The following is a 72089-nucleotide window of genomic DNA, read 5'->3' as shown; positions in this document are numbered from 1 at the left end:
TTATTATTTTGAGGGACGTGTGCCATGTTACTTTATGTTTGAATCAATCTGATTAAAATTAGCTCCACTGGTTAATTACTATACAGCTAATTTTAATGAGATTGCATTTGAATACTGTAGGTGCCCTTTTTAACCGTTGAAAAACTCCCGTATCTTTCGCCCCTGACAGTGCATCACGCACGTCTAAATTATCTATTTATAAATGAGATACATGTGTATAAAGAAATACGAAACAAAGAGATTCCTGTCGTTGTTAAACAGACAAGTAAAACAATAATGAAAGAAACAAATAAATGACAAAATAAATAAATGAAAAATAAGGTATTATCAATCATTAAACAAGTCTATTCATGAATGGAAACAACGGCCAATCATTAAAAAAAACAGACTTCAAAGAAAAACAGAAACAAATAAAATAAATAAAAACAAATGAAATACGGAGCCAACAAATAAAAATAAAAAAGCAACAACTACGACAACAACAACAACTACTACTACAAAACCCATTAACAGACATGCTGTAATAAACAAATAAAGGTACGGGGGAACAAAAAATAAAAACACAAATACAAATAAATAAATACATAAATATATAAACATATAAATAAATAATTAAAATCAAAAATAAAATAACATAAATAAATAAATAAAATAAATAAATAAAGATAAAACCATAAATACTATTTTATATAGGTTAATATAAACCATGGGCGTACATAGGATTTTGAAAAGGGGGGTTCCAAAATAGATTGCAGATATATTGGGCATATATTTCTACGTTGAGTAAATATAATAATGTCAGATATCAATGTCAGATATATTAAATTATAAAAAAAAGGCGATTTCAGGGGGGGTTCGGTGGAACCCATCGAACCCCCCCCCCCCCATGTACACCCATGTAAACATATAACTAAATAAATAATTAAAATCATAAATAAAATAATATAAATAAATAAAATGATAAATTTTATGAATTTAAAAACATATAAATAAGTAAATAAATAAATAAATCTCGAGGTCACGTGATATCGTCGAATGACCTTTATCTTCCTCATCCTCCTCTTCCTCCGTGAACTCGTCAAACTTGAAGTAACCAATCGGAGAAACGTGCGTGCTCGAACTGATCCGGGCTATCTGCGCGCGCAGGTAATTCTTCTCCAAGCCAGGAAAAGGCGGGAACGTCATCATCTACAAAGAAACAAAGTCTGTTTTTAAAATGACTGATCAAAAACCAACAATGGTATTTCTTGAAATGCAGGTGCCTCACTAGGGTTGGGGAAAAGTATGCGAACGAACTATATTTTGGCAATTATTTTTTGTCTTGGGAAAAAAAGACAAATAGCCATAGAAATATATTGTAATATTAACTAACGATATTGATATTTTAATAAATGTTATGACTGGCATATAGAGAGTGGATTTGATAGGTTCAAGCTACGGAATTAGGTTTTACCTCGTTATCCAGTCTCCCGGTGAACAACTTTCGAATCTTTCTGGCCACTGCAATCTGCGCTGGGGTCACATGAGGTAGACGAATCCATGGCTGGCATACTAAATAAATAAACAAACAAGTAAGTAAACAAACAATGTTTTTGTTTAACTTTAGTATGACACCCGACAATACTGACAGACGGGTTCGTTATTAGTTTTTAATAGTTTTTTTGGTATAGCATTTACAGATAGATAGATAACAATTTAACGTGCCCATATACCACTAGGGTTCCGAACACACCCATCCAGAGTCCGACCTCCGATAAGATCGGTGGCCTGACTCGGGATGGGGGGAGGCATTTACAGATATTGTGTTATAGCGCACCTCATTTTAAAAGTAAGACATATATAACAAAGAGACACTTTTATCATCAGTACTTATTCCCCTGCGTATGCTGTAACCTCACCGTGGTGCAGGGGTGTAACATTCTCTTTGAGAATGGCCAATACAGCACAAAATTGAAGTTTTGAGTAGAATTCAGTATCCGTAAAATTCTGTGATATTTGTGTTTTTGCACAGTTTTTTATACTGTTTTTGTTTAAGTCTTGAATTTTTATATTGATGTTGATCACCACTTTATTTATTTGCATTATCATAGTTTGACACCCAATAGCCGATGTATATTTCATGCTGGGGTGTCGTTAAACATTCATTCATTCATTCATTCATTCAGTACTTATTATAATGAACGGAAGTTAGTTTTGTTTAATGACACCACTAGATCATATTGATTTGATAAGCATCGGCTATTGGATGTTAAACACATGGTAATTTTGACACAGTCATAGAGAGGAAACCCGCTACATGTTTCCATTACTTGCAAGGGATCTTTTATATGCACCATCCCACAGACAGGATTGCACATACCACGGCCTTTGATATACCAGTCGTGGTGCACTGGCTAGAACGAGATATAGCTCAAATGGACCCACAGCTCAGGCCAGAGAGTTTAACTTGCACATTCAGAGCACGCTGTTGTAGCGCACGCCTGTCCTGGGCGCACATGTTGGCCTCAGCCGGTTCCTCCGTCCAGGACTTGGACTTACCGATTTTATATTGATATGGTTCATCATTTAATGTTTAGCATTTACCATAGTTTGACACCCAACAGCCGATGTATTTTCCGTGCTGGGGTGTCGTTAAACATTCATTCGTTCATTTGGACCCTCCGACGGGAATTGATTATAACGAACGGCTTTTGTGAAAATACCAATGTTCTGCTTTGGACATGTTTTCCTCTATTGAACTTGAAAACGTGGGACGTTTTACTTTTTTGCGATTTTTGTTTTTACTCACCAAATATATAATGCTTGTTAGCGTACTTTTGAATACTGTAGGCAGGGGTGTATTATTACACAGGCCAATTAGGCCCAGGACTAGAGAGCTAAATTGTAGGGGCGGCAAAATACTTTTTTGTTGTTGCTTCATGCACGAAATTCAGTGGGGGGTGGGGATATAATAATAGTGGCCTAGGGGTGCTAAATACTTAAATACGTCTCTGGCGTTTCTTATTGTCATTAATAATGTATTAAAAGACACATCTTTGTCATAGATTTATTCAATTCTACTAATATAGTTTAGCTTTTGTGTATGATATATACATAAATATAATTATATACATGTATATTTTAACCAGCAGCCGCCATTGTATTGTATATATATGCTTGTAAACACCTCAATGTAACACCGTTTGGTGTTCTGAGTGAATAAAGTTCTGTTCTGTTCAGTTCTGACTGTAGGTGTCCTTATAAGCGTTGCATCCCCTCCCTGAATATGGAAGGTGACCATTTTCAAACATCACACCCTCACTAGAACATTCTGCAGTTGTTTTTGCCGTCATTATGACGTCATGTACAAATATACACAGTTAATTATACACGAATGCTCTAAACATTACACACACGTGTTATATTTATTGTTTAACTATTATTTAATATTTATATACTTACGCTCGTTACACACGAAATACACTTTTTTGTTCAAACCGACACCGGCCGGTTCACACGGTACTTTCGGCGGCGCTTTGTAGTCAGGCTTGATGGTCGACGACAGATCTGAAAATCACAGTACACTTTTGTATATATGGGACTTGGTTTTAGTCTGTAACAAATCTAAAAAATCACAGTACACTTTTGTATATATGGGACTTGGTTTTAGTCTGTAACAAATCTAAAAAATCACAGTACACTTTTGTATATATGGGACTTGGTTTTAGTCTGTAACAAATCTAAAAAATCACAGTACACTTTTGTATATATGGGACTTTTGTTTAGTCTGTAACAAATCTAAAACAATCACAGTACACTTTTGTATATATGGGACTTGGTTTTAGTCTGTAACAAATCTAAAAAATCACAGTACACTTTTGTATATATGGGACTTTTGTTTAGTCTGTAACAAATCTAAACAATCACAGTACACTTTTGTATATATGGGACTTGGTTTTAGTCTGTAACAAATCTAAAAAATCACAGTACACTTTTGTATATATGGGACTTTTGTTTAGTCTGTAACAAATCTAAAAAATCACAGTACACTTTTGTATATATGGGACTTGTTTTTAGTCTAACAAATCTGAAAATCACAGTACTCTTTTGTACATATAGAACTTATATTGAATTTACACTGTTCTAAACTTTTGGCTTGTTTTAGTCTGTAACAAAGCTGAAAATCACAGTACACTTTTATATATATGGGACTTGTTGTTAATCTGTAACAAGTCTGAAAATCACAGTACACTTTTGTATATATGGGACTTGTTGTTAATCTGTAACAAGTCTGAAAATCACAGTACACTTTTGTATATATGGGACTTATATTGAATTTACACTGATGGTTTATACCTTTGACTTGTTTGTGTTGAGTCTGTAACAAATCTGAAAATCACAGTACACTTTTGTACATATGTGACTTATATTGAAATTACACTGATGTTCTAGTCGTAAACATGTTACAATAGCAACAAACAAAGGACAATCCCTTTCAAATATAGTGTTATGAATAATAATATGAACACACAGTATGTGACATACATATAGTTAGATATGAATATATGAAGGTTAAAACACACACACACACACACACACACACACACACACACACACACACACACACAGAGACACACACAGACAGACAGAGACAAAAACAGATATCAAAGCAGAGACAGAACAATGATCAGTTTTGTAAAAAAAATTCGATATAACTTTTGAAATTAATATGTGATTAACAGACGATTTTTTTAAAATGTGTATATTGTACTTGTTCATTTATAGCCTATGAAATAATGTACTTACCATCAAGTTCACTTTCCGTCTGAAAATACAAGAAGTGAAACACAAAGTCAAACACACAGAAATGTTGTATCTACGTGTATTTTCTGATCTGAAGACACTGTCGCGCAAACCGTTCAGAAGACCTCAGCCAATTATAGTCCTTTGTGGAATGTACTTGAACATTCAGTCGATGTAAGCACGTGCCAAATGGTTGAATGTTGTATACACGTTTCAGTAATGATGTGTAATCAATCATTTAAGCTCATTTGGGCTATTTCTTGCTCCAGCCAGTGCAGCACGACTGGTACATCCAAGGCCGTGGCATGTGCTACCCTGTCTATGGGATGATGCATATAAAAGATCCCTTGCTGCTAATTGAAAAGCCAATGAAGTAGCGACATCGGGTTTCCTCCCTCAATATTTGTGTGGTCCTTAACCATATGTCCGACGCCATATAACCGTAAATATAATGTGTTGAATGCGTCGTTAAATAAAACATTTCCTTCTTCTTCTTCAGTCGCTTGAAGATTGTTACTTTACGACCGACAACACTTTGATATAGAATATTAAATAAACGTGTTTGCTTTGTGTTTGTGTGTGTATATATATATATATATATATATGGGTTTTTTTGTTGGTTTTTTGTTGGTTTTGCCTAGAATAGGATATTCAGTGTTCTGACCTAAATATCTGCTCTCAAAGACCAACGCTCTGCCCTTTGTAGACCAGTGTTATGCCCTAAATGTCAATCTAAGTGAAAGACTCAAATATTAATATACCTTATCCATATCACTTCTCAGATCCACTTCACTCATTTCGTCTTCGCTTATGTCCGATTCGTAATTGCCTTCGGCAAATTCCGTCTCGACGATGTAGTAATTCGAACTGCGTCCTAAAATCTTGCCCCAAAACCGAATGGTCTCAACTGGCCAATAGCGAACGAGCTCTTTCATGGCGATGGTGAGCCGGATGAACTCCTCGGTTGGCAGACCGACCCCCGCCAATTGGAAGATGTGGTTGTGACGTAAGAGATTCGGCATGACGTTCCACCGGTCGTCTAGTTCCGTCTCGGGGTCTTCATCCTCTGTGGGTTTCTCACAGTTGGACTAGATGGTGACAAATACAACGAAAAACGAGTTTCACCTTTTGAACAATATAATATATTGAACGATAAAAGAAACGCGAATATTAATATTTGTATTTCTTTTGTTGTTCAGTATATATAATTATACCGTTTGCCTAAATACAAGAACAAAAAAGAGACAAGGATTTTCGACTTTTGATACTTCTGAATATTACATGCACATGTGTATAATTATGCAGGCGTGCTAGATACTAGAAAAAGTAAAGTAAAAAACGTTAGTTTCTTGATAATTTAACACATTGCGTATAGAATATAATTATAGAATATAATTATACAGATGGCTTGGATACAAACGACAGAGACGTAGGACTTTTCATTTGTTGATAGTTCAACACATTGCAAAATCACATTTATTACCCCAGCAGGCACTCATAAACAGGGGAAATAAATATAATTTCTGACTGAGAAATTATCATGCAACGGTTTAACGTACACTACTATTGGACGATTTGACGCCAACAAACCAATCACCTTGTCGGTACTAAACATGATGCCATCACGATTTGGCAAAGCACACACGATGATGTCACGTAGTTTTAAATCGTTTGCGTTTACCTCTTTCTGGTTTCAGTGTTAAACGTGTAATAAAATGGTAGTGTAATGCAATTCATTATAGATTTGGGTTTTTTTACAGAATATATAGAAGTTTGGGTTTTGAAAATTATCTGTGAACCGTGAATAAAATACAAAGTTAAAGCAATACCCAGAACAGACAAGTAGTTTACGTCGTTTCCTATATACATGGACGTGTAGCCGATGTAGGCTATATAGAAAAATAAAGGCTTTTTAAAACCCCAAAGAGCTGGGGGTAATAAATAGAATAACAAACTCGGTACCAGTTATTATCGCTAAAGCTTGTGACAAGTGAAAATTATTTCACTCGGGACATAAATTTGATAATAACTGGTAACTCGTTTATTATCCTCTATATAATACACATGTATATAATTATACAATTGGCCTAGATATGAGAAAAACCAAGAGACAAGAATTTTCCTTTTTTGATAATTAAACACAAACCTAATTTCAGTTATACGGTTAGAGCACGATTCATGGGTTTAATTCGGTTTGATAGAGGATCAACTGGTCTTTGCATTTTACGTTGTTGATTTAGTTTTGACCTCCATTTAAAGGGACATTCCCGAGTTTTCTGCATTGTAAGATGTTTCTGACTAATACGATATTTCTACGATTAAACTTACATATTAAATATATTTTCTTGTTTAGAATATTAGTATTTGTATATTCAATGTGTTTCTGGTCGTCTTAATATTTCTAAGAAGCCCAAACTGGATTATGTTTTAAAATAATTTCGTACGTACGAAAAAAAAATATATTTTAGGAAATAAAATGAAATTTAATCTAGTACAAATATTAGAACGATCAGAAACACGTTTAATATACAGCCACTAATATGTTATGCAGAACAATATATATGATATGTAATTACAATCGTTAAACAGTATCTGTTAGTCAATAACATCTTAAACATTGCAGCAAACTCAGGAATGTCCCTTTAAAATGTGTAAGAAACGAATGTTGTTGCATGTGAAATCGTTTCTGACATAAACAACGGTTCATTATATTCCATATTTATCTTAGCGTAGTTCAAAGATTTAGGCTCTCTTAATTGAACCACCAAGAAATTGAGCCTTAGTGTCTTATAAACAAAAGTGCTGTATGTTTCTATTAGCAGAAAGCTTCTTTTATATACACTATCCCACAGACAGGATAGAACATACCATGACGTTTGATGCTAGTCGTAGGGCTTGGACTAGGAATGTGGATGGAACCAATAAAACAAGTTAAAAGATAGACGAAGGCTACCAGAATAGGAAGAAATGAGAACAGATAGACGAAGGCTACCAGAATAGGAAGAAATGAGAACAGATAGACGAAGGCTACCAGAATAGGAAGAAATGAGAACAGATAGACGAAGGCTACCAGAATAGGAAGAAATGACAACTAAAAAGTGAAACAGGAAATGAGGTAATGAGTGAGGTTGCAACTGAAGTTAAGATTGTAAAGTTGTATAAGTACGGGTCGCAGTCGGGGAGTTATGGACTGGGTAGTGGGGGTGAGCAGCGAACTAGCTGAAAGACAAAAGGCTCTTCCAGACTGGGAAGAATAAAAGCAGCTCTAAAGGAGAGGAGGGAACTGTGGCAGCTGAGTAAAGACAACAAAACATAAAATAAAAAGCAATGTTCGAAATTGCGAGATAAAAAACCTGCAGTAAAGGCTCAAAACAAGAACACACATAATGTTTATATATATATCAAACAGTCGTGGTTGGGACGAGATAAATTAAAACTCCTATCGATGATTATTGATACTACGAACCTACACCGAATCTGATTAAATGTCGAGGTCTGGGCCTGTGCCCTGCTAACAGCATTTTTAATTTTTAAAAGACTTTATAGATAAAAATATACAAAACAACATCTGACCTGGTCAAAATTTAAAGTGCACTAACTTTACACACCTGCTATTGGTGAGATACGTGACAGGACGTGTCATAGAATGTTGTTTCATCTGGCCAGTAAGTTATTGTCATTGGATTTGAACTAGTATCAATGTACCGGTTACTACTGTCTTAGAAACATCCGCGGAGTTCTAGAAAATTAGGATGCCATTTTTGTTCAGAACTAGAGTAGTCAGGGACGCTTCTAGCAGCTTAAGACTCGATTTTACTGATTAACCTTAAGGGTGATGGATGTTGCCCAATGGTAAAGCGATCGCTTGATGCGCTGACGGTTTGGGATCGATCCCCGTCGGTGGGCCCATTGGGTTATTTCTCGTTCCAGCCAGTGCACCACGACTGGTATGTCAAATGCCGTGGTGTGTGCTATCCTGTCTTTCAGATGGTGCATATAAAAGATGCCTTGCTACAAATGGTCAAGTGTAGCGGGTTTCCTCTCTAAGACTGTGTCAAAATTACTAAATGTTTGACATCCAATAGCCGGTGATTAATATATCAATGTGTCCTAGTGATGTCGTTAAAACAAAACAAACTTAAGGGTGAGGGGTTAGGTGGCCAGTACAAACCATTTGCTTAGGAGCTAGGATACATAATTGCTTTATCAGTGGCGGATCCAGAAAATCTATTTACGGGGGGGGGGGGGGGAGGGGGGCCAGTGACATGAGATGGGATGCCAAGGGAACTTTGGGGGAGGTTTGGGGTGGGATCGTAAAAACATGAAAATTAATATATAATAAAATTATAACTAAAATTTAGGGGGGCCCGGGCCCCTGCTCCCCTAGATCCGCCTCTGTTTATGTCATTAGATCCGCTTCTTACAACTACCTCATCGTGCATCAGCTGAATACAATTCCTAATATACAATGTCTCAACAATATCTGACTGACAATAAATCAAATGAACATGAGAAAGTAACCCATGTGCTGTTTATTAATTATTTAAAGTGTTCGTGTGCCACTTTATTACACGTGGATGGAATAACCAAATTATACAGAATGTTATATGATAGTGGGCAGGCTGGTTTGACGAAAGGAAAGGAATATGACAAAACCATCTAACGACATCACTAGCACACATCGAGTAATTAATCACCAGCTATTGGTTGTCAATCGTTAAATAATTCTGACACGTAGTCTTGAGGAGAAACCCGTTTATCAAGGGACATTTTATATTTACATGCATTTCACACATTCACAAAGTCATCATATATTAAGGCTTAAGGGTCTCAGTCGTGGGGGCACCGTTTGGGATTGGTTTACACCCAAAGTCAATCGAGATCGATCGACCCCACGACTCATCTCGCCTCTACAACAGAACTACATCCCACTTACTGGTGGATCGAGTACAGTTATCACCACGACTCATCGCACCTCTACCACATAACTACATCCCACTTATTGGTGGATCGAGTACAGTTATTACCACGACTCATCGCACCTCTACCACAGAACTACATCCCACCCATTGGTGGATCGAGTACAGTTATCACCACGACTCATCGCACCTCTACCACAGAACTACATCCCACCCATTGGTGGATCGAGTACAGTTATCACCACGACTCATCGCACCTCTATCACAGAACTACATCCCACCCATTGGTGGATCGAGTACAGTTATCACCACGACTCATCGCACCTCTACCACAGAACTACATCCCACTTATTGGTGGATCGAGTACAGTTATCACCACGACTCATCGCACCTCTACCACAGAACTACATCCCACTTATTGGTGGATCGAGTACAGTTATCACCACGACTCATCGCATCTCTATCACAGAACTACATCCCACTTATTGGTGGATCGAGTACAGTTATCACCACGACTCATCGCATCTCTACCACAAAACTACATCCCACCCATTGGTGGATCGAGTAGTTATCACCTACGTTGAAGAGCCTCCATTCTGCCTTCATAAGACGCCCGGATGTGCACGTGGTTGTGCACGGTCTCACGGTGCTCTGTTGAACGAACACGCGCTGTCTCTTCAGTCGTCTGCTGAGGTTCTCAATGTCGTCTGCTACGTTGTCTGGAACAGCGTCCAGGAGGGTCGACACCAGGGTGGACAAGTGGTCGTACCTGCATTGTAATTTATTAACAATGTCATATGTCTTATCCAGTCATACTTTATGTTTTATACGTTAACTGAATATGTTTTTATGCTTTAAGTGTATGATACAGTATTATTAACTGCATTTAGGGGTTTTAGTTAGATAATTATTTTATGTATTTTATTTCATGTTAAACGTTTCAAAAGTGTTTAATATAATATTTATATACGTTATCTGTGTCGTTATTAATATTTTATTATCTCTAATAACTCCATATGGAGTGGTTCAGTGCTATTTTAGATTTTATGGTGTTTAGCGATGTTTTATGTTCGAACTTAGGTGAGACTTGTCTGTCTTGTCTTGTCTGTAATTCTGTAATTAGCCTAGTTTAAAGCAGCATCACAGTCACACTTCTATAATTATCTTTTCTCGAAATCTCATCTTTTAACATCATTTTCTAATCAAAAACACAACTACATTTTAATAAACTTATAATCTCATCTCATAACATCATTTGCCAACACAAAACAAAAGTACAACTACGGTTTGAATAAAATTCGAAGGGTCCGAAAAGGGAAGCAACTTTCATTAAACTACAGTGGACAGGCGACACACTACATGTAAGTACACGATATTGCATTCAGTTCTAGCTGCAGGAATCAACTCTTGTTTTAAATCACAGTCACGAGAGTTGCTTAAACACTGCCTAACCTGACAGTCAAATCAGTTCTGATTTCAAAATAAAATAAAGACAAAGGGCATTATTTTCAATGGAACTACATGTATATTCGTCAGTTCCAATACTGTTATTCCCCTGCACTGGGAAGGAGGGGGAGACATAAGAACTCTTTTAGGTCCGACTCAGTGGGGGGGGGGGGGGAGCTCTAGGTAGGTAGACATATCATAATTATTATTTGATGTCTGGTGGATCTGTTATAATTGTTTCCCTGAACATGCATGGTTTTAATATATTAAGAGAAACAAATAATGAAACCTTTTAGTATTGCAGACAAACATTAATTCACTTCTAGCGTGGTAGCGTCTGTAAAAAATACAATTTAAATGTAATGTGGTACTGAAAGCAAATTTTCTTCCTTTTAAAATATTTTTTCAGAAGGTATGGCCCGAATCCCCCTAGAAACGTCGTTCGCAACACCCCTACCACCTCCCTCTCTCCCACAAACACGCACACACACTTTGCATAATTTCTTGAGTATGCGCCTGGGACATTACAAATTAAAGCATGCTAAACGTTACTCCCAACCACTTACATGGAGACTCCATCTTCTTGGTGATGTGTCAGCAGCTGCATCTTGGCGTTGATGCAGTGTTTCTCCTCCACTGGGAGTTGTTCAAGAGTGGTGTCCAAGTCCTCTTCACTCTCTTTGGCTGGACTCGTCCCTCGTCTGCCGCGAACCTTCTTCCCGCGTTCAACTCCCATGATAGTCGTCTGCGGTTATGTACAGTTGTAATATATTATGGCCTAGGGTTGTTAAACTGACAGACCCTAGTTTTTATTTATAAACACTACGACGTATTATGCACTATTAAAGCCGTTTTTGATCATTTAAATTAGAAGTTACTTATATTTTACTGTTTAGAATATTCATTTCCATACATCCGAAGAGTTTCGAGTCATCCTGGTTTTCGCAATCCCCGAAATACATTTTTAATAATTCTAAAAAGGTACGTACCTCTGAGAAAACAATATTAAGCTAGTAGATATTTAGATGTTGGTTACCATGTTTAAACATCATAAACTTTCGTTTCACTCCATTATACCTTTATTTAGATGTGTTACAGGATTTTGTAGATTAACCAAAATTAGTGTCCTTTTTCACGGTCTAAAACTAGGGTCTGAACCTTTAACGCTCCATAAATGTTCGTATTTTTAAAACTGTTTTTAAAATTTGATTTTGTTCAGTAATTATGGTTCTTGCTTCTAAAGCACTTTCAATTTGTTTTTTCGTGGGGGTTTTCGTTGTTGTTTTTTTCGTTTGTTTGTTTGTTTTGTTCAATAGGATCTTCAGTGATTTTCAACAATGGCTTTATTCTTCAAATGTTGTTTCTTATTTGTATAGTTAAAGAGTATCGCTTTTATCTTTCAATATTTTCTTCAATGGGTAGGCCTATTTTAAAAACCTGTCTTCTGTCAGTTCAATAAACGATCATTTAATTGTTTCCAATAAAATAATACCGCTTGAAACTTTGTTTTTTACAATGATTACCGGGTATTTTATAAACATTTGTATATAATTAATCAATCCAATAATGAACATTTAATTAATTCCTTCTATACCGTCGTGAAATTAATTTCAGAGATGTATTTTCCATCACACATTTTCATCTAAGACATTTTACCTTTTGTTACTCCACTAGAGAATATTGCTTCTAAATCGTCGTGAACATCTTTTAGTGATTTATTTTCCACAACGCAGTTTTCGTAATCAACTTCGTATTTGGTACTCCAAACAATATTCCCTCTAAATTAAATCGCTGTGAACTATTCCAGTTTTATTTCCCAACACACTTTCCACTAAGAAACACAGAATAGTAACAGAATAATCTTGCTAAATCTTTGTGGAAATTAGATATGTATTTCTATTCCTTTCTTCTACAATCTATTCAACCAAAATGACCACATGTATAAATACTTTAGTATAGCAACAAGATACGGCATGCCATAGAAATGGCCAAAACAATGGATTTGACATCGCACAAGGTTAGCGTGGTGTATTAAGAATTCAAATAAAGTTCAACAATATCTTAATTAATGTGTAAATTATTTAGAGCCATAGTGCAAATGGTTTCTGTGCAGGCGAAATTGTAGATAAAGAGGATAACGTCTTAGCGAGGGCATTTGTCAGCACGAGGCGGGCAAGGCCGAACTATATCGACTCAAAGCTTTATCTGGCTGTACATAGTGCAATGTTTTGATTAACAACTAAGCTACCTTTTAATATTTTATTTTAATCTATATTATAAACATTAAATCAGTCCGAAATTGAAGTCTAGATATAACTGAGGTTGTTCAGAATAAAGATGATGTTATTAGTAATAATAAAGATACTGGTAGTATTATAATATCCCCCAATAGAAAGAAAGAAATGCTTTATTTAACGATGCACTCAACACATTTTTATTTACGGTTATATGGCGTCAGACATATGGTTAAGGTCTCACTACACAGATGTCATCTGCCATTGAAACCCATGTTAAATTGCCCAACTTTAAACGAAGATTGCCAATAGAACGGGTTCCCGTTGGCACTAACAACATACACCATTGCGAACATATATTATATAAGCATTTATTTTCACTCCAAAATTGAGAACATTTCCGTCTCAGTTTTTTGCTATATGACCGCATCTGGCTGTAGTACCAGTCCGAACAGGTGGTTCATTAACCGATTCACTCCGGCTGTCACTTGCGCTATATACCCATGTCTCAAAAGGTCGATGCACAATATTACAAAATGACATGGGCACAATACAGCCAGAAGGCTTACCACTAAACACACATATTGTTTTAATTCTTCAGCATTTCCTAGAAGTGAATATGTGAACCATAACGTGTGTCACAATTAGGAACTATAGTGGATGAATCAACTCTCACCCGGAAGTGATATGTGTAGTGAGACCTAAGGACCACACAGATTTTGAGAGGAAACCCGCTGTCGTCACTTCATGGGCTACTCTTTCCGATTAGCAGCAAGGGATCTTTTATTTGCGCTTCCCACAGGCAGGATAGCACAAACCATGGCCTTTGTTGAACCAGTTATGGATCACTGGTCGAGCCTTGCGGAGCACTCACTCAGGGTTTGGAGTCGGTATCTGGATTAAAAATTCCATGCCTCGACTGGGATCCGAACCCAGTACCTACCAGCCTGTAGACCGATGGCCTAACAACGACGCCACCGAGGCCGGTATCTCACAATAGATTCAATGACCTAAAATGCTACAAAATATTATGAATCATAAAATTCAGAAACATAATCTTTATACTTTATTCTGGTCCCGAGTCAGGCCCCCGATCATATCGGAGGTCGGACTCAGGATGGGCGTGTTCGAAACCCCATTGGTATATGAGTACGTACAACTAGTTACCTACCTACCTACCTACCTTTAGACTTTAGTTATAAATGTCAGCCATCTTGAATTTTAGCGTTTTACGTAAATACGCACAAAAATCTCGAGGGCTTCTAGGTTAGACCTTTAGCAGTGTAGGGAACATGATGAAAACTTTAGTGCTTTTACAGGGCTCGAACCAAGATAACGCTCATCGACGGCAATTTTGAGCCTGTCTATGACCGTTTTAAACCAGTAACTTTTTCAACAAATATGAAAATAAATATATATAGCCCCTTCAGTCGATGACAATAATTGTTTAGCCATCGGTCACTCCCCGCAGCCCGACTGGTGGCAATTCATGGCAATTGCCGTCAGTGCTTCGTCAAATTGGAGGTATAATTTCGCGAAGCCTTTTTGACTAAATGGCTCAACGCCCCTTTTATCAACAGCAGATTGCATTTAGATACCCATAATGCTCACTAACAAAATTGTATGAATGTGTGAGTATGCACATGCATTTGTTCATGTACCGGTATATCTATAATACGTATGCCGTTTTAGGTTTCTGACAATTCTGATCGCTTCTCTGTTGATTGCCCAGTCTCTTTGTACTCTACGAATGACGCATTTGTCAAGGATATTTTTGCGTTCATGTCCAATCCACTACAATATAAACATCGTGTTACATTTTACGTACGATGCATTCCATAAATACAACGGCAAAAGAAGCTGTCACCTTTGTCACTTAGTATAGAAGTGGCTATATATATGGCCACCGTATACATTGCCTTGACTGATGAGTGCTGGTTATCTACATGGTGGTCGTATTTTATAGGGAAAGCTCGGTGTAAGACCAATACACCCCATCTAAACGAACCCGTACAAAATGTCTGTGTTGAAAGTGGGTTATAAAAACAACACAATCCAGAACAATTTATTGTGATCAGCTACCGAGATTGTCCCTAGGGTTAGGGTTGTACAATGGTCTAGTATGGCTGCCCCTATTCAGAATGTATGCAAACATCAGGCAAAACATTATCCTAATTTTTGTATGCAGAATGTTGTTAATTTTGGAGAAACGGCGAAAACCAGTAAACGCTGTACAGACATTTTAGTGTGTGTGTGTGTGCGTGTGCGTGCGTGTGTGCGCGTGCGTGTGTGTCTATACTGGGGTCAAGTCAGAAAATATATCGAGAAAAAAGAAAATTTGCTTAAGCAGGGAGGGGTTTCGATCCTGAATCTCTCCCCTTGCACAAGTGCCAGCAGACGATTAAAAATCCAAATTAGATTCATTTATGTGTTTCATTTTCGAAACGTCTGTCAAAAGAAAACTTTGAAATACAGAGTAATAAACACTTTATATTTGTTAAAAAGGTTTATTATTTTTTGAACTCAGTACAAAAGCTAAGAACAATATATAACTTGAAACAGAGTTTGAACAAATATCGTAACAATAAAGGCTGGGTAACATGGCAGTCGGTCTAATATATATGGCTCGACATAATATTGCCTAAAAGTATCCACATTTAATTTATCTCACAAAGAAAGTACTTGTTCAACATAATATTATATTTGTTATCAATAAATAAATATATATGTGGAGACACAATTTTATATGCAACATTTTGCAAATCAACTCCTGTAATTAAAAAAATGCCTACGGCCAAAAAACATACCTTTGAAAACAAGTCTGAATATAATTCAGGTCCCAATTTCACAAAACATCGTAAGCCTAGTTTTGCACGTGAATGTAATTCTATGACTAAACCACAATTCTTATTGCTATTATGGGTCAGCAAGTATAGTTAGAAGAACACATTTTATTAATATTTTTTTTTTAAATACTCCAGCTTCCGTAATGATGTAATTTCTGTGTGAAATTGATACACGATGAGTGTAACTGCTGGTAGCAGACATAAACTTACGATGTTTAGTGCAATGGGCCCCAGGGCAAAAAAGGTGCATTGCCGATTGTCATGGACAATTCAGGGGCTGCCAATGCACTTTATTTATTGAATTAATAATAAAAAAAAAAAAACCCCAGATTATCAATATTTTAATACATGTATATAAATGATTATGGCTATGTATCCATAAATAAGAGAAAACACGTTCTTGTTTAGGTGATGCTGGCTATTTAAAATATTTATGGATATATATGGTAGGTAGCAATACCTGAAGAGGAACAGCATGTATACAATGTGTACATTTCTAGTCACTCATTTTGTGAGACTGTAGGTCAAAAGGGGGCGGGACGTAGCTCAGTGGTAAAGCGCTCGCCTGATGTGCGATTGATCTAGGATCGATTCCTATCGGTGGGCCCATTGGACTATTTCTCATTCCAGTCAGTGCTCCACAACTGGTGTAACAAAGGCTGTGGTATGTACTATCCTGTCTGTGGGATGGTTCATATAAACGATCCCTTGCTGCTAATCAAAAAGAGTAGGCCATGAAGTGGCGACAGCGGGTTTCCTTTCTCAATATCTGTGTGGTCCTTAACCATATGTCTGAAGCCATATAACCGTAAATACAATGTGTTGAGTGCGTCGTTAAATAAAAAAATTCCTTCCTTCCTTCCTGTAGGTCAACTGGTGTGAGACTTTGTCTTTAAAATAAATTACAATTTAAGTGTTCTAGCTACAGCAGGTCTGCTGTTTCTTCACACATAATGAAGAATGTGCTGCTAACAGAATATAAAGTAGAAACTCCATCGAAATGTAACATCATTATTCTAAATTATAATATGAAAATCACTGATTCGTATTCTTCATTAAACATTTTTGGATAGTCTACTTTTAAAAAAAATGTAGCTACAGAATATAAAATGTAGAAAAGAAAAAATAACAAAATGTATGACAATTATTTATCATTAACTTTTACCAAAGATTCCATTTCCTGGTTAAACCGTTTTTTAGCTGCAGGTCTGCTCAGCAGAATAAAATGTTAATACCCAATGTTTAATAATTACCACCATATCTACTTCACTGTCAACACAACCAACGTAGTAAATGTGGGCAGGTGTGTAGCCCAGTGGTTAGGTTATTTCTCGTTACACAGAGTATATATGTGTTTAGATTTATTAACCTCCAGTTGTTTGATGGTGTAGTTTAGAAGATAACCTCTAGGTGTCATGGTTATATAATTTAGATGTTAACATTTAGGTGTTTGATGGTATAAGTGAGGTGTTAACCTCTAGGTCACAGTAGTATAATTTAGATGTTAACCTCTAGGTGTTTGATGGTATAGTTTAGATTTAACCTCTAGGTGTCATCGTGGTATAATTTAGATGTTAACCTCTAGGTGTTTGGTGTAGTTTAGATGTTAACCTCTAGATGTCATAATTTAGATGTTAACCTCTAGGTGTTTGATTATGTAGTTTAGATGCTAACCTCTACGTGTCCTGGTTGTATAATGTAGATGTTAACCTCTGGGTGTTTAATTGTGCAGTTTAGAAGTTAACTTCTAGGTGACGCTGGTATAATTTAGATATAAATCTCTTGATGTTTTGATGTAGTGTAAATGATAACCTCTAGGTGTTTGATGATGTAGTTTAGAAGTTAATCTCTAGGTATCATGGTGGTCTAATTTAGATGTTAACCACTAGGTGTCATTATTCAGATTTTAAGTTAATAACGTCTAGGTGTCATGGTTGTGTAGTTTATATATGTTAATCTTCAGATGTTCTGATGGTGTAGTTTACATGTTAACCTCTAGGTGTTCCGATATAGTGAAATCGAGAGTCAATTTCATCGTGGTGATCTACTGTTGGCGTGCGACCTGGCTCTAAGACGAAGTCTCCTGAAAGAATAAAGAATTTTTTTTTCAATATTATCACCATTATCATGAGTGTATTAGCTGCATGTACACTGGGGATGGCGTGGGGAGCAGGGGTTAATACCAAAATACATTTTCATATATATTAAAAGAAACAAAAATATTGAAACAAATATTCCTTTAAAAAATCTACATTTTTTTAATTAAATGTACAATTTTAGGAGAGGAGAAAGGGATAGGGCTACAAAAATATTGAGTATGTTTGCATATATACATGTACCAGTATTTCTAAACCTTTTCTGCTCAATGGCAAACTAAAATAAAAGTTAAACTTTCAAGAAATACCAAACAATATACTAACTTGATTTAATAATGCTATTTACTACTAAATTTTAATAAATCTTTTTTTAAATGCTCAAGTACATGTATCAATATTAGTTAATGGAAACTAGGTTTATATTTACTCTCTGGTGGTGATGACCCCTGTGGTATTCTACTGTGTCGTCTCAAAACATCTGAAAATAAGATGCATAATTCATTTTAACTTACCCATAATATCCATGTCATAAACCCATTTGATATTTACCATTGTTAACCGGGTTAATTTTAAATTATTTTTTATGCAGTCAATGGGTCATTATTTTATAAGCCGACAAGTCCTGCATGTATACCTGAGTAACGTTTTGATCAGATTTAATTAAAAGTGTGACATTTGTGCTAATCGCAATATTATATTACTGATGGACACGACTTTAGAATTGTGATTACTAAATATTACTAAATTACTAAATATTGAATGTGAGCTCCATGGTCTAGTGGATACGCTGCTGGACAATCAAGCTGACGACAGTGGTTCAAATCCCGTCAAAGCTGGTTCACACATTCATTCATCTTTCTCATCTATCACCCTTTGCCTACCATTCTCATTATCTTAATATAAAAAAACTCGTACGATTTCAATCTGTTTCGACAACTGTTTTCCTCCATGTCTTCTGAGCTGTCAAGACCATCACCTGCCTGTCTCAACTTCCTCCATAGGTGCAGTCTTTGTGTATTACCCTGCACCACCTGGCATCCTAGTTCTCTGCTGCTAATAAAGCTGGTCTGACCCACAGCACTAACTAATGGCTGCCGGTAGTAGGAGAGCATAGTAGGTAGTTACAAGTGCCTCTTAGAAGTAACTACTGAACACTCTCTGAAGTGGTCTGACCAAGCCCACAGCTAAAAGCTAATGGGGAATGACAGGTGTGTGGCACGGATAGCCACAAGAGGCAAGTACCTGTCACGGTTGGAGAGACCAGGACTGGGATGTAGAGGTGGACAGCAAAATAAGTTAAAAGATAGGAGTTGCTAGATCGGGAAGAAATGAGCTGGAATTCAAAGGAATAAAAGTAAAGGGGGCAGGCGTGTATATATAGATATAGATATAGATATAGATATAGATATAGATATATAGATATATAGATATATCTATAGATATATCTATAGATATATCTATATACATATATATATATATATACATGTATAGATATATACATGTATATATATATGTATAGATATATACATGTGTATATATATATATATATATATATATATATATATATATATATATATATATATACAGTGAAACCCCTCAATACCGGACATCCATGGGACCAAGTAAAATGTCCGGTTTTTAGAGGTGTCCGGTTTTCAGGGGTTTGCCTGAACGGAAATACCTTTCGTTCTCCATAAAATAGGGAAAGTGTTAAAGTGTTTTAAAACAAGAACAACCAGAATATGTTGAAAAATGGTGCATTTATGAGCATTTAGAAAAATAAAAACAACAGAGAAACATATGCTTTTGCTTACTCTTTATTTCGCTAAACAAACGTTTAAAAAAACCCCAACTAATTCACACAATAGGAAGGCAGCAAATTAAATTCCCTGTTATTTGTGTCAATCTTTGAAGCAAATCATGAGACTTGTTTGTGAAGGATCACATTTAAGACCTTAAAACACACTCGTAACTGAATAAAGACATCTAACCCAAACCCGAACTCCGCTAATGTTAACCATAATTACAACACAATCAATGTGTTTACAGTAGTTAACTCCATACCAAAGCTTGCGATCAGTCCTTTTAATTGTTTATTGTCAAGTTGCTAATCTTACCAGCTGAGCGGTACCTGTACTGTATGCAGCAGTGAATTACACTGATAACAGCGATCTCGAGCATACGCATATTGCACTAGCCATCGGTGTTCACAGAAAGGTGGGCCAATATTGATTGGTATCGGTTTGATCGTCCGGTTTTCAGGGGTAGGATTTACACTAAGTTGACACATTGGGACCGAATTGTTTGTCCGGTGTTCAGTTTAGAGGGGTTTCCGGTTTAGAGGGGTAAAATATAGTGTTAAAAGATGTGTAAATCACGGGACCGCGGAAAACGTCCGGTTTTGAGGGGATTCCGGTTTAGAGGGGGTCCGGTGTTGAGGGGTTTCACTGTATATATACATACATACATATATATATATACATACACACATATATATATATATATATATATATATATATATATATATATATATATATATATATATATATATATATATATATATATATACATACATACATACATACACACACACACACACACACACACACACACACATACATACATACATACATATATATATATATATATATATAATGGGGAATGACCTCATATATATAGAGAGATGGGGCAATTACCTGACAAAAGTAATCGATTACAATTACGATTACTTTAGAATGTCACGATTATGATTACGATTACAAGATAATTGAAAGTAATTGATTACGGTTGCGAATACATTGTCTAGCAATCATGATTACAATCATGATTACATTTCCACAAATCTACACAAATAATGAAATGATGTTACCACCATGAAGTTATGCACTTTATTTTACAACCATACCGATTTCATTCATTGAAAGACATAATGGATAATTTGGGATTATTTATTAGGTATAATTATTGTATCAATGCATAACATATATATTTTGTTATATATATATATATATTTTTAAATCTATAAATGAAGAAATAAAGAACGAAAGAAAAGAACAAACAAGTAAATAAATAATTAAATTGATATCTGCATACATATACATGTGCACAAGTTGCTCATTGCATTTAATTGTTGACATTCTAAAAATTACTATTATTAATGAATCGATTTGCAGTAATGCTTGCTTTGTGCTATATTATAAGGATCCAATTGTATCGGTGAAAATTACAAGTATCTTGGTCTGGGTGTGTTTATTTTGGTATCATTATAGAAGCGCCACGTTTCATAGAACATCTATTAAAATCAGCTTTCAGGAATTTTTATCAGACGTATTAATATTTTAAGCTATTTAAAAGGAAAATAAACCAAGGTTTATTGTGATAGACTACTTTCAACTGGGTGTTTGCTTAATTAGTTACATTATTTGTGGTTGTGTCTGCGACAGGGTGAGGATGACTGCCCATGGAATCAAGCTTGCTACGACTGGCTGGCTGCCCGTCTGCAGTCGTAACCACTAACAAAAGAAAAAAAAGTTTGCCACAGTACCATTGGTGGACTTTCACACCTGTGACAAAACGAGATATTGTCAAGCATTTCTTAGTTGAATTCAGACCCGTGATAACGCTGTATATGCATTCAGAGGAATGCAAGTGTTTTATTATTAAAACAAATATATATATATATATATATATATATATATATATAACATTTTTACGGCAATGAATTAGGACACAAAACTGGGGCATGGTGCAGTGCCCTTTTATATATTGCTAGCTAGAACATTGTATTCATTCAAATGCTTTTATAGTAAACGTAAACACGATAGATACCATTATGTGAATGTGTGTCTTCATCCCCTGGGTAACATTCATTTGATAACCAGACGTTATGATCCCCTGTTTCTCAAGGCAAATAATAGTTCTACTATGAGAGTAGTAGACAATGGAAGATCAGTTCTACTGACTGACCAGTACTGCTTCTAACTATAGGCACTGTTACTGGAGTTGATGCTAAACACATCTAACTTTAGTAAATAATTATGAGTAATCATGAAAGTAATCGCTGATTATGATTACATTAGCAATGTAATCGATTACGATTGTGATTACATGACATCCTCAAACAATGTAATCGATTACATTATGATTACATGACATCCTCAAACAATTTAATCGATTACGATTGCAATTACATGAAAACATGTAATCGATTACAATCAATTACGATTACTGATTATGATTACCCCATCTCTGATATATATATATATATATATATATACATATACATATACATATATGTATTATAATTGAAATGTTATTTTAGTATAAATAGAATTTGCTACTTATGTGTTTTAATATGTAAAATATCAACCTAATCAATAGTTAATCTGTACATCGTCTTAAAAAACACTCATGATGAATGTTTGTTGCAATAGCTTAAACTTCATTTTATTTCCAAATATTTTTTTCCCATATACATACAGAATGATTGTGCATAGGATGTTAAATCCAAGTTGGGCTACTACAAACACCATAGGACAAAGATACTGATTTTGTAAACAAACAAATGTATTTGATATATAATTGTGGTACACAAAAAGTAATCAAAAAGCTCTTTTAAGTTAAAATCATGTCATAGCCGATCGATTAATAAATATCTATAGATAACTGAAGAGGCTAATGGTTTGAAATACAACAAGCATTCTCAGAGTACTGCTAAAGCAATTAATACTCTTCCGGGCACAACAACTTTTCATGTCTCTTAACTTCAAAGTAACTGTGAAAAATGGGTAAATTGCCATGAAAGTGAAACTTGAAACTATATACAAATATAATATATATATAATAAAAGTCCGGATAACCATTTTTCATATCTCTTAAAATGAAGGGCCTTAAGTCGGTGAAAAATGGGTACCATAAAGAGAAATATGTTCACAGATCAATGTGTGCAAATGAAAAATGGCTAATTGCCAAATATTGATTTTAATATAAAATTTGAATGTTATGACAGGGGTCTCATTAAAGACACTAGTATTCATCCAGATGAGATTTATTGGCATTTTGCATCATTTCGCTAATAAATTGAAAGGCCCTACATATACATGTATATAAAGTATATGCACAATCGGTGTTCCTCATCTTGAACTACCTACTCTATATACAGTGGCTCTTTGAAAATGATCTTGCTACTAATTAGTGTGGATTATATCATAACTGCATGATGATGTACTTACATGAGGGCGGGGGGGGGGGGGGGGGGGGGGGGGGGGGGGGGGTATTTTCACTGATGGTGTCATTGCAAATTAATTTCCCACAAAATCCCAGATTGAGGTGCAAATTGCGAAATATTAGCACACAAAAATATTTGCATTTAAGGTAAATTGCCATGAAAATCAAACTTGATCTGTAACAGAACATAATAAAGCTACATAAAATTTCACAACAGAACACATTCAAAATAAAGAAGTGTGAGGAGTTTCATATTTTCATAATAAAACAACTTTCTGGAGTCATGTTTGAGTATAATGACCATTTAGTAGCATGCAAAATAAGGCAGAGCCAGTTTGACTCTAAGATTATGTTTAATTTTGAGGGCATTGAGACATATGACCAGGGCATTGCTGCCATTAAATTCAAACCCTGGCATACATGTAGGATCAACCACCCTTGATGGGCTTGGATTTTATCCCATTCCAATCAGTGCACCATAACTTTTAGATCAAGGACAATAGTATGTACTGTCCTCCTATTAGAACATGCATATAAAAAAAATCCCTTTGTGCGTTTTCGACCAAATGCTAAAATAACAATAGTATATGATGTTAGGCCACAAATAGCATTACACAGTGAAATCTCTCAAAACTGGGCCCTCTGTAACCTGGAATTTCCTTAAAACCGGACATGTTTCAAGGTCCTTTTTTAAAAATCAATACATAACTTAACCTCTCTAAACCCGATAACTCTTAAAACCGAACATTTAACTTGGCCTGGAGGGTGTACAGTTTAGAAAGGTTTCAATGTATTGAGGTGTCATAAACAAACAATTACTTCCTGCCCTTGTTTGTCAAGTTTCTTACTCACCATCCACCGATGAGAGTCCCAGCGTGAAGTTCTGAAGTCGTAGATTCGTCTGCTCTAGGTTGCTTGCATCACCGCGGCCACTGTCAAATGATGATGGCGTGATACACTTCCTCCGCAGAGCATCGTACAGAGACTGAAGAACAAGAAGAAGGAAATGTTTTATTTAACGACGCACTTAACACATTTTATTTACGGTGATATGGCATCAGACATATGACTAAGGACCACACAGATATTGAGAGAGGAAACCCGCTGTCGTCACTTCATGGGCTACTCTTTTCGATTAGCAGCAAGGGATCTTTTATATGCACCATCGCATAGACAGGATAGCACATACCACAGCCTTTGATGTACCAGTCGTGATGCACTGGCTGGAGCGAGAAATAGCCCAATGGCCCACTGACAGCGATTGATCCCAAACTGACCGTGCATCGAGCAAGCGCTTTACCACTGGGCTATGTCCTGCCCCCGTATAGCGACTGATAACAAACATGACAACCAGTGATATCAGTAAACATCACAACCAGTGATATCAGTAAACATCACAACCAGTGATATCAGTAAACATCACAACCAGTGATATCAGTAAACATCACAACCAGTGATATCAGTAAACATCACAACCAGTGATATCAGTAAACATCACAACCAGTGATATCAGTAAACATCACAACCAGTGATATCAGTAAACATCACAACCAGTGATATCAGTAAACTGATATGAATATTTCTCATTCCAGCCAGTGTACCACGACTGGCATTTCAAAGGCCGTGGTATGTGCTATCCTATCTGTGGAATGGTGCATATAAAAGATACCTTAGTTACTAATGGGAAAAATGGAGTGGATTTTCTCTAGACTATAATATGTCAAATTTATCAAATATTTGACATCCAGCAGCTGATGATTAATAAATCAATGTGCTCTAGTTGTGTCATTAAACAAAACAAACTTTAAAGTTTGAATATCACATGACATAATCATGTTGATCCTGAAGTTTACTCTGGTAACTGGGTTGTCTGTTGAGGATAGATGTTACCGGTAATGGCTAGTCATTGGTAAGAGAGCTATAATTTGGTGTGGTGGCCTTAATTTTACTATGTTGTGAAATTTTGCTCCAGTTCGAATCGAGTACGGGGACATAAGTGTTGCACCTAGTTATACCAGTATTCATTTCAGTAAGTACTTCCATGCTTGCAACATGTTAACAAAGATAATTCATGAAAACTAACTTGGACAAAAATAATTGGGAATAATGTATAAGTACATGAAAACTAGGTAGGGAGTGGGGGGATTTTTAGCTATTCATCAAAGAACAGTGACAGGAACCATTTTGAAATGACCCTAAAATGAGTAAATCTGTAACAATGCTGTTACCTGCAGTTTTGTGTGCCAGGTCCTACTATTACACAAACATTAGAAGATGTTAGGGGGAGGGGGGGGGGGGGGGTTGACTTATATATTAACTGGGGTTGGATTTATACAATCTTCAGAGATGGGGAGATGCCCTACTTCCAAAGCTGTGTTTTTTTGTCATATATTTTTACCGGTAGTTTTTAGTACACTAAAACTAGCCACTTTATTGCCTGTAGTTATATATGTCCACTAAAATATTCTGTTACCTGTAGTTTTATATGTCCACTAAAATATTCTGTTACCTGTAGTTTTAGATGTCCACTAAAATATTCTGTTACCTGTAGTTTTTGGTACTGTCTGCTTCTTTCCATCAGTTTTTCTCCCACACTATTATGCATCTTCTTCGCTTCTTCAAGCTCCTTCTTGACAGCTACAATATTAATGGTGCAGTAACATAGATGCACAATCAGGGTTTAAACTGTCTTTCTCCAATCATCAAATAAGCTTCATCCCCAAAACTAATTAATATTACAGAATAGTTCCCGATACTATTTATCTTACAGTAAGATGTTTCAAACTGTATCTAAAGAGCAAAAGCAGGTTGGACACATTTTAAAACAACTTGTAAGATAAATGGTATCTGTATCTAATGGAAATGAATGTAGTATTCTATCTTCTACCATATCCTCAAAAAGCTGGTTTTAAGTAAATTTAAATGTCTTTTCTAAGTAAAGCATATTTATAAAGCTTGCAGTTAACAGACTCTCTTCAATGCAAACATGATGTACTTGATTTTACTGTTGTGTTGTATACTGAAACTTGTACTTACTCGCAAGGTTTGACTTCAAAGCTGAGTAAATGTCAAGGAATAAAATGAACCAAGATGCAGAACAAACATATAAAGAGACCATACTTAAAAGGAAAAATGACACTGAACTAGAATATTTTCTGTTTTCAAAACAAGATATTTGTAATTAATTATTGTGTCAATACTTGTGGCTCAAACTCAGTATAATATTACAGCATATTGAAAATCTGGGTGATTATCTGGTTTTACTAGTGTCACAAATGGATCACCTTCCATTGAGGTGATTCAGAACCAGCTACTCTGAGTAAAAGGAAAGAAAAGGAATAGCTGTTAAGACAGCACATTTTAAACTATATAGCTATTGGGTGTCTGATATGGTTATTTCAACATTTGGGAGAAAACCACAGTACACTTAGCTCAATTCTCCGTTCACAGCATGACCTGTCACTTCAAGTTAAGTTTCTACCCCACCTCTTTATTATGTAAGATACACTTAGCTCCATTCTCCGAGGATGATCAATCTTGTGACCGATCATATCTCAGACAAGATACAAGACAGCTCTGCCTTTGTTCACAGCATGACCTGTCACTTCAAGTTAAGTTTCTACCCCACCTCTTTATTATGTAAGATACACTTAGCTCAATTCTCCGAGGATGATCAATCTTGTGACCGATCATATCTCGGACAAGTGTTCTACCATTGAGCTACATCCCATGCTCTACCCACTAATCTTATTGGAGAATTCCCACCAGCTATTGCTAGTTGCAGTTCTTTATACCAACACTATTACATCAGAAACATTTATGCTATCACAAAATCTAACTACGTTAGTAAAGGTAGGGCTCACATTGGAAAGAATTTGAATTAGCCAATTTTCACTATGTAGAATATTTTCTTGAAAATTATTTAAAAGTGGCTCATTTAAAGAAAATTTTATCAGCTGAATACCGAATGTTGTAGCCACTTTGGCAATGGACAGGGTGAACCCTAAATAGTTGGTTCTTACTTTCATGGGTGGATGATTTATATAAAGTGTTTTATTGATAAACATATACTAGCCAGAATGAGTTATGGATAGTACTAGAAATATACTAGACAGATTGAGTCATTTATATTGCATCAACACTAAAGTAGTGTCGGAAATAGAATAAAAATGATTTTCGTAAATTACTTCTTTCATATTAAACTGACAAATAAATATTTAGTAAATACCTATTTAATGATACTCTACCTAATTTAGCATTTACTTGTTTGGGCTCTTATTGATGTACAAGGTGTTTACTCTTGAAATTAAAATAAAGATGTCTGTAAATAGGAGATTTGTGACCTTTATTGGAACAGACTATAACACATTTTTATGGATATGTGCCAATTTCATTTATACCCTTAAACAAACTTTTAATTTAAAACTGCAAGATAACTGATTATTTTGAATTGTAGCATAAATTATTAATTTTGACCAGCATATTTAGTGAATATAAATTCAATATAAATACAGTAGAAATGTACACAATCTTGCAACCACTTAAAGGTGCTATATCATAAGTTATATGTGATCATCTGTTTGTGATAAAGATTCTCCAATAAAAATGTATTTTCTACTAGTTGATAAAATTATTTCCTATAATCATAATTTGGGCATATAGTTAAAGGTGTAGTCTTTAAATGTTAAAGCAAAATTTAATAAAACATGATTTGCAATAGCTGTCATTATGCAACTTTGAGATAGCACCTTTAATACCGGAAAATAGATCACAAACTCAAAATGGTCCTTGACAGTTTTGCTCAAAAGTTACTTATAAATGTCTACAAATATTTGTTTTGGCGAGGAATAGGGGTAAACCATCATCAGAAATGGTCCCTCACATATTGTAACAGCAATGAAATTGACATATGTTGACCAAACTGTGTTTTAGTATGTTCTAATAAAGTGCACAAATCACCTGTTTACTGACGTATTTCTTTTAATTTCAAGAGTAAACACCACCTTGTCCATCAATGAGAGCCAAAACAAGTAAATGCTAAATTAGGTAGACTATAATTAAATAGATATTTACAAAATATTTACTTGTCTGTTTAATATGTAAGAAATAATCGACGAAAATAATTTTTATTCTATTTCCGACAGCACTATAGTAAAAAATTAATCATTCATTTTGCTAGAAGAAACAGTTTTTAAAATTAAAACTAAAGTCAGCTATAAAATTTAACTAGAATCAGTATTAATAATTCAAAATTTAAATTTTGTTTTCAATAAATCCATTTCGGATTAAATGAATGTTAATACATGTAATATGATAATAATTTGCAACTTATTTGACGTGTACAGTGCTTTATTTTTAAAGATACAAGACAGCTCTGCCTTTGTTCACAGCATGACCTGTCACTTCAAGTTAAGTTTCTACCCACCTCTTTACTATGTAAGATACATGACAACTCCACCTGTGTTCACAGCATGATCTGTTCTTTTCAATGGGAATGGGAACTCTATTTACGTGCCCCTATCCAAAAATGTTCAGGCATGCCTACCACGGATTCAGCCTCTGACTTCGCCAGTGGGCGGTTCCGTGGCAGGAAGGTGTGGGGGGAGGGGAAGGGGACCAGTTGAGATGATGGGGAGAATTTAGAAATTTTGTTGGTAGGACCAAGTGTTCTAAAATGCAATAATAAAAAATTAACTTATTATAACAAAAAAAAGGAATTAGTTTTAGAATGCACCAGAGAATAAAAAGTAAAAACATTTAATATTAAGTAGGATACGGGTTATGTAGTTACAAATTAATTTAGTTGGTGCCATTTTCAGTCGGGCTTGCCAAAAGTAATTAAATAATATTACAGATATATTTACCAAACTATAAACATATAATATGTTCTTTTCAAGTTACATTTCAACTCTGACTCACCCCTTTATTGTAAAAGATACATGATATCTCCCCTCTCTCAATCCTGACATACCCCTTGATTGTGAAAGATACATGTTAGATCCACCTCTGTCAACCTTGACACACCCCTTTATTGTAAAAGATACATGACAGCTCCACCTCTCTCAACCCAGACCCACCCCTTTATTGCAAAAGATACATGACAGCTCCACCTCTTAACCCTGACCCACCCCTTTATTGTAAAAGATACTAACAGCTCCACCTCTCAAACCTGACTCACCCCTCGATTGTGAAAGATACACGATAGCTCCACCTCTCTCAACCCAGACCCACCCCTTTATTGTAAAAGATACATGATAGCTCCACCTCTCTCAACCCTGACACACCCCTTGATTGTGAAAGATACATGACAGCTCCACCTCTCAAACCTGACTCACCCCTTGATTGTGAAAGATACATAACAGCTCCACCTCTCTCAACCTAGACCCACCCCTTTATTGTAAAAGATACATGACAGCTCCACCTCTCTCAACCCTGACTCACCCCTTGATTGTGAAAGATACATGATAGCTCCACCTCTTTCATACTTCCTTTACTGTGAAAAATACATGACAGCTCTGCCTGTTTCAGTGTTTCAATCCCAACCCACCCCTTGATTGTGAAAGATAAATGACAGCTCCAACTCTCTCAACCCTTTATTGAAAGATACAGACAGATCTGCCTGTGAAAGATACATGACAGCTCCACCTCTCTCAACCCTGACCCACCCCTTCATTGTGAAAGATACACGATAGCTCCACCTCTCTCAACCTAGACCCACCCCTTGATTGTGAAAGATACATGATAGCTCTGCCTGTTTCAACCCTGACCCACCCCTCGATTTTGAAAGATACATGACAGCTCTGTCTGTGTTCGCAGCATGATCTGTTCGTAGTACTGTTCCAGCTGAGCAGCCTGGTTTTTAGCCTTTGTAGCCATATACTCCTGGTATGCCCTCTCTTGGTGAGACTATGATGAATGAATGGATGAATGAATGAATGAATGTATGAATGAATGAATGAATGAATGAATGAATGAATGAATGTATGAATGAATGAATGAATGAATGAATGAATGAATGAATGAATGAATGAATTAATTAATTAAAGGTCCAGCACACTGTTATGAAAAAGTAGGAAAAAGTAGAATAAAAGTAGGACTAAAACAATATGTATTAACATTAATCATTAAAATGAATGTGTAAATCACCATGAAAGGTAAACTTGATTTGTAACTGAACATAAAATTTCAGATCAATATCTTGAAGCATTGCAAAAAACTAAAATAGTAAGGAAAACATTTCATTTCATTTTAACTTATTTTCATGCTTATATCCAGTTAAGGTTTAAGCACGCTGTCCTGGGCACACACCTCAGTTATCTGGGCTGTCTTTCCAGGACAATGGGTTAGCTGTTAATAGTTAGTGGTTAGTGAGAGAGAAGAGGGTGTAGTGGCCTTACACCTACCCATTGAGTCGTTAAAACTCGCTATGGGTGGGAGCCGGTACCGGGCTGCGAACCCTGTACCTACCAGTCTTATGTCTGATGGCTTAACCAGTATGCCACTGATTCGAGGCCAGGGGTGGGAAAACAAATTTTCATATCAAGTTCAAGGGCCATGCCTCTGTCAATATGGGTAAATCGCTTCGAAAGTCAAATGAGATCTGTAACAGTACATGACAAAATTTCAGCTCAATATCTCAAGGAATTGTGAAAAAAACTAAAACATACGAAAACCTATATGTGGGACAGGATGGGCCAGTAGGGTACTAATAACTCTAAACCCATGTACATGCTCAATATAGTAGTTCTACAGCTTCAGTACTCAGGTGAGTATTGAAGGAGCACATTACTTTAGACATGGCAAACGTAACATTTGAGTGACAGAAATAAAATTACACTGACTTTCAGGGTGTAAATTTAATATGTTGAGTGCCACAAATTGGGAAATATATCTTGCTGCAGAAAAACAAAAATTGACTGTTGACTTTTATAATAGCACAAGAAATATATGCACACTTTAACAGCAATTCACGGCATTTTGAAAAAAAAGAGTAGGAAAAACTAGGTATTTTGAAGAAATAGTATGAAAAATAGGACAGCTACACATGTATATACTAGAGACCAAAAAGTAAGAAAAAGTAAGAAAAAGTAGGATTGCTGGATAGCCTGTAAACATTTCGAAGAGGCAAGAACATGTTCCTGTTCTCAAATCCCACACAACCTTGCCTATTGGTGGCGAGAATAAATGCTAAACATGGCGGCAAATAAGGTTATTTGATTTCGTAACTTAGGGTTTTGTTTATTAATCAATCTTATGACCCACCACTGATCAAGCTATACATTGAAATAAAACCTGTTTCCCATAACATTTGTAAGAAAGATGATTTTTTTTATGGGATCATAGTTGCAGTCTGTAAATTAAAATATGGTCTGGTCTGCATTGATCCATGGCTTGTAGATTTTATGGAAACCTGGCTTAAAACCTTCACCTGATATGTCCAAAAGGCTAGTGACCTGGCACATATTTCCATGATAACTTCTGGTTTCTGACCAGCTAAAACCATCTGAATTTGAGAGAGAATAAATAATAATAATAAATATATTAAGAAGGGTATGAAAAAAAAGAAACAAGTGAAATACAAATAATAATTAAATATAGTTACACACAGAAAGATAAAAAGAAAAGACAAAATAAATGGGTTAAAAGTTTAATGACATGTCAGTACATTTTTAAACTATGGCTATTAGAGGTTTAGTTTGATTATTTTTACTTATTGTTTAAATAATAAAACATATTGATTAATTTATCTTCAGCTATTTGATGTCAAAATAGTGAAAGTTGCCACCAAATAGACTACATGAACCAAATAGCAACAAGAAATCTTTTCAAACTTAAAATTAGACACTTAAACACTGTATTCAGTAAATATAAGCACCTACTTTTCATGCTTGTAATTAAACACTTGACCATGCTTAATAATAAACACTTTACCATGTATTAGTTTTTATGCTTAAAATTACAGAGTTGACTGTGTTCTGTAGATACGGCCACATGTTTCTCAAACAGTCTCCTAATTTCCAAAATAATGAACACTTTAATTACTAGTCTTGTCTGTTTTCGAAAAGCCAATAAAATCAATTCCAAAAGTCTGCAGGATTTTTACTTACAGACTTGTACTCCTCAGTTGGCTGCAAGTCAACTCGAATTATGTCAAATTTTCTAGATAATGTTGTTTCACCTGAAATGCATGAAAATAAAAGTTGTAAAAACATATACATGTGTACATATATATATATATACATGATGTCAATAGAGTTCATAATCAGAAAGCAGAATAGCTTTTACAATAAAATAACTTTAAAAAAAGAAGAAAGATTTGTCACATAAAAGTCAGGGGCGGCGCAGACGGTATGGCCGTACCACTTTTCAAATAGGTACGGCCATGCTGTACCACTCTTGTGTGTGTGTGTGTGTGGGGGGGGGGGGGGGGTATATTTGTTATATCTGTGAAAATGTCCGTACAAGTAATTTGAAAGGCGAGTCTGGCAACCATGAGCCGTACCACTATTTTTTACTGTGCCGCCCCTGAAAGTGAAGTAACAGATTTTATGAAAACACTACTTACACATATTACTAGTATTTCACTGCTATTAATTCTTAAGCAGATTACTGTAAATACTTAATATACAAAGGAATCTGAGATATACGCTGGACAGTCAAATGACTTGTAATATAGTCACCTATACATACATGTGTACACCTATACACTTTCATGCTGGACAGTCAAATGACTTGTAATAGTCACCTATACACTTTCATGCTGAACAGTCAAATGACCTGTAATAGTCACCCAAATTTACATGTCACCTATACTTAACATGTGGACAGTCAAGTGATTTGTAATAGTCACCAGTACTTACATGCTGGACAGTCAAATGACCTGTAATAGTCACCCAAATTATGTCACCTATACTTAACATGTGGACAGTCAAGTGATTTGTAATAGTCACCAGTACTTACATGCTGGACAGTCAAATGACTTGTTGAACTCTTTTGTCCCATGTTCATCACAGAATATATCTAATGATTAAGGATTATAACCAAGAACTGTAATGAAACTTAAACATTACAGAGCTCAAAATACACATGGGTTATCTTGATGTGTACTATGTAACATCCATACTGACATAATAGCCTATTGGGAAATGTTACTAGTTCCTCGGTGGCGCAGTGGTTAAGCCATCGGACTACAGGCTGGTAGGTACAGGGTTCACAGCCTGGTACCGGCTCCAACCCAGAGCGAGTTCTTAAGGGCTCAATGGGTAGGTGTAAGGCCACTACACCCTCTTTTCTCGCACTAACCACTAACCAACTAACAACTAACCCACTGTCCAGGACAGACAGCCCAGATAGCTGAAGTGTGTGCCCAGGACAGCATGCTTGAACCTTAATTGGATATAAGCACGAAAATAAGTTGAAATGAATGAATGAACTAGTTCCAACAGAAATCACTAAACACCCCCCCCCCCCCCCCCCCCACACACACACACACTAAAAAAAACTCACTCCCATTTACTGGTTGGAACAATGTAACTGACAGAAAGAAAGAAATGTTTTATTTAACAATGCACTCAACACATTTTATTTACGGTTATATGGCGTCAGACATATGGTTAAGGACCACACAGATTTTGAGAGGAAACCAGCTGTCACCACTACATGGGCTACTCTTTCCGATTAGCAGCAAGGGATCTTTTATTTGCACTTCCCACAGGCAGGATAGCACAAACCATGGCCTTTGTTGAACCAGTTATGGATCACTGGTCAGTGCAAGTGGTTTACACCTACCCATTGAGCCTTGCGGGGCACTCACTCAGGGTTTGGAGTCAGTATCTGGATTAAAAATCCCATGCTTCGACTGGGATCCGAACCCAGTACCTACCAGCCTGTAGACCGATGGCCTAACCACGATGCCACCGAGGCCAGTCTGTAACTGACAGATGACCAACACTTGTGGCCCACTCTCAGAAGATAACCATTCAATGATTGGCCTTTCTTATTAGTAGTGGTGGGATTTAGCTTAGTCGGTTGAGCAATCACTTGAGGTGCTTGTGTCACAAGATCAAACCACCTCGGTAGATCCATTCAACTGATTGGATTTTTTTCTCATTCCAACCAGTGCACCACAACTGGCCAAAGGCTGTGGTATGTGCTTTCCTGTCTGTGGGAAAGTGCATATAAAAGATCCTTTTGCTGCATTAGAAAAAATGTAGCAGGTTTCCTCTTATGACTAAGTCATAATTATCAAATGTTTCACATCCAATAGCTGATGATTAATTAATCAATGTGCTCTAGTGGTATTGTTAAATAAAACAAAAGTTTTCTTATTAGGCCAGTATTTTTTTATTATTTGGTTTACGAACCCGCCGGCGTAATTTTGCTCAAATAAATTATTTTTACCATTCTAGTCTATTGTGGTGCATTTCATAATGTAACAGTGAGAAAAAGTTAAATCACCCCTACTGATACACCCGAAACAGGTGTTTTTTTGTTTTGTTTTTTTCCCTTCCTCCTACCTTTGTGCACAAAAGTTCTTGTTTGTAAACCTAAAAATTAAATAATTCTGGCCTTAGTATTACTTGGTATGCAGATCTGCTGCCTGCCAAAAAATAATAATAACATTAGAATGCCATTTAAAGTATACTCAACCCGATTAATTTCTATTCACCATATATTTGCTTCTATTAGTATCCCTGCTAACATGTGTGTGTTGGGGGAGATACTGGAAACCACTGCTATTACACCACCCCACCCTGGATCCTCCAATGCTTCATGTGTGTATATATATATGTATGTACACTTAGTTTTTCCATGTAGTTGTGCTGTTTATATCAAAAGGATACGAGAACAAGAGGTAACCTGAAACAAATAATTGTTTTTTAACATTTTTAATAAAATATAGTAAAAACATTGTCATAAGTAAATAATTTTAAAATATTAAATAATAACAATCACAATATAAAAAAATGGTGTATTGTAAATGTTCATTATGACTGGAGAATTTATTAAGTCTTTTTTTTAATCCATAAATCTACTGACATGAACAAGACAAACTACAAAGGGTGTGATTATTATTATTATTATTATTAAAAACCATGAATATATTACTTAAAACAAAAAACCTATTGTTTATTTAAAATAATTACCTACACGACAGAGAAATGAACAAATGAATCCATTCATCCATTATAAATCAATCAGTCAGTCAGTCAGTCGGTCAGTCGGTCAATCGGTCAATCAATCAATCTATCCATTGACAGATCTAGAGGGGTGACCCCCATACACAAAATCCTGGATCTGCCCCTGCAGTCAATCAACAGGTAAATATTTACCAGCATCCCAAAATTGTTAGTTAGGGTTAGGGTTATGGTCTGGTACTCACCCATGCATATGTGGTTAAATGTTTCCGACATTTCTTAAAATTACAAATCAAATCTCCTTCCATTCTTTTTAGCAAGAAAGCTGTAAAAATAAAAATCACCTGTAGAATAGCAACTACAATTCATGTGTAATGGGCTAATAGGCTATTATATTTAACAAACATGTCAGGGGTTTTGTTGATGGGGTGGGGTGTGTGTCTTATAGTTCTTCCCACATGGAACGCAGGCACAGCAGAAGTAGACATTGGGGGGGGGGGGGTGAGGGGCTGATAGATCGAGGGTACAAAGCAAAGTTTCTAGGGGGCCTCGGTGGTATGATCTCCCGTAAAATTTAGAAAACTAGATGTCCTGAAATACAATTTCCTCCATTCTAAAAACTGTCATAAGATAGCAATGACATTTTTTTATTCGGAATTATTGAGGGAGATAGAGCGCCCCCCCCCCCCCCCTTGCTCCGCCGTGCCTGGAACATTTTTATTCGTACTATGGAATTATTACGGGGTCAGCTCTGTTCCCTCAGCTATAGGTTCCATTTGACCAAATCAATTCCTATTGCCGATAATGTTAACGTTTACTAATAAAACTGATATAAGCAGCGTTTCAACAAACCAGGGAGTACAGCAATAGAAAGTGTGGCACCTCACATCTAATCTAGCTGCAAGAAAATGGGGGGTCACATATCATTTAAGAGATTTAATTTATGTTTTTAATAGCAACCGTCATTTTTGCTGAAAATTGCACTTCCATTTTTGGGGGTACCCCGCATTAGTTTCAACCTCTGGTATATACTGCATAACAACTGTATAACAAATAAAAGTGTATTTATTTATTGTCAATGGATAATAGTATTTGCACAAATAATCAATGTCACATATTACTACCAATCACACCCACAGGTGCTTTTACTCAGTAAATATTTGACGGTGCACGTCGAACCTTGACACGGTACTCTCTTCTTTGGTACTATGCAACCTATATATACAACCGTGTCCGGTGTACAGGTATGTTCTGGTTAGGGTTATTGTTATTAGGGTTTCCGAACGGAACTCTATGTTCCCTCAGACTGAAGGAACGTAGTTCCCTCAGGTTTCCACGAGGGAACATAGTTCACCAAGATAGGCTAAACAATTTACCGTCCGTTTTTTTTTTTTTTTTTTTTTTTTTTTTACATTTTGACATCTATTGTTACGGCAATTTAACCTATGGGTGCAACTTCAGACAGATAGGACAGGATACCAGTATTCAATAAAAGTTAAACAGGGAAATACTGTCTAAAAATAACTAGCATTTGATTCGATAACCATTACTTCTCAGACGAACGTGCGTTTTTAGAATTAGGCCTATGAAAAATGCATTTTGGGGTAATGATATCATTATAAAAATCTGGATGACCAGAACCACTTCAGGTATATGAAAATGAATATTCTAAATAGTAAAATGTAAGTAGGCCTAATTCTAATTTAAGTTATCAAAAACGTCTTTAATAGGGAAAAATAATTCGTAGTGTTTACAAACTAAGCTTAGGGTCTGTCACTTTAATAACTTTTAATTTAATTTTTAAAATGTAAGTAAAAGTAAATTGAATATCCTTACTACAAATTGTTTTTGCCGGAATAAAATAATAAACAAATAAACAAACTAGCACTCTTACAAACAAACAACTAAACAAAAGACATTTTACCTGTAGAAACAACACCTGTCGTCTGCTAGATTCGGAAAGACTCGGGTGAGTTCGTAATATTACGACTGCTGACGTTTACATCGGCTTGCTGATAAGTAATTAATTTTTATTGAGAGTTGTTCCCCTTGAGCTATAAGGAAGTTGCATGAAAGGAAGCGCGAATAGATGCCGTGTTATTAAGGTTAATACTTTGACAACATGGCAGGTTGGGCTGGTTTCACTGAAGAAGATCTTCGGATACTAAAGGTTTCTGTCAAAGACAGTCATGGTAATTTACTAATATATTATAGGAAGTTTATTGCAGTATCTCTCCATATAGAAATAGTATTCACTTCTTACGCAGAAAAACGATGGAAGAACGCCTAGTGGTAAACGATTCAATCGCTCCGTTGTTGAAAAAAAAAAAAAAAGAGTGCTTAGACCATAGCATGGTCATTTGTAATTGTATCAGTTTGCACTTTTATTACAGTTATTATTATTTATTTTTATTGTGTGTGTGGTGTGTGTCTGTGTGCCTGTGATTGAGTGTGTGTGATTGTTCAGGCTTTGGCTAGTCACTGGTCTATGCAAGGCTCACGCGACTGGGCGAAGTGAGGCCCTAAACTTCTCTCTGACCAGCCTGACTTCAGTTCACCTAGATACGATAACGTAGCGCTGACATCGACATGGTAACCGAGACGTAGGCGAAAGTTTCCGTTACAATACCGTAACTACAGTTCACCGTGCCAGTCACCATAAGGCGAACTCTGTGTCGCCTTTTTAAAAATAGTCATCACTTGCATTGTACACATCACGAATGAATGGTGAAGAACTTGAGGTACACCTGTTCATAGATTAGATAATAATTATGTGTGAAGTGTCTGACAGTTTCAAGAAAGACTAGCACCACAAAATCATGCGACAGGCTCACAGATACCGGTAGACTGTCTAGCTCAGACAACACCCGTGTCTGGCACTAATAGATGACCTAAACGTGCTACTGACTTCAAAGCGTATTGTCAGGCAAATGTGCTGGATATTGTACACGGGTGGGGATCTAGACTATGGCGAATGAATTGTTTTTAGGGAGTTTGGATCATGCTCCACCGAAAAAAAATACATTTGTTTGGAGCAGCAGACCTCGATGTAAAACAAAAAATGTGGGGAGTAATTAACTAGCTTTACATAGACTTTGTCATAATGAATAAATTCAGCATACAAAACAGATGTCGACATTATAAAATAATACAAGCAAACCTGTCCTAGTGGATTTTTAATGTATATGCACTCATAATAAAAGGTAACCTGTCCTACACACCTAGCAGCCACCTAAACTGGATCCCCAAGTCGCTAAAGTACTCGTGTTAAGCGACCACTGTAAATTCGATTTTTTTTTTTTTAATGTTATACAACAGTGACAAGGTGCAGCAGATAAGCAATTTTCACACTTCCACAGTGTATTAATTAAGAAACTGTGAATGTGGAACACATTTAATTGCCTCTGGGTAATCTAAGCTTGACCGTGGTAAATTATATATATAAATCTACTGGGACAATACTCTGCATGGAGTAGTTATTAAATGAAATGAGAAAACAAACTTGTGAGAGAATGAATTCTAAATGGTTAAATTAATACTGTTCAATTACATTGCATTATTTTTAAAGACAGTGATTTAAAAAAAACTATAGAGCACACATCCATCAATTAGCAGAACAGACGGTAAAAAAAAATAAAAAATGATAAGTTGCACCTGTATTAAGATAATTTCGTTTTGCATATTTTATTTTTGTGGATTAAAAATTCAAATCTCCCTGCTGTTAAAAACTTTGCCCTCTAAAGTTTGAGAGAGAAGTGACTTTGCTCTATGATTTTGACCTCACGTGAGGCCTGCTATGTATTATAGTAAAAGTTTATTTTGTTTTAACAACACCACTGGAGCACACTGATTTATTAATCATCGACTGTTGAATGTCAAACATTTCGTAATTTTGACAGTTAGTCTTAGAGAGGAAACCTGCTACATATTTCCATTAGTAGCAAGGGATCTTGTATATGCGCCATCCCACTGACAGGATAGCACATACCACAGCCTTTGATGCTTTGGCTGGAACGAGATATAACCCAATGGGCCCACAGCAGTGGCGTAGGAAGGTGCCAAAAAGTGGGCGGGGGGCCCACACTTTTATATTTACACACCTTTACACTATTATAAAGCAAAATATTTGAAAGTGGAGGGCACATGCCTCCTTGCTTCCTACGCCAGTGCACAGACGGGGATCGATCCTAGACAGACTATGCATCAAGCGAGCACCTTGCCACTGGGCTACGTCCCGTCCTCTGTATTGTAATAGGTAATACAGTTGATAATTTGCACTAGCCCAGACTATAAATTGACTAGTCGGGACTGAGGGCTAGTGGATTTTTCAAACCATATTAACGTACCTATATTCAAGTAAGGTTTAGGCACATTTCTCCCAAGAACGATCTTGGACTTTGCCAGTGACTTGGTTCGGGACAGAAAGGGGCGGTGGATTAATTGGAAATGGTTAGAATTTGAAATGGCAGTTAGTAAAAAAGGAACCGACTACTCAGCTGAATATTTACATAATTTGGAGTATTTTAGGGCAGCCCAAAAATAAACGAGAGAAAGAAGAGAGGATTAGAGAATTTAATAATGGGGATGGGGGGTGGGGGGGTAATTTTTATTGAAAATGTTGAACGAAGGTCTAAAAGTTAAGTCCAATGGGTGTTTTTTTAACTTTATTTTTTTTCTTGACCATTCCCTTGTTGACATATATGACAACCCATGCAAAGGGAGAAGACATGGGTTGTTACAGTAATTATATACACAATTTATGCACACATAAGGTATTTACTACATTATAGGCAGAATTAATTAAAATAATATATTCACAAGGACCTGGATTTTAGCAAGTATCTAGAGTAAATGAAAGTACATGTACATAATGCTCTATGTTTATTTTTATTTTCGTAGGCGTCGCCAAAAAACCAGCCCAACTTAAGCGTCCAAGAACAGCAAGAAGCCAGTTTGTCAGTCAGTTTGGAGAGTCGCCAGAACCAGTCCTTCATCCATCACAGCGGCTGAGTCAACCACAAACTACAGACAAGCTAGCCACCAATAAAACAGACAAGGCAGCGGCTAGTAGTCACCATGGTAACACGACAACTACAGATGTTGCAGCTAAGATCCAGAACAAAGATGGACAGCATCCAGTATCAACAGATTCGTCCGTTGCCAGTGACAACGTGAAAGTGGTTCGGGAACTGGATGAAGTTGAAGCTATCAGGTGACGTTTGGTGTCATGGTTACCATGTTTAAAATATTGATTTATTTCATTATTTCATAGTTATATATACAAATGTACATGTTGTGGTACCATAAATAGTCCACAGCTTGGCCATACTGGGTCATTCTCTAATAATAATATGTGTGAAATTGCAAACAGTTTTTTTTTCTTCAACCCAGAGTGAATGCTCCACCATTTGAATGGGAAGGTGTAAGGCCACTTACTTTTAAATTCATAGCCATCACAGGAGCAATTATTGAATTATGGATTTGTCTCCAAAGTATATATGGTGCCCCACCGGCATCTGTCCAAACAGACAGGTTTCATACCCCAGTGGTTACTGTGGTACGAAGATAACTGACGGTAGTCCCTTACTGAAGTGGATATATACATCAGCTTCACTATTTATCTTGTTATCATCTACATATGTTTATGACATGTGAAAAGAAATCTTCGTCTCTGTGCAAGGCTTGAAATTCATTTTGTTGATTGATACGGTAAGCAATCTTTGCTTCTCAAATTTTAATTGGGAGGCAAATATTTGAAATTGAGAAGCAGTTCATGCAGCCAGTAGTTTTTTGCTAACGTTCGCTAGACTAGTTTTTACATTTCATGTTAAACTGAATGACCACTCGGAGAACCAGTCTAAATAGTTCACACGACGTTTGCATTACTCACTGTCGCTGAAATCGGATTTTAAAAACCGTAATCGGCCGATGTGATCTGAATGAGTTTTGAGAATGTTGTTGGTAGATAATTCTTCCATTATTGGTGTGTGCACCAATGTAACATGGCCACGTCCACAATGTCAGTACAAATGTAGTAATGTTTTAAAATATTTTAAGTTCTTCAATTGAAATGCGGAAAACACTTGACAAATGCGAATCAAGAATTCTGGGACATACTGGAAGCAATTTTTAGAAATAAGATGGAAAGTAAAAGCTGCTTATGAAACGGATTATTGGAAAGTGTTTTGAGCGGCAATTGCCGCCTGACAAATTCGAGCCTTGCTGTGTTAAATGGGGGGTGGGGGGGGGATTTAGTTCAGTTGGTAGAGTGCTTGCTTGAGGTGCTTAGGTCGTAGGATCAAACCATGGCAGGTGTATCAAAGGGGTTGGTATGTGCTGTTTCATCTGTGAAAAAATATGTATAAAAGATTCCTAGTGGAAACAAATTTCAGGTTTACTCTGAAGACTACATGTCCGAAAATTACCAAATGTTTACTCTAGTGGTGTTGTTAAGCAAAACAAACTTTAACTGTGTTAAATGCTTCTGATATTTAAAAACATTAATAAAAATACATGCATGTACAAATTGTCTGTGTGTAAAGTTTGGTGTGTTTACTTATGAAAATGAGTTGGCCTGTAAATCGAAATATGTCGCACAAAGATGATAAATTTGCAAGCTTTAATTGTTTTCAAGAATTATGTTTTCATTTTTCTATGTGTTAGCCACAGAATGTAATACATGTGACATATAAGTCTTTCGCTTATACTTACACATGTAATAATACTTATATAGCAAGGAAAATGGTTGAATAATACATTTTTATGTGTCCTAAATTAGTGATCAAAATAATGAAGATTGGTTTGATAAGAAAATTAATGTGGATTGTCTATACTAAATGGTTAAATAATAGTAATTGATACTTGAAATTGCAGCTTTAAATATATTTTTGGATTTATTAAATGTTCACTTAATTCTGAATTGTATGCTGCATGTTTCTTCTCTGATGTTGTTGTTCATTATTTGCAGTGTGGATATAAACAAAATGGAAACCTTTCAGAAACAGCAAAAGATGATCCAAGAAGCAAACAAACAAAAACGAGAATATTTGACAAAAACCATCAGTGAACGGTGAGTTATATTTCAAAAGAAAACGACAACAAACGGAAATGAGATTATCTGTCAAAAGCTATCCCTGAATGACAAAGTCACATAATTAAACAAAATGTGCAGACTTAGTGAATAGACCCGTTGTTTCCAGGTAGTACCGTATATTGCCGTGTATTAGCTGACTCCATGTATAAGCCGACTCCTTAGTTTAACCCTAAATATCAGGCAGTGTTCGAGATTAACGGTATCCCGATATCCCGGGGATACCAGAATTTAATTTTGGATACCAGACTCAATGACCCAGTATCCCACCAGGATACCACATAATGCTGTTGGGTTTCTTTAATCCTGCGTTTTTATTTTTCGCTGAAACAATAAAAGTAGTAATTTACTGGTGAAGTTAAGTAACAGTGTCGTCCAAGTTTGTTACGATGTTATTTATGAATTTCATTTAAGTGGGATACTAAATGCTCAGGTAGGATACCAGATTTTGAAATGTTAGTATCCAACAGGTATACTGCCCAAATTTTTTAATCTCAAACACTGTCCGGTACAAAATCATCGGCCTTGTGTATAAGCCGAAGTCATCTTTCGTCTAGTTGTACATTGCATTGATTTCAATAATACTGTCAACAAATAGACTTGTGGTTTTCTTTTTCATAATATTTTCTCCCCTTCAATTATTACAGACACAGTAATCATTATCGCAGTGCTAAAGTCTTCTATGCCATGCAAAAATAATTTAGCACCAATAAATCGTAACAGGAAAATAAACAATTCAAGCTGTAACAACATATCACTGCACATAAGTAATTAAATTATTCACTGGACAGCAAATAATAAACTTATTAAAGCATGTTTAATCCCTGTTTACCCCCACATGGAAAAACAATTCTGTGGTCCATGGCTGTTGTTTACACGGGTGCAGGTGGCAAACTTGTGTGACCGAATCAGATAAGAGCTTACAAAATAATATAGACAGAGATGTCAAACAAAGATGGCTGATTGTTGGAAAGAACACGTTTTTACCATTGAAATGACAATAAAACAAGTAATTTTTATTATTATTCATCAAATTATTAATGCATTCAAGAACAAAACAAGTCTGCTTTGAGCTTGCCCCGTGTCCATGTTGGTGTCCCCTACAGTGATTTTAAATTTCATATTAACCAATATATCTTTTCGACTTGGCAAGATGATTGGGACGGTGCGGTTGCGAATAAGCTTCATTCTGTCAAGGCAGTCCTGGGAGAGTGGCAGTCATCCTACAGGCGGTGTAGGAAGGATGAAGTAGTCTTATGCCGTGCCTGCATCAGCCATACATATTTGACGCATTCATTTATTTTAAAGAAGGACCCTCCTCCTTAGTGTGAACACTGTCAGTGTACACTGACTGTGCGGCACATTTTGGTGGAGTGTGATCATCTCAAGCCGACGAGAAATGATATATTTGGCAACAGAAATGTTTAGGAATCATTTAAATTCCATCCAATGTTAATTGTAAAGTTTTTAAAACACTGACTTCTTTACAAAATTTTAAGATATACGTAACTCGATTTTATATATTGTATTATTCTTTCTCGCCACAGCTCCTTACACTGTGGTGTATAAATAATATGTTCATATACCATTTGTGACACCCAATAGCCGATATGTATTTTTGTGCTGGGGTGTCGTTAAACAAACATTCATTCATTCATTCATTCATTCATTCATTCAAGAACAAAAAGCCATATAATATGTTTTATTTATACTGCACACAAATTATTGTTACATAATCTCTGAATGGCTGTAAGGGTCTGATCAAATTTTTAAGTCGCGGTTGGGAGTGTTCTCGATCAGAATTTTATGAACCAAATTTTGTTGCCTCCGTGTATAAGCTAACTCTAGTATTTCTAGACTTCAAAAGTTGGCTAATATACGGCAATATACAGTACTAAACCAAATAACTTCTGATTGGGTCAAAGTTCGAGGTGTGTTGGTTGTAAAAGAAATTGGTTTCATCTGGGCACAAAAATGTATTTAATTTTATTTCATCTAGTACCAGTGTTTCAAGTAGCTTTGTTCTTGAAACATGTATGGGGTACCTGCAAAATAAAGTACTCAAATTCTGTGTGGAATTAGGGTAGACACAGATGCAACCCATTATCTCTGAAATGAGCAGCTTGACCCCCAGTGTTTTTTGGATTCATTTTAAGGGTGAGGGGTGGTAGTATTTATATCCACGTGGCGTTTATCTCAATTGATACGTTGCAGGTAGGAGTTTTAGCCACACATATTACTATTGTCGTCTATGGGATTTGATTTGGTAGTATACACCCCCCAATTCCAGCTAATTTTTCATGGCAGATACACCAAAAGCCATGGTATGTTGCTGGTTTGTAAGTGTAGCCTGCATGTATGTGGTGGTAACATACATGTATGTTGCATATTATAAATGTAATGTATTTGTATGTGAAAAAAACAATGTTTAATGGCTCATTATCTGTTTGTTAGTCCATAACACTCCAATTAGCGGAGGCTATAGGTTTTATCTTCATCTATCAACCTACCCCTCCCCTATGTATGTTTCATGCCTGATATTCATGCCTATGTATGTTTCATGCCTGATATTCATGCCTATGTATGTTTCATGCCTGATATTCATGCCTATGTATGTTTCATGCCTGATATTCATGCCTATGTATGTTTCATGCCTGATATTCATGCCTATGTATGTTTCATGCCTAAAATTTTGTGTATAGCTTTATCATGTAGAGTTACAGATCATGTTTGACTTTCTTTGGGGTTTGCCCATTTTTTACAGAGTTGTGGCCCTTGAGCTCAGCAGATAGCAGACAGCAGACAGGACCATTTGTCGGGCCTGTGACATGCATTTTATTTGCAGTATTTTCATTTTGCTTGTTGTGTAACATATCAGTATTTTGACATATGTATTGGTGTGTTCTGCTTGGGTCATTATTACCTAGAGTTCATAGGGGTGACCAAAAGCCTAGAAATTCATGGAATTTGCTGATGTAATTTTCTTGAAAGTCTTAAAATTTTAAGTTTGGTTATGAAACATGAAAAGTCGTTGAAAATTTGTTTCCCCGCATTTGACATTTGACAGTGTTATGATGTTATTATAATATGTTGATGATTGCTTACAGAAAGAAAGAAATTATTTATTTAACGACACACTCAACACATTTTATTTACGGTTAAGGACCACACATATGTTGAGAGAGGAATCCTGCTGTTGCCACTTCATGGGCTATTTTCGATTAGCAGCATTGGATCTTTTACATGCACCATCCCACAGGCAGGGTAGTACATACCACAGCCTTTGATATGCCAGTCGTGGTGCTGGAACGAGAAATACCCCAATGGGCCCACCGATGGAGATCGATCCCAAACCGTCCGTGCATCGAGTGAGCACTTTACCACTGGGCTACGTCCCGCCCCTGATTGCATACAAGTCGTCAAAAGACATGGGTTGTTACGTCCCGCCCCTGATTGCATACAAGTCGTCAAAAGACACGGGTTGTTACGTCCCGCCCCTGATTGCATACAAGTCGTCAAAAGACACGGGTTGTTACGTCCCGCCCCTGATTGCATACAAGTCGTCAAAAGACACGGGTTGTTACGTCCCGACCCTGATTGCATACAAGTCGTCAAAAGACACGGGTTGTTACGTCCCGCCCCTGATTGCATACAAGTCGTCAAAAGACACGGGTTGTTACGTCCCGCCCCTGATTGCATACAAGTCGTCAAAAGACACGGGTTGTTACGTCCCGACCCTGATTGCATACAAGTCGTCAAAAGACACGGGTTGTTACGTCCCGACCCTGATTGCATACAAGTCGTCAAAAGACACGGGTTGTTACGTCCCGCCCCTGATTGCATACAAGTCGTCAAAAGACACGGGTTGTTACGTCCCGCCCCTGATTGCATACAAGTCGTCAAAAGACACGGGTTGTTACGTCCCGCCCCTGATTGCATACAAGTCGTCAAAAGACACGGGTTGTTACGTCCCGCCCCTGATTGCATACAAGTCGTCAAAAGACACGGGTTGTTACGTCCCGCCCCTGATTGCATACAAGTCGTCAAAAGACATGGGTTGTTACATTCATGATCAGAAATATGTTTTTGTCCTAATTAAAAGTAATTAATATATTTTGTTTTATGGGGTCGGGACGTAGCCCAGTGGTAAAGAGGTAGCTTGATGCACAGTCAGTGTGGGATCGATCCCAGTCAGTGGGCCCATTGGGTTATTTCTAGTACCAGCCAGTGCACCACGACTGATCCCTTGCTACTAATGGAAAAATGTAACAGGTTTCCTCGAAGATTAAATGTCAAAATTACCAAATGTCTGTGATCCAGTAGTCCATGATCAATAAATGAATGTGCTCTAGTGGTGTCGTTAACCAAATCAAATGTTATCTTTTTGTTTTGTTTCAGACAGAAGAAGGCGAAGGCGGAAAATGCGAAGTTGACGAAGATTCAGAGAGAACTGAGTCACCTTGACGACTTACTGTCAACAGATGTGGGAATAATCCGAGACAAGATCGAAGAGGCCAGTCTGCAGTACCAGGAGGCTCAGTATGTGTAGAGCATTTGTATACACAGTATTAGTCGTAATACAATGATGTAATTGGAGTGTTAGTTTTGAGGAGGTGGGTGTAGCTCAGTGTTAGATCACTCGTCTGAGGGTGGTGGTGGGACGTAGCCCAGTGGTAAAAGTGCTCACTTGATGTGCAGTCATTTTTTTTTAAAAATCAATCCTCGTTGGTGGGCCCATGGTTCTGTTTCTCTTGTTCCAGCCAGTGCACCACAGCTGGTATGTCAGAGGCTGTGGTATGTGCTATTCTGTCTGTGGTGCATATAAAAGATCCCTTGCTACTAATGGAAAAATTTAGTGGGTTTCCATCTCTAATTAAAACTGTTAAAAATTACCAAATATTTGACATACAACAGCCAAAAATGAATAAATCATGACACACACAAAAAATTTCATCTGAGGGCCACAGGATCAATTGCCTTCAATGCACTCTGGTTTTTGGTATTCCAACCAATGTCCCAATTGATTTATGAAAGGTTGTGGTATGTACTGTCTTGTGTGTGGACAAATAAATATAATAAATTCCTTGATTGGTACAAATGCCTTAAATGCTGCTTCACGGCTTTGACTAAATGTGTTGTTTGGTTCATTATTGTTCATACAATATTGCTGAATATAAATATGTAACATAAATCAGCTTCCAATAAACGGATTTGAACCACTGAGAGTCCAGCGCACAATAGGAAAATTCCTACTAGTTAGTGCCAGTAGGAGCATTTTATGTTGATCCTACAACATGCTTTCCCCTCAAGTGAAGCTGTGTCTTAGAGTTATTAACCTGTTTTCACTCGCTATAGCTGATACAGATTTTATGCTAGGTTGTCATTAAAATTCATTCATTGTGTAATTTTGTTTCATCCAGGAGGAAATATGAAAAAGCAGAGCAAGACTTCATCAAAGCGAAAATGAATCTGTTTGAAAAGGGAGAGACGAAGGAACAACTGACGGAGCATCTCTATACAATTATAAACCAGAACGAGGTACGCAAAGCCAAGAAGCTGGCCGAGCTCATGAAACAGCTGGAGATGGAGATCTCATTGGAGGAGATGGAGATACAGATTCCAGCCATTCCTCCACTGATGAACTTCAACTCGGTTCACACGATCAACAGTCCATTACGCAAGATGTCAGACGTCCCTTCTCACCAGAACCACGGCAGTGGAGGATCACTGTCAGGTGGGACCAGTGAAAAACAAGGTAACATTCAACAAGTGACCAATGAGAAACAGGTTAACATTCAACAATCAACCAATGAAAAAGCAGGTAACATTCAACATTCAACCAATGAGCATGCAGCTAAGACTTCAAATGTGACCAGTGAAAATGGAGTTAACATGAATGCGGCTCCAACTAGTTCAGATGTTTCCGATAAAACAACACTTTTACAGATGTGTACACTGCCAGGATCACAGTCAGAATCCTGTGGTAAAGACCAGATAGAAGGAAGTCAAAGAACAGAAGAAGTTACAGATAAAACATCTGGTCTGACCGATCCATCAACACCTGCCGTGAAAGATCAGCATGCTGAAAACAAAACTGTTGAAAGTAATAGTGCAATATTGTCAGGAGCAGATAACACTGGCACCAGCTCAAGTAAAAACGGTATCATTCACGATACTAACCAAAACTGTTTAAGTGTTAACACAGCGGAACGTGCTGTGCCGTCCTCTTACACTACTGCAGAGTTGAACAATAATGGAAGTACTTAAGACTGAGAGTGCTTAAGTATTTAATGTTTAATTAGTATTCTGAAGGAAAGAAATAAGGGATCATACGATCACCACCTCCAGCAGGAAAGGGTGATTGCAACCAAAACCATCATCCATTGTGTCAGGAAGGTAACCGTGTTACTGGCATTCAATACCACATTACTGACACCAGCCCAACATTACAAGTTTGTACAGACATCAGGATGATAATAGGGACTGAAATTTGGTTGACAATATCAAGTGTTCCCTTATTTCTTTCTCAGAGTATATTGGAGATAATGATCTATTTTTGATGGTGATGTTTCATTCTCTTTTGCAGTGACATACCTCTATCTACATTTAAATATTTTGTACAAAATTATTCTCCCATATTGGATTCAGTAATACTGCTACACATAGTTTACCAAGAGTAGATAACTCTTACAGGAGTGGTAAAGAAAAGGTGGCTGTATGTGATAACAACGAAAGGTTTTAAGTGGTGTTCCAGAATTGATCACATCTACATGAATGTGAGGGCAGCAGTTGTGTCATATCTATGACTATAAAACAATAACATTTTGTTTAACCCAACTATGCAAAGAAAACAAAATTGACCCATGTGCTGTTCAATTAAAATGATATTATTGCCTTCACCTCTGACCCCTTGTGATATTATGGAACAGCTCTAAATGTTGACTAAAGATGCCTCTCTCTGTGTCTCTCTCTCTCTCTCTCTCTCTCTCTCTCTCTCTCTTCTCTCTCTCTCTCTCTGTCTCTCTGGCAGAGTTGAACAGTAATGGAAATATTTCATATTTCTCTCTTTTAGACAATCTATTTTTGATGTTCATGTATCATTCTTTTTCACTTCAACAGAATTGTGCTGTACATGTACAATCATGGAATTCCTTACTGTTTCGTTATTTAAGATAATAATATATTTTTGATGCTGTTATATTCCCTGAAGCAGTCACATAGCTTTCTTCACAAGAGATACATTAAATATAGACACTCATATTCTAAACAATAAGCCATATTTAACATATTAATTTTTATTTGTTAAAAGTTTGTATTATATTTAACATGTTATTTTTATTTGTTGAAAATCTGTATTATATTTAATATGTAATTTAGATTTGTTAAAAATCTCTGTTTGTTGGAAACGTGTTACCATGGCAGCAAACCCAGGACTGTCTGATGAAAACCACTGGGTGTGGTTAACCGTCCTGTTTCTCTCTCATAGAGTTGAACAATATCCAGGTCCTGTTTCTCTCTCATAGAGTTGAACAATATCCAGGTCCTGTTTCTCTCTCACAGAGTTGAACAATATCCAGGTCCTGTTTCTCTCTCTCACAGAGTTGAACAATATCCAGAACCTGTTTCTGTCTCACAGAGTTGAACAATATCCAGGTCCTGTTTCTCTCTCACAGAGTTGAACAATATCCAGGTCCTGTTTCTCTCTCACAGAGTTGAACAATATCCAGGTCCTTTTTCTCTCTCACAGAGTTGAACAATATCCAGGTCCTGTTTCTCTCTCACAGAGTTGAACAATATCCAGGTCCTGTTTCTCTCTCTCACAGAGTTGAACAATATCCAGAACCTGTTTCTCTCTCACAGAGTTGAACAATATCCAGGTCCTGTTTCTCTCTCACAGAGTTGAACAATATCCAGGTCCTGTTTTTCTCTCACAGAGTTGAACAATATCCAGGTCCTTTTTCTCTCTCACAGAGTTGAACAATATCCAGGTCCTGTTTCTCTCTCACAGAGTTGAACAATGTCCAGATCCTTTTTCTCTCTCACAGAGTTGAACAATATCCAGGTCCTGTTTCTCTCTCACAGAGTTGAACAATATCCAGATTCCCATGTTCATACATGTTATTGTAGATACGTCAACAAATAGTACCTTACCTTGTTCATTGTCATTTATTCTTAAAGGCATACTGTCACGGATTTAATGACCTTATTTCTCTAAAAATGGATAATAACTAAAAATTACATTAATTGTTGAAAACCAAATCTAGCTATTGCATCACCTTAACTGAACCATGATGGAGAGAAATCCATGTCAACCGTCTTAGCAATTTTAGTTTTTGAATTATGGACCATTAATAAATGGAGTATGGTGGTTATGAAGATGGTTGAATAAAGTACATTTAAGGACAAATAAAATTATTTTTGTTCTGGTAATACTTTGTTAGACCATTAAATAGGTCAGTGGTCTGTGACAATATGCCTTTAATGTTTGCTATATTTTTGTCTTGTCTTTATGTAGTAAAAAAAAAAGAGCAAGATTTCGGTATTACCTTTCCGACAGCGGCAGAAACGGCTTCATCTTTAGCGTTCAAGTTTAATGTTTACATCAGTTTCTCACAAACAGTCCTACATGTAGGTCAGTGAAACTTGGTTTGTAGTTGCACATACATGTATATTTGTTCATCATGTGCATCAAAAATGTTTATTGTAGATGAGACATTTATTTCTGCAGAGTTCTTGTTATTAAAACATGTTATTTGTTAACATGTGATAATAAAAATTTATTATATAACATTTAGTGAAATATGTTAAAATATCCGTGAAATAAAAGTGTTATCAGTCACTCAGTGACGATAACACATTTTAGAGTGAAAATTTCACTATTTCACTCTAAAATCAGGGCTAAAAATTCGGCGAAATAAGGTCCTTAACTCCGTGACAGTATACCTTTAAATTCGGTAATGTTTTATTCACTGATTATTCAATTTAATAAATGTTTAGAAATATTTCACGCGAATCCAAATAGATTCGGATGTTTTATGCTTGCGCGAATCCTGGCACAAATCGGACTAGAATGTGTTATCTTCATTGTAAGAAAGCCGGAGCTATTTTGCTGTTGGCATTTTAAAAATAAAGGTAAATTGCCAAAAGTTATATAATAAATAGAAAATTTCATGTTTTTTGTCAAATATGATTTATATCTCACCTCTATATATTATGCTTTGGTGTAAACCCGAAGCATCCTCACTATAATGCCAATTCAATATAATGCCTAGATTACTCTATTACAATGTTTGTCCTTAAATCAAGGTTGTTACTGTATGTTAAAATGTATATAATTGTATTATGCCATGTACAGTGTTATTGAATATCCATGTTAGACGTTTTTTGTCAATTGCATGTGGCATTTAGTTTTTTATTATATGTTATTACCATACATATTTTGTGGTCATTTTTTTTCTAAAATCTTTCGAACAGTGTCTTTTAATACTTATTTCAATGTAGTATGTGATCATCTAAGACTAGAGAAAACCCTGCCAAAGAAGCAAAAATAAAGTTTTGATTACATTTTTTTTTACACCTGTATCAATATTTGCAGCTCTATCTCTTTTGCAAGCAGAAAGTAAAGAAATTGTTTATTAGTGCTTAATTTTCAAATATGAACCATTATCATGTTGATTAGTTAAAATTACATTAGGCATGAATTGCTACTGGTGACATTGGCTTGGTTTTTCCATACATGATCACATATACAGTTTCAGACACAGGGCATGTTCAATTTTGTTATCATATACATTTAAAGTTACTGTGGCAGATACATTTTGCAAACTGACAATGAACTTGTGGCAGGCTAAACTGTTTCCTGTCTATTTTGCAGACTGGTTTTGTGAATGGTGTAATCAGGAAATGTGTTACAGAACATGGTCATGTAAAACAAAGTAAGATACCAACAAATGAAAGTTCGAGATACTGTAGATCCTGAAATTAACGCGTCCTTAAATTAATGTGAATGATGGTGGGCAGACTAAAGTGTGACATGAAATTAATGAGTGGCCGCCATTTGAAATATTATACTGATAGAAAGAAATAAAGGTACACATGGTATCTAAGATCAAATTTAATTCACTACTAAAGTAGTTATGCCTGTATACAATACAGAGATGCAATATGGGACTGACTGTCAGTACTGTGGGTATGTCTACCAGTAACACAGTTAACTTCTTTGTACTCTGGATTTTGGCTGTGGTTGCAGTCAATATTATCTGATACTATTTGTGTGTTCCTTTATTTCTTTCCATCAGTATACTTTTCTAATAACACATGGCTGTGTACTTTACAGTTAAATCCAAGTTACAGGCGTCTTCAATGAGATGAACTCGCTTAACATCGGTGTACACATCACTTAACCTGGTTAATTCCTGTTGTTTTTGGTAATGTCAACTCAAAGGTTATTTTTGTGGCAATCACTTAGGTAACGTGTATAGTTACCTAAATCTGGCTAAACATTAGTTAAACATACCATTACAACTGTTTGCCAACAAAGTTATGGGGAACTTGAACAGTAAAGATAAAGAAAGAGTCGACCGCAATATTAGCGTACTAAAACCAATTCACCCCCGATGGATCGTGTCTGCATTTGACAGGGCGGCCAAAGACCCTGCTATCGTCACACGTGTCTGGCATCTTGTTGGGACTATTGGACAATTAGTCTGTCTTGTCTACAATGAATTGTGTTCCAGTTTTGTTTTATTAATATATTAGAATTTAAAAAAAAAAATTAAATGTGCTGTTTTAGTAACATGGGACACATATACAAAACTTAGTAATAAATGTGTAATATTATTAATGCGAATAACACAAAATCGCAATTTTCCCATTAATATTAATATCACATTAATTTCAGGATCTACAGTAATTACTGCTGTTGCAGTATTGGTGTATCCAGTTGAGGTTATCGACTTTAAGAAACCAACTTTGAATTATTAGTTGATGTTATTGTTATGTCATGTATTATAGTCAACTTGGCCAGTATCTGGCCACAATACATTTATTAAATGGTCCCATGATAATATATTTTTAAAAAACAACGAAAAAACTTAATATTACACTATTAAAATGGATTATTTGTTGATTATTTGTTGATTTTTTTTTGTAATTTTTATTGATTTTTGTTTTTAAACCGAAAACGTTAATCTTACTCTATAAACGTTGAATACAGTCAGTTTGGTTACATTTTGTTTCTTTTTATATTTTCTTTCTGATTCTATCTTTTTTATTGAATAACAAGAACAAAATTATGAAAATAATATGATAAAATAGTTGAAATTATGGTGTGTTTTTTATTATTATTTATTCGACAGTCATAAAAATTCAGATTGAGTTTTGTTAGAATGTCATTTTCAGAACACCCATATTGTTATATCTGTGTTAATTTCAGATAATATATACAACAATCATTATAAAAAGACTGGACAGCCTCGAAACTTACATTTTTTGTGCCACCCAGTATACATATACAAATATTACAATGTACAATGATGTTAGTATGTAATAAATGTGGTGTATTATTGCAAACTTTGACTAGTATTACATCTATCAGACTTTTGTTTTTGATGACTTCTGCATTCCCTTTGAATTCACTCCCTTGTGAGATTCCTAGTACCATAATTTCACATGTATAGTCCACAGGCTATACACCTGAAACTACGGTAATTATTCCCAGTGTAATTTCCCCCTTCTCAACATTTTGAGAAGAGTGGTTTTTCACACTCCTGAGTTTTTAAAAACAAAGTCTGATCTATATAATTATGGTCTTTAGTATCTTTGGTGCTTTTTTTAATGCAGTAAAATTATAATAATATATTTATAGTTTATTTACACCATTTGAAGTATTTTTATGTGGATGTTGTTACAACATTTCTGAGGGTATACAAAGTGTATTAAAGATAAGTGGGAAACTGTTGTCATTTGTATTGTGTTATCCTTTACCTGGTCATGGAATGATATGGAACAGACTGCTTGTTATTTTCTGCTCTACAGTTTAAGGTTGAAATCTCACCTCTACATGACATTTGTATATCCAACACAATAACCGATAAACCCTCCAACATTGAGCCCAGTGGTAAAGTGCTTGCTTGATGCATGGTTGGTTTGGGATCGATCCCCGTCGGTGGGCCCATTGGTTTATTTCTCGCTCCAGCCAGTACACCACGACTAGTACAACAAAGGCTGTGCTATGTGCTATCCTGTCTATGAGATGGTACATATAAAAGATCCCTTCCTGCTAATCGAAAAGAGTAGCCCATGAAGTGGTGACAGCGGGTTTCCTCCTTCAATAAATGTGTGGTCCTTAACCATATGTCCGATGCCATATAACCATAAATAAAATGTGTTGAGTGCATCACTAAATAAACCATTTCCTTCCTTCCTCCAAAATTGGTGTAATAAAAGGCTGGGGCATTTACTATCCTGTCTCAGAGATAATGCATATAAAAGATCCCTTGCTGCTAATTCATCAAAAAGAGTCGCCCATGGATTGGTGGAAGTGGGTTTCTTCTCTAATTATTTAATATGTGGTCCTTAACCACGTGTGCAATGTCGTATAACTGTAATTACAATATGTTGAGTGCATTAAACAAAGAACTTCTTTGTCCTTTTTTTTTTGTCTACAGACATTTCCTAGTGGAAAGGAATGTTGTTAATGACGACTCGACAACTATTTTAATATTTTGTATTTCACAGTTATTTTGACATAGGTGTGTAAGCAGACAAACCCCTGTTTGCCAATTATTTTAACAGAAATTAAAGTGGGTTACAAAACAATCAGGAAATTTTAATGTTGTGTCTGGGAAATGAGACTGGTCCTATAGGGTTAGGGATGTACAATATGATCTGAAGTGGCGGCCCACCTTTGAGATTGAATATAAAGTATCAGCAAACAACATATCCTGTGTTTTTTACGGAAAGTAAAGTTTGTTTTATTTAACGACGCCACTAGAGCACATTGATTTTTTATCTTATCATCAGCTATTGGACGTCAAACATATGGTCATTCTGACACTGTTTTTTTAGAGGAAACCCACTGTCTCCACATATGCTACTCTTTTACGACAGGCAGCAAGGGATCTTTTATTTGTGCTTTCCATAGTGTTTTGTACGGAGAATAGGAAATTTATTTGTACAAATGCCAAAACCAGAAACACTGCAGACAATAAAAAATATGTAATTCCAAAAAGCTTTCATCTATTTTTTACAATTCTTCCCAGAAAATTAAATGTTAATTTAAAATGTATTAATTATAAAGTTAATGTTTGTTTTAATGATACCACTAGAGCACATTGATTTATTAATCATCAGCTATCTTTGTCAAACATTTGGTAATTTTTACATGTAGTCTTACAGGGGGAAACTCAATACATTTGTCCATTAAAAAATATTCCATTGTTGATCAAAAGAAAGGGGAAGTTGCTATTGCTAGATAGGTAATTTGAAATGGACAGCAGTAAGGGAGCTTTCATGTGGAGGCAGAATATCACAATAATCATATGTTAGGCACCAAATAACTCTAAAAATATTCTTGAAATCAAAATAAAAATAAATTGAAAAAAAAATGTTTTGTTTAATGATAACACTAGAGCACATTGATTGATTAATCATCAGCTATTGTGTCTAACTATTGGTAATTTTAACTTAGTTTTAGAGAAGAAACCCGCTACATTTTTTCCATGAGAAGCAAGGGATCGTTTATATGCATCATCCCACAGACAGGATAGCACATACCACAGACTTTGATGTACCAGTCGTGGTGCACTGGTTGAACAAGAAATAGCGCAATGAGCCCATCAACGGGGATTGATCCAAACTGCGCATCAAGGGAGCACTTACCACTCATCTTCATAAATCAAGGCTAATATTCGTTCCTCGTATTCAGCCTTGATACATGTAGTCAAGATTACTGATATCCACTACTAGCGCCCTCTATTGGAAGAAAATTTGTAACATCGATTATGTCCCTTACATGATGACATCGCTGACCAATCACAGCATCGGTAACATGTGACAATCTTGAAAGCAATATAAAAAATTAACCGCCGGACGCTGACGCTGCCATCTTTGTTTACAATAACAAGGGAATCAATAAGGAGCGCTGCGATTCGTTGCAATCAGATCTCATCGCATCCAATGAAATTTAAGCATTTTGTGGCACGATTTCTTGACGACATGTATCAAGGCTGAATACGAGGAACGAATATTAGCCTTGATTTATGAAGATGTTTACCACTGGGCTAGGCCTGACCACCATAATAAATTGAAATGAATAAAAAAACATTTCTTTTAAAAACAATACCAACAACACATGTTTAGTAGTGATAAATTTATTTCATAATTTAAAACTGGAGTGAAACAAACTAAAAGAATAGTTTGTGTTAAAGGAAAAATGGAAAATTCATTAAATATGTACAGGTCCAGCAGATAAACTATTCAAGGAAAAACTTTAAAATATTTAATTTTATTTACAAATCACCCATGTGGAATTATGGTAAAAATGATCATGATATACATAAAAGAACAAGCAAAAAAAACATTCTGTACAAAACAATGGAAATCTTCAATCACAAACTAATAACAGTTTAAAATACAAAGTTATGTACACGATGAAGTTGGAAGTTCAAAGAAATTTTAAAACAATAATTCTAATTTTATAGAAACTAAAATGAATATATATGTATATACATGACAAAAAAATTCACATAAAAGATAAAAAGACAAAAACAGGTGGGTCTGTTTTACTGATACAAAAAAAGTGGTGCATGGTTTGTTAATGACACAAAAACTAATTAGTTTTTAGTTTTTAACATAAAAACTAATTAACAATGTTTTGGGGACAAAAATAGGAACTAAATTTGTTTTAAATTAATTCAAAAACAGATTTGTTATTGACAGTAACAAAACTAGTAATTATAAAGATGTGTTATTTTTGTTGTTATTTAGTGTGTGTGTAAGTAAGCACGCATCAAGAAAATATTGGGGGGGTGGGGGTGGCGGAGAGCATGGCAAGTGTTGCCTGTGATTTATTAATAAAAAATTAGGGCACCAAAGCAAACTCTTGTTTTAAAAGAGGGGCTCAAAGACAACATACTTTCTATCAAGCTTTTGCAGGAAAAAATATTTCACCCTGATACTTCAGCTCTGGTCTATGTAATTTATTGAATATGGATGTCTTTTATCATATTGATGACAATTTTACTATATCTTACATCTACAACATGGAATGTGTGGGAAGGGCACAGTGGCAACCCAGGTAGGGCACAACAGCAGTTTTGTTGCCATCGGAAACGTCTCATTTTCAGGACCAGGAAGGACGGCATCCATGGCAATTGCTATCGTTGCTGGGTAAATTTCGAATCCTGTACATGTGTGTGGTTTTGTATACAAAAAACGGTGATTAAAACGACAGATTACAGACTGACACAAAAAGACAGATTGTAGAGACATAAAAAAACCACACAGACAAAACCAAAGATTCATCAAAAAACATTCTGAAAAAACTAAAAATATTTTTGACACAAAATCAGTAAATATTTTCACACAAAATCATTATTATTTTTAATTTATTAAAATTATGGGCTACCAATTTTCAGTGACGACTACCAGATTTTACAACATGGTAGGCCTGTGGGCTACCACTGAAGACTACCAGATTTTACAACATGGCAGGCTTGTGGGCTGCCACTGAAGACTACCAAATTTTACAACCTGGCAGGCCTGTGGGCTGCCACTGAAGACTACCAGATTTTACAACCTGGCAGGCCTGTGGGCTGCCACTGAAGACTACCAGATTTTACAACCTGGCAGGCCTGTGGGCTACCACTGAAGACTACCAGATTTTACAACATGGCAGGCCTGTGGGCTACCACTGAAGACTATCAGATTTTACAACATGGTAGGCCTGTGGGCTACCACTGAAGAAAGTTAAGGTCAAGGCCTGTGATAAAATATGAGTAGGTGGCAGTAATTCATCAAACATCATATCTTTGACATATAGTACAGTGATTTATGAAATGGAAGCTAACCCATAGGGCCTCACCTCTCTCAACAATAGATACAGTAAAATGGTATTAAACATGTAATAGAAGTGATATAAAGAGGATTTGTCAAAAGAGTTTTTTCTATATGAAAAACATCAACCCAGTCTTACGTCGATATTATTAGTTGAGGCTCTGCTAAGATGAGGTTGACATTTTACATATTAAAAAACACAAGTAGTGAATTCTATTTATCCTATACCACTTCTAAAATAACATTTGAATTCGATATTTAGTAAATCACAGTTCGAAACACGCCTTCATTGTTAATATGACATCACGATTGGCACAAATGTAGGTTGACGTCACACACTTCAACTAAATGTTTTCAAAACGTAACGCTCGGGTGTATAAGTCTTGTTGTCTTTTAAACAAATGACCCATTGACAGCAAAAAAAAGGTATTAACTGGGTTTACGATTTGAATATTATGGGTAGGTTATAAGATAAAAAGTATTAACTGGGTTTACGATTTGAATATTATGGGTAGGTTATAGGATAAAAAGTATTAACTGGGTTTACGATTTGAATATTATGGGTAGGTTATAGGATAAAAAGTATTAACTGGGTTTACGATTTGAATATTATGGGTAGGTTATAGGATAAAAAGTATTAACTGGGTTTACGATTTGAATATTATGGGTAGGTTATAGGATAAAAAGTATTAACTGGTTTTACGATTTGAATATTATGGGTAGGTTATAGGATAAAAAGTATTAACTGGGTTTACGATTTGAATATTATGGGTAGGTTATAGGATAAAAAGTATTAACTGGGTTTACGATTTGAATATTATGGGTAGGTTATAGGATAAAAAGCTACATAAATCTGAATATATAAAATTGCTTTCAATTACAATGAATCTTGTATTTCAACTTTACCATGATATCGGGGGTTTTTTTTGTCACTTTTTTGCTTTGACAAAAAGTTAATATTAACCATGAAATATACCATACTACCGGTAAGTACATTGAATTTTTTTTATCTCTTTCAAAAGTCTCTAGTGACACCCTTGGTACATGTAAGTACCACTTTTTTGCTTTGACAAAAAGTTAATATTAACCATGAAATATACCATACTAAGTACACTGAAAAAAATTAATCTCTATCAAAAGTCCCATTGATACCCATGGTAAGTACCGTTACAAAGTACTATTGTTGTAATAGATCTCCCCTGGTTACACTTACCTCTCAGTACTTGACGCTGACATAGCCACAGTAATACAAAAGTAAAATTAAATTAATAAATACAGTGAAACTCCGCTATTGCGAACATCATCTTGACTTCTTAAAATTGGTCTTATTAATATTGATTGAAAATATATTCTACATAGAGAATATTTCATGTTTTTTGTTAAATATGATTTATATCTCATCGAGTAAAGTGTGATATGATTGCAAACTTCACGAGATGAGATATAAATCATATTAGACAAAAAACACGAAATTTTCTATTTATTATATAACTTTTGGCAGTTTACTTTTGTTTTTAAAATGCCAACAGCAAAATAGTTCTTACAGTGAAGATACCGGTAACACTTTCTACAGTGATGATAACACATTTTAGAGTGAAAGAGTGAAATTTTCACTCTAAAATGTGTTATCATCACTGAGTGACTGATAACACTTTATTTCACTGATACTTTAAGATATTTCACTAAATGTTATATAATAAAGCTGGTTAGCTACATTCATGTAGTCGTCATATCCCATTTGTTGTACATATTTTGTTATTTAATTAAATTATTATAAACAGCATTAATATTTTTTTAAAGTAAACATGCATCTAAGCTCATTCATTGAAGCATATTTTGTTGCTTTAAAAAAATCAAATGGATTAGGCACAAGTTATACAACTTTTTAGGCCTTCTCTGTAATGCACATATTCAAGATGTGTATTTTTTATAACAAACATTAATTGGTATCTTCAAAGCATATTTTGCAATGAAGTCTGAGTTGGGCACGTACAACACATAATTTATACATAAGTATTTTCCCCCAGGTTACAGTTTGACTATGAAACCATAAAACAGATGAAGTAATCTGTTTATTTTTAGCTAATTTTAGTTGTTAAAATGGTTGTAAATTCCTCCTCCTGCCCTGGAACTGGTCACTGGCGAAGTCAGAGGCTAAGTCTCTTCGACTGGTATCAGTGCCACGTTTCCGAACTTTGTCGAGACTCCTGTGAAACATTCATCAAGGAAGTCCTCCAAGGTCTCATACAGGTGGCGCCGCGTGTTTCCTCCCAGCAGGCCATGGTGTTTGTCTGGATAAATCTGGAAATATGCATCAAGCAAAATTTATTACACAGGTGTGACTGCAGAGGATATGTGCTGGGTGAGGGTGCAACACCAACCTGAATTTCAGGTAGAAGTTTCAATATGCTAATAGTTTCTAGATACCAATATTAATATTGGAAAGATTTCTGCTTGTAACCCCCCCCCTCCCACCCCATTATATTGATACATGTATAAAGAGGGAACCTCACCTTAACCCCAAAACTAACTGTAACCCCAAAACTAACCTTGACTCTAACCCTAGGGGTAATGGTTGAATATTTTACCTTATTTACACAACATACATTGCAGGTTTAATATATTTTTGAGAGGGATTTACCCAGTATCATCAACATTTTGGCACATATGTCAAATTGTTACATCAAGACAGTTTTGACCTAATGTAGACAACAAGGCAAGTAAAACTACAGTGGGTATACAGAAAAGAATATTGTGAGAAACTGAAAAAAAGTTAAAGTTTCTTTTGTTTAATGACACCACTAGAGCACATTGATTTATTAATCATCGGCTATTGGATGTTAAACATTTGGTAATTCTCAAACATACATATAGTCTTAGAGAGGAAACCTGCTAGATTCTTCCATTAGTAGTGAGGGATCTTTTATATGCACCATCCCACAGACAGGATAGCACATACCACGGCTTTTGATATACCAGTCGTGGTGCACTGGCTGGAACAAGAAATAGTCCAATGGGCCAACGACGGGGATAGTTCCAAAACCGTCTGCACATCAAGCGAGCACTTTACCACTGGGCTACATCTCAAGTCAGAATTTCCACCACTTCAGGTGTACGTACGTTTTCTATCCCAGACGACCCGATTCGCTGACTGACTGTGTGAATAAATAGAGGATACTCCCCTCGTGTCTTGTGATATCATAATTTATCAGCACGAGTTGATAAAAGTATATACTTTTATACCCCACCTCGTGTCTTGTGATATCATAATTTATCAGCACGAGTTGATAAAAGTATATACTTTTATACCCCACCTCGTGTCTTGTGATATCATAATTTATCAGCACGAGTTGATAAAAGTATATACTTTTATCAACGAGTGCTGATAAATTATATCACAAGACACGAGGTGGGGTATTCTTTTTATCATTCATTATCATTCTTTTCATTTGCGACAATTGTAAACAATGTCAGTAATGTGGGTTGAATGTCAGCGGTAGACTCGTTAACTAGCAGAATGGCAGTGGCGTCACTAATGGTAGGTTTAGCGCTGAAACAAACACAGTGATGTAACAAAACATTGTCTTGTTATTAAAATTTGACCAATCAAGATTATAAGAAGCGATATCTCCTGCGGAAAATATCGCAGGAGATATCACAAATTATAGTGCCAGCGATATCTCCTACAAAAGTTTTTAATGGATGATAAAGTGTAACATTAAAAATAGTTGGACATCCCAGTGATTCCTGTCAGTGGGCCCATTAGGTTATTTCTCATTCCAGCCAGTGCACCACGACTGGTATATCAAAGGCCGTGGTATGTACTACCCTGTCTGTGGGATGGTGCATATAAAAGATCCTTGCTGCTAATCGGAAAGAGTAGTCAATGAAGTGGTGACAGCGGGTTTCCTCTCTCAATATCTGTGTGGTCCTTAACCATATGTCTGACACCATATATCCATAAATAAAATGTGTTGAGTGTGTCATTAAATAAAACATGTTTTTGATATACCAGTCATGGTGCACTGGCTGGAATGAGAAATAGCCCAATGGGCCCACCGACGGGGATCCAATCCCACACCGACCACACATCGAGCGAGCGCTGTACCACTGGGCTACATGCAGACAATAGGAAACCACCCATGGGTTGTTAGTTGAATTTTTAAGTTGTTATATATCCATTATTTTACCTGTGTTCTATAGTAGGTGTTGTGTTCATTTAATGTTTTCATTAGTTGAGCAGTATGCTGGAAGTGGACGTTATCTGAAATTAAAACAAGACAAGAAAATCACATCAACACTGATATATAGAGAATACTACATAAGTGGCCATTATATATACCATTTATCTTACAAGTTGTTTTAAAATGTATCTAATCTTGGATACATTTTTAAACGAGCTGTAAGATAAATGGTATCTAATGGACAAGAATGTAGTATTCTATTTCTTACATATCTTCAAAAACCAACTATAAAATAAATTTAAATGTCTTTTCCAACTAAAACATATTTAAGGCACTAGCACTTGTAGTTAATTTATGGATCATAGAGAAATGAATTTTAGGTTAACTTGTATGTCACACAGTAATCAATTTCAATTGTGCTCATTTTTATTGGATAGTATGGCATTGGTGACCTGGTCAGCAGCCAGTCGTATGTCTTTAAAATGTTATCACACATATATATGTATGAGTTATCAAAAATTTCTATACATGACATTGTGCTAATGAAATTCCTCAACATATTCTATTGTTTGGCTATTTGGTGTTTAACAGAGAGAGAGAGAGAGAGAGAGAGAGAGAGAGAGAGAGAGAGAGAGAGAGAGAGAGAGAGAGAGAGAGAGACAGAGAGACAGAGAGAGACAGACAGAGACAGGGAGAGACGGAGAGACAAAGAGAGGGAGAGACAAAGAGAGGGAGAGGGAGACAGACCAATGGAGGAGACAGAGAGAGGAGAGGGAGGGATACAAAGAGAGGGAGAGGGAGGGATACAAAGAGAGGGAGAGGGAGGGATACAAAGAGAGGGAGAGGGAAGGATACAAAGAGAGAGAGGGGGAGACAGGGAGAGGGATAGACAGAGAGGGTGAGAGAGAGGGGAGGGACAGGGAGAGAAAGAGGGTGGGAGAGAGGGCGAGACAGGGAGAGAGAGAGGGTGGGACGGAGACGGACACAGAGAGAGGGAGAGAGAGAGGAAGACAGGGAGAGAGGTAGACAGAGAGAGAGGGAGACGGAGAAAGGGAGTGAGAGAGAGAGACAGAAAGAGAGGGAGACAGAGATATAGACAGAGAGACAGAGGTCAAGTGAATCCACTATCACACCTACAGGCTGCTTCTACCAAATAGCAGCAAAGAATATTTTATAAACATTACAATGTGTACACAAATAACAACACATACCATCTCCAGTACCATGGACTAACAGCAGTTTAGTTTTCTTGAAGTTTTCAGCAAAATTTGACACATTGGATTCCTGGTGAAATAAACAAGTGATGAACAGTCAAAGATACAAATGTATTACAGTGAAACCTCTCAAAACCGGACCCTCTGTAAACCAGAATTACCTCAAAACCGGACCCTCTGTAAACCGGAATTCCCTCAAAACCAGACCCTCTGTAAACCGGAATTCCCTCAAAACCGGACCCTCTGTAAACCGGAATTACCTCAAAACCGGACCCTCTGTAAACCGGAATTCCCTCAAAACCGGACCCTCTGTAAACCGGAATTCCCTCAAAACCAGACCCTCTGTAAACCGGAATTCCCTCAAAACCGGACCCTCTGTAAACCGGAATTCCCTCAAAACCAGACATTTTTTATAGTCCCTTTTTAAATATATGTACAGGAGAGAACCTCTGTAAACCGGACACCTCTTAAAACTGGATGTTTTACTTGGTTCTAAGCATGTCTGGTTTAGAGGAGTTTCACTTATTTGGCAATTATACTTAAATTTGAATAATGATTTACTATTCAGTGTCAGACCCCTGGTTATTCATTCATCACCGACTTTGGTGGTGTTGTGGTTAAGCCATCAGATGTAAGGCTGGTAGGTACAGGGTTCACAGCCCAGTACTGGTTCCCACCCACAGCGAGTTTTAACGATTCAGTGGGTTCAGTAAGGCCACTACACCCTCTTCTCTCTCACTTACCACTAACAACTAACCCACTGTCCCGGACAGGCAGCCCAGATAGCTGAGATGTGTATCCAGGAGAGCATGCTTGAACCGTAATTGAATATAAGCATGAAAATAAGTTAAAATGAAATGAAATATTCATCATTAATATTTTGTTTATTAAGTCACAGACCCTAGTTTCAAGTCGTGAAAATGGACACTAAGTTTGGTTAATCTACAAACATGTGACATATTTAGATGTACATGTAGTTACAATAGAATGAAACTGGGAAATACCCTTAAAAATAGACAGTTGAGAGCTCATCTCCATAACTGTTACTTCTCAGAGGTACTTGCATTTTTTAAAATATGAGAAATGCATTTCATGGTTTTTAGAAACATGAGGAAACCCAGAAACATTTCAAATACAATGTATACAGAAATGGATTGTCTAAACAATAAAATGTTATCTAAAACGGTTGTAATAGTGAAAAATACACCATGGTACATGTAATACTTACAACCTAGGCTCTGTCACTTTAACGGACTTCCATCCATTGACCCATCCCTCACAGATTTTTATTTTCAATGGGCAAAACAAACACAGCTGTTAATCCCTGCTTACCATTAACCGGCCTCGGTGGCGCAGTGGCTAAGCAATCAGACTACAGGCTGGAAGGTACAGGGTTCGTAGCCCGGTACTGGCTCAAACCCAGAGCAAGTTGTTAAGGGCTCAATGGCCACCAGACCCTCTTCTCTCTCACTAACCACTAACTATTAACAACTAACCCACTGTCCTGGACAGACAGCTCAGATAGCTGAGGTGTGTGCCCAGGACATCGTGCTTGAACTTTAATTGGATATAAGCACAAAAATAAGTTGAAATGAAATGCATGCCATTAATGCAATCTGAGGCGTGTGAAAACAACACACACCTCATCTTAACAAAGCACATTTATTTCCACTCTATCACCTGCTATAGTAGTCTGCTTATATATTACACGGGCCTAGGAAGGAGTTTAAAAGTGGAGGGCACACACACACATATATAAGTTTATATAAATATATAAACCATCGCTGCTACTACTGGATCAAGAAAAGTGTGTGTGTGTGTGTGTGTGTCGGGGGGGGGGGGGGGGGGGGGGGGGGGGGGGGCACATGCCCACTTGTACCCCCACTTCCTATGCCAGTATATTAGTGACTATACTAAAAACATTTATAGTAGAGGTTATGGAAGTATCATGCATTTCCTCTCCCACTGAACTAAGTACCTTATTTGCTTAAACTTGAGTTACGTACCTACCATATGTGTCTATGCCTGGGCTAGAGTTACCTAACTTAAATATCTATGCTAGGGCTAGAGTTACCTACCTTATATGCCTGAATATTATCATCCCCAGTTGGCATGCCCATAAATCTTTCTGTGTAGACAGAATCTGAAAAAAAAGCAAAGTGAAGTTTGTTTTATTTATTGACGCCACCATAGGAAGGACAGAAATATTAATTTAACAACTCATCACATTTAACAACTCATCACATTTCAAACTGGGAATTTTTACTATCTAGCATGTGCTTATTTTATCATTTGGTCAATAGAGAGAAAGAAAAGTTGCAGTTTGTTTTGTTTAACGATACCACTAGAGCACATTGATTTATTAGCCATCGGTTATTTGATGTCCAACATTTGGTAATTTTTACATTTAGTCTTAGAGATGAAACCTGCTAAATTTTTCCATTATTAGCAAAGGATCTTTTATATGCACCCATCCCATAGACAGGATAGCACATACCACAACCTTTCATATACCAGTCTTGGTGCACTGGCAAGAACGAGAAGTAGCCCAATAGGCCCACCAATGGGGGAAGGTCCTAGATCAACCATGCATCAAGCAAGAACTTTATCATTGGAGTATGTCTCGCCCTTGAGTTTTTGTTTAAGACACTCTATAAAACCTTTTTAAGGGGCCAACTGTATGGTGAGTGGGTGAGTGGATGAGTGGATGAGTGGGTGAGTGGGTGAGTGGATGAGTGGGTGAGTGGATGGACGGATGGATAAGTAGATAAACTAATTAGTGGGTGGATGGATATTTGTTTTCTCCTGATCTTATCTTAGTCAATTTCTTACCATAATATATCCAGTCTGTTACTGGGGCAACAGAAATACCGCAGGGAAATATTCCAGTTCCCCGTCCCAGAACGGACAGGGCTAAAAATCCACCATAAGACTGCAGAAGAACATACAAAGATAGAACAATTACATCAGTCACAAAGAGAGAGACATTTGTGTTTACAACAAAGAAAGAAGGAAATGTTTTATTTAATGACCCACTAATTTTTACAACAAATGCTTGTATATCCAAAGTTCAAGGGCCATAACTGTGAAAAATAGGTAAATCACCATGAAAGTCAAACTGGATCTGTAACATGATAAAGCTTCAGCTCAATATCTTGAGGTATATTGCCAACAAATTAGAATAGTGAAAATAAATGTTCCTATCTCCTAAGTTCAAGGACCATAACTCTGCCAAAAATGGGTAGATCGTAATGAAGGTCAAACTTGATCTGTAACAGTACACGGTAAAGCTACACACAAAATCTCAGCTTAATATCTTGAGGTACTGTGACAGAAGGACGGAAATAAAACCTATAGTCCCCTTTGGTTGGACCGGTAGTGGACTAGCAACCATAGGTGTACTAGCTGGCTCCCAGTTTTGTAGGGGGGGGGCAGGCTGACTTTTGCCCTAATTAAATAAAAAGTGTGTGAATCTGGATAACAACATTTATTCATATTAGCGTTACTGCCAATAGGGTTGCAAATGAATTGCTGCACACATTTTTACATGGATTACAACTAATACTGTGGGTAGAATGATGAAAATTAATACATGGTGAATTTGAGGATTTTCTCCTGGACTGGGGGGGTGGGGGGCATTTTATCATTATACGATTATGCTAATAACATGGATAGTAAATATTATAACATACCCATCCCCAGATGGCCATTTTTTGTGTGTCCACATAAGAAAGCTTACTGTAGTATCTGAAATAAAGGATGTCTGTTTAGTGACACTCTCATATGGTATGTTTACAATATTAAATTGAACTCCAAAATAATAACTCACAGACTGAAGATAAACAAACAAATAAACATTAAAAATAATAATAATAAAATGAAACCAAGTTTTATTGATCTAGGACTTATGGTTTGTAACAAATGGAACAAAACTTAACTTAAAGTCACCATCTGAAAAAGTAATGCAAATATGTTTTGACTTTCACCAGGTAAGACAATAAAATGAAGATAAATAAGCTCAAAAAGAAACCCTGATAAACCTACTTTGCAGCAGTTATTACGTCGTCCACCTGTTTCTTGCCAAGTTTTCGATATACTTCGTGTAGAAATTTCTCTCCCCGGCCTCCGGAGCCCCGAGCATCCACTAATGCATAGATAAAATCTTTAGAGCTGGTTAAGTAGGTTTCCCAACCAGTCCCAAACTTCTCTGTCACTTTCTGTGTACCTGGTGCTCCATAGCTGGAAAATATTTCAAGTGGTTTAATTAAACAAGTTCAAGCCGTATACACCACTAGTTTAAAAGCTAATTTAGAAAATGTTTATTAACATTGACTGAATTCCTAAATAAAATTGATGGAACTATTTTGGTACGATTTAAATTGCTTTGCGTGTTTATATATATATATATATATATATATATATATATATATATATATATACACATACATACATACATACATACATACATACACACACACACACACACACACAGACACACACACACACACACACACACACACACACACACACACGCATATATATACATATATATAAAGGCAGTCTTCCCTAGAAGTACCTGTATCTATCCAATCATTACATCTTCCTGTTGGTGAATCCAGAAGGGTTTATACACTTTTCACCCATTTGAAGTGCCCTTTATAGCGACTTCTTTTAAAAAAAATTATTATTCACAATATACAACACTAAATTGCTCTGGAAAGGTGTCTCTGAGCATATTTATTTTAAACTTTTCTACATGTCATGCCCCCAAAACCTCCTTCAGATCTCACCCCCTTTAAGGAATTCAGCTCATATTTGCCCTCAACAAACTTTTCTACATGTCATGCCCCCAAAACCTCCTTCAGATCTCACCCCCTTGAAGGAATTCGTCTCATATTTGCCCTCAACAAACTTTTCTACATGTCATGCCCCCAAAACCTCCTTCAGATCTCACCCCCTTTAAGGAATTCGGCTCATATTTGCCCTCAACAAACTCAAACTTACCTGTTTTAGAATTTAGTGTTCCCATCTTTACAAAATACTGTTTCCTCATTGAAATCAGATACATTTACTTAATCAATATGATTAACACTGGATTTTGGGGCATTATGAAATTCATGAGAGGGGTGCCCACCTCCAGCAGCCTCTCACTGGATCTGTGCTTGTATTGAGTATGGTATCTATCTAATAAATGGTACACTTACACATGTAGAACAAGTGGATACAAAAGTGTCTCTTCCTTATTCAGTTTCGGAGGAAGCAAAAGTCTACCCCACAATTCTGAAAACAAAGTAGTCAATCATAAATATGTTCGTTCAATTATAATACTGAATAGTAGCAAACAGTGTTTTATATGTATAATAATATTATACTCTATAAAGTTATGAAAAATAAGGTACCATAATCTGTCAAGACTGGATTATCTCCCTTGAAGCTGCCCAACTTCTGTAGATCGGCTTAGTTTAATGCAGTAACTTAAAAAAACATACCTAAACTAACCTTAAAACAAATTCTGCATAAAATTAAATCAGTTTTCATATAAATAATATAAAAAATATGATTCAAATACCCTAAACACCCCATTGCAAAATAAAATAATAAAAAGCAACAAATAAAACTTACTTTCACCATTATCTAATTCAATCTGGAAGTTTTCTACCCTTGGTAAAGCCACCTTTGCTAGCCTCAAACCCAAAGCTGTGTTATTTTCCAGTCTTTTAACTAAAACAGAATTTTTTTTTATGTGGAATTAAATGTCTCGATATCATCAACATATTTGGTATTGTTAACAGGTATACCTTCATGTATATCAGTACATGTAATAATAATAATAATAATAATAACAATAACAATAACAACAATAACAATAATAATAATAATGTTAGAGATTTTAAAATTAATTTATAAAGGATGTTTGTGATGTAATATTTATATTTAAATAAATAAATAAATAAGAAAATTTATTAAATAGATAGATACGTAGATATATAGAGAGAGACAGAGAGAAAGAGAGAGAGAGAGAGAGAGAGAGAGAGAGAGAGAGAGAGAGAGAGAGAGAGAGAGAGAGAGAGAGAGAGAGAGAGAGAGAGAGAGAGAGAGAGAGAGAGAGAGAGAGAGAGAGAGGAAGGGAGGGAGGGAGGGAGGGAGGGAGGGATGGATGGATGGATGGGAAATTTATTAAATAGATAGATAGGTAGATATAGAGAGAGAAAGAGAGAAAGAGAGGGGGGGAGGGAGGGAGGGAGAGAGAGAGACAGACAGAGACAGAGAGAGGGAGGGAGGGAGAGATGGATGGATGGATGGATATAGACAGACAGACAGAGATAGATAGAAAAATAAATAAATTAATTAATATATAAATGAATATATACTCTTCAAAAAAAGAAACGCAAAAGGGTACAAATGGGTTATAACTCCGATTTTATGTTTCCTACCGGTTCATGCTTTGTGAATATAAGGTCATTGCATGTCCCAAACACATTCCCACGGTTACATTCGATAAAACGCAGCTACTGTACCATAAAGTTCCAAAATGTGAATATTCGCAAAAACGCAGCCACATGCAAACCATGTCACCACTGCACGTGCGTTGTCTACACGTGCAACATGAACACCGACAGTATAAAAGTGCAGGGTGTTCGCTTGCCTGGCCTCTGTATCTGGCCGACAGTTGACAATCCAGGACATGCCACGTCTCAGTGAACCGCAGAGAAACAATGCCATCGGCCGACTAGACGCAGGCGAATCCAGAACGGCCGTTGCCAGGGCATTCCATGTGTCCCCAAGCACCATCTCCAGACTGTGGGACCATTACCAGCAACATGGATCAACACGTGACCTCCCTAGATCCGGTCGACCACGGGTCACTACCCCCGGGCAGGACCGCTACATCCGGGTACGCCACCTTCGGGAACGATTGACTACTGCCACCTCCACAGCCGCATCAATACCAGGTTTGCGCAGGATATCCGACCAGACCGTACGGAACCGCCTACGTGAGGTAGGAATTCGTGCCAGACGTCCAGTTTGAGGTGTCATCTTAACACCACAACACCGTCGACTCCGACTGCAGTGGTGCCAGATTCATCGACAATGGCCTCAACTGCGATGGAGACAGGTGTGGTTCAGTGACGAGTCCCGATTTCTGCTCCGACGTCATGATGGAAGATGTCGCGTGTATAGACGTCGTGGTGAACGTTATGCGGCAAACTGCGTGCAGGAAGTGGACAGATTCGGTGGGGGTAGTGTCATGGTGTGGGCAGCCATCTCACACACTGGCAGAACTGACCTGGTCTACGTGCAGGGCAACCTGAATGCACAGGGCTACATTGACCAGATCCTCCGGCCACACATCGTTCCAGTTATGGCCAACGCCAACGCAGTGTTCTAACATGACAACGCCAGGCCTCACACAGCATGTCTCACAACGGCTTTCCTACAGAACAACAACATTAATGTCCTTCCTTGGCCATCGATATCACCGGATTTGAACCCAATTGAGCATCTATGGGACGAGTTGGACCGATGCCTCCGACAGCGACAACCACAGCCCCAGACCCTGCCCGAGCTGGCAGCAGCCTTGCAGGCCAAGTGGGCCACCATCCCCAGGGACGTCATCCGTACTCTGGTTGCTTCAATGGGCAGGCGGTGCCAGGCAGTTGTCAACACACGCGGAGGCCACACCCGGTATTGACTCCAGATGACCTTGACCTTGGTGGTGTGTCCTATCACTTACTCACAATGGACTAGAGTGAATTGTGAACAATCCTGCAACATTTGGTAATTATCGGACTCACCATTCAATAATTAAATCAATTCTCCAAATGTTACGACAATGTGGTTTTGCGTTTCTTCTTTTG

At 36.5% G+C, this 72089-nt stretch overlaps 4 protein-coding genes across 11 annotated transcripts in view; 1 reads left to right on the top strand and 3 right to left on the bottom strand.

The window, feature by feature from the left end:
* LOC121387292 (radial spoke head protein 6 homolog A-like) overlaps window positions 1-11883 on the bottom strand; it is a 23225-nt gene extending 11342 nt beyond the window's left edge. Inside the window, 6 exon segments of the mRNA XM_041518314.1 lie at window positions 1023-1188; window positions 1454-1551; window positions 3442-3592; window positions 5571-5870; window positions 10281-10470; window positions 11714-11883. Of these exon segments, the coding sequence (XP_041374248.1) occupies window positions 1023-1188; window positions 1454-1551; window positions 3442-3592; window positions 5571-5870; window positions 10281-10470; window positions 11714-11883 (1075 nt within the window).
* Window positions 11884-17013: 5130 nt separating this feature from the next.
* On the bottom strand, window positions 17014-37645 carry LOC121387520 (E3 ubiquitin-protein ligase CCNB1IP1-like). The gene is made up of 12 exons (XM_041518665.1): window positions 37611-37645; window positions 35932-36011; window positions 35393-35408; window positions 33510-33569; window positions 32657-32727; window positions 31978-32052; window positions 30341-30455; window positions 26586-26606; window positions 26095-26186; window positions 24402-24534; window positions 18751-18801; window positions 17014-18310 (listed from the first exon to the last, which is right to left on the bottom strand). The coding sequence occupies exons 2-12, from the start codon at window positions 35992-35994 to the stop codon at window positions 18216-18218; spliced, it is 792 nt and encodes a 263-aa protein (XP_041374599.1). The 5' UTR covers window positions 35995-36011; window positions 37611-37645; the 3' UTR covers window positions 17014-18215.
* A 111-nt stretch (window positions 37646-37756) lies between these two features.
* On the top strand, window positions 37757-51056 carry LOC121387482 (RAB6-interacting golgin-like). Of its 2 annotated transcripts, XR_005959826.1 has the most exons (6): window positions 37757-37878; window positions 40586-40898; window positions 42654-42755; window positions 47175-47315; window positions 48197-50690; window positions 50876-51056. XR_005959826.1 is itself a non-coding variant. In XM_041518615.1 (5 exons), exons 1-5 carry the CDS (start codon window positions 37809-37811, stop codon window positions 49041-49043), a joined length of 1473 nt encoding a protein of 490 aa, XP_041374549.1. In that variant the 5' UTR covers window positions 37757-37808; the 3' UTR covers window positions 49044-51056. The 2 variants fall into 2 exon arrangements, 1 of the variants encoding a protein (XP_041374549.1); XM_041518615.1 differs by having other exon boundaries at window positions 48197-51056.
* A 9353-nt stretch (window positions 51057-60409) lies between these two features.
* LOC121387331 (dipeptidyl peptidase 4-like) overlaps window positions 60410-72089 on the bottom strand; it is a 268837-nt gene continuing 257157 nt past the window's right edge. For all 7 annotated transcript variants that reach the window (XM_041518372.1, XM_041518371.1, XM_041518368.1 and 4 more), the window contains 9 exons: window positions 69853-69951; window positions 69435-69510; window positions 68275-68469; window positions 67923-67977; window positions 67063-67162; window positions 66309-66373; window positions 64228-64300; window positions 63023-63096; window positions 60410-61133 (listed from right to left, as the gene is read on the bottom strand). In XM_041518372.1, coding sequence (XP_041374306.1) covers window positions 60987-61133; window positions 63023-63096; window positions 64228-64300; window positions 66309-66373; window positions 67063-67162; window positions 67923-67977; window positions 68275-68469; window positions 69435-69510; window positions 69853-69951 — 884 coding nt within the window. In that variant the 3' untranslated portion in view covers window positions 60410-60986. The remainder of the gene's footprint in view (window positions 61134-63022; window positions 63097-64227; window positions 64301-66308; window positions 66374-67062; window positions 67163-67922; window positions 67978-68274; window positions 68470-69434; window positions 69511-69852; window positions 69952-72089) is intronic.

Source organism: Gigantopelta aegis, chromosome 13 (genome assembly GCF_016097555.1).
Source record: "Gigantopelta aegis isolate Gae_Host chromosome 13, Gae_host_genome, whole genome shotgun sequence".
Classification (NCBI taxonomy): Eukaryota; Metazoa; Mollusca; class Gastropoda; order Neomphalida; family Peltospiridae; genus Gigantopelta; species Gigantopelta aegis.
This window is presented reverse-complemented; position numbering and strand designations above follow the sequence as displayed.

Bases quoted from the DNA above. Each gene is read 5' to 3' on its own strand.
- LOC121387520 (XM_041518665.1), bottom strand. From the start codon at position 35,994: ATGGAAGGAGATTTGATTTGTAATTTTAAGAAATGTCGGAAACATTTA. The intron at 32,053-32,656 runs GTAAGTAAAAAT...TCTCAAATTCAG, and splicing joins CAACTGAGGAGTACAAGTCT to ATGGTTTTAGCTGGTCAGAA. The intron at 24,535-26,094 runs GTAACAGAATAT...CTTGTTCTTCAG, and splicing joins GACAGTACCAAAAACTACAG to TCTCTGTACGATGCTCTGCG.
- LOC121387482 (XM_041518615.1), top strand. From the start codon at position 37,809: ATGGCAGGTTGGGCTGGTTTCACTGAAGAAGATCTTCGGATACTAAAG. The intron at 37,879-40,585 runs GTAATTTACTAA...TTATTTTCGTAG, and splicing joins TTCTGTCAAAGACAGTCATG to GCGTCGCCAAAAAACCAGCC. The intron at 40,899-42,653 runs GTGACGTTTGGT...CATTATTTGCAG, and splicing joins GATGAAGTTGAAGCTATCAG to TGTGGATATAAACAAAATGG.